At 39.3% G+C, this 72,089-nt stretch overlaps 2 protein-coding genes across 8 annotated transcripts; both read left to right on the top strand.

Moving 5' to 3' along the window:
- Window positions 1-14,705: 14,705 nt before the first annotated feature.
- On the top strand, window positions 14,706-28,535 carry EXOC1L (exocyst complex component 1 like). Its single transcript, XM_060779598.2, has 3 exons — window positions 14,706-14,826; window positions 25,811-25,941; window positions 28,269-28,535. The coding sequence occupies exons 1-3, from the start codon at window positions 14,706-14,708 to the stop codon at window positions 28,533-28,535; spliced, it is 519 nt and encodes a 172-aa protein (XP_060635581.1).
- A 5,755-nt stretch (window positions 28,536-34,290) lies between these two features.
- On the top strand, window positions 34,291-71,196 carry EXOC1 (exocyst complex component 1). Of its 7 annotated transcripts, XM_067468759.1 has the most exons (21): window positions 34,291-34,388; window positions 37,762-37,895; window positions 38,791-38,921; window positions 40,530-40,689; window positions 42,443-42,463; window positions 45,886-46,073; window positions 47,405-47,632; window positions 48,946-49,078; window positions 49,221-49,330; window positions 50,982-51,035; window positions 52,498-52,647; window positions 55,694-55,799; window positions 58,033-58,077; window positions 61,304-61,467; window positions 62,622-62,732; window positions 62,824-62,894; window positions 63,434-63,662; window positions 64,360-64,543; window positions 65,565-65,764; window positions 67,820-68,014; window positions 70,587-71,196. In XM_067468759.1, exons 2-21 carry the CDS (start codon window positions 37,772-37,774, stop codon window positions 70,737-70,739), a joined length of 2,757 nt encoding a protein of 918 aa, XP_067324860.1. In that variant the 5' UTR covers window positions 34,291-34,388; window positions 37,762-37,771; the 3' UTR covers window positions 70,740-71,196. The 7 variants fall into 7 exon arrangements, with proteins under 7 accessions (XP_067324860.1, XP_067324861.1, XP_067324863.1 ...); XM_067468760.1 differs by lacking the exon at window positions 42,443-42,463; XM_067468762.1 differs by lacking the exon at window positions 50,982-51,035.
- Window positions 71,197-72,089: the final 893 nt, after the last annotated feature.

Genomic DNA, 72,089 nt, shown 5'->3' with positions numbered 1-72,089 from the left:
AATAAAACACGGTTTTAGGGGGGAAATCTATATATTCTTTACAAGGTTTGGGGCATGCATTTGCCCAAAGAAAAACAAAATTCCCCCCTCTCTTTTTAAACAACAACAACAACAACAGATCTTGCAGATTTGCAAGAACCTTTCTCTCTTTTTCTTCCCCTCCCACCCACACAATCTTTTTCTTCTTCCCCTCCTTTTCCTTTTCAAAACATCCTCCTCCTCCTCCTCCTCTTCCTCCTCCTGTTCTCTCTCTCTCTTAGAAAAATAAGAGTTTCCAAAATGGGCAACTCCAGCCTGGGAGAAGTGGAGTGAGGGAGGCTTTGGGAAACAAAACACACTGTTAAGGGTTGAGAGAGAAATATACATTGCAAGCAATGGCTCTGAGTCTTGACCCATTATAAGCTGAGGGAGGATTTTTCAACTGAAAAAAGGCTAAAAGATTTGGCTTATCTTTGAGTATATACGGTTCTCCCTAATGGGTAGGCAGTAGGCATGCAGCCTCAGATATATAACCTTGTGTTCAGGAAAACTGGGAAGGAACACTACTTGATTTCTGAATAAAGAAGCAAAATACTGATATTTCTTAACATTTCTCTGGGACTAGTAAGCATTGTTAAATTAGCCAAGCATACAGCATATGGTGAAATATCCTTAGATTAGATTGCTGTAAAATAAGTTGACTTACAGTGTCATTTCTAGATCTCTTAAAGACACCACAAATCTCACTGACATAAAAGCACTTTACTACAAATGTAACATCATTAACATCAGGAAGATTTCAGCATGAACGGATTAAAAACCTCATCAGATGCAGCAAGAGACGCATTTAGTATCTTAAACGTATAACCAAGGTATGACTATAATGTCTTTTACCTTAAACTTACCAGATCACATTGATCTGATATATGGCAGTGTATGGTTTAAATCTCTCTCCTTCCATTATTGTGTCAGTTCTTTTATATGTTTGGGAGACCAAAGACAAATCGGATACTTGTATATACACCAGGGCTCTGTAAATCTTGTCAGCAACAGAATTCCATTGCCTGCAATTATTACGGTGCTGAAACCTCTTTATTCTCCCAGGCAAATAGCACAGTCTGTTACCTCTGACTCTCTGTCCATATACTAAAGATTGCTCAAATTTATACTTGGGGAAGCATGGTACCTGCGAGAGCGTGCATCTCTGTGATTCAGTGAATAGGTGGCTCAATATGAACTTGCTTGAAATCATCAGCAGAAGTCTTGTTCCGAAACCCATCACCCTGTGAGGCTAGACTTATGCATACACATTAGAGGGCTATCTCTGTCTGTAGAATTTTCTTCCAAAAGAAGGTTGGATTTGCTCAATCCCTTCTGAACTGGAATATATGTCAGTGTGGACTCAGATAACCCAGCTCAAAGTAGATATTGTGAGATTTTCTGCCTTGATATTCTAAGATGCTGTATTAAATCCACACTGAACTGGAATATATGTCAGTGTGGACTCAGATAACCCAGCTCAAAGCAGATATTGTGCATTATCTGCCTTGATATTCTGGATTACATGGTCCTTAGAGCCCTCCCACACAGCCGTATATTCCAGAATATCAAAGCCAAAAATTCCACAATATCTGCTTTGAACTGGGTTATCTGAGTCCATACTCAGATAATGTGGGATTTTCTGCTTTAATATTCTAGGATATAGGGCTATGTGGAAGGGCCCTAAGATGCTTCTACACTGTGGAGTTAATGACGCTTGACATCACTTTAACTGCCATAGCTCAATGCTAAGGAATCATGAGAGTTGTAGCTTGATGAGGCACTAGCACTATTTGGCAGAGGAAATTATGGATCTTGCAAAACTGCAACTCCCGTCATTCCATAACATTGAGCCATGGTGGTTAAAGTGATGTCGAACTGCATTAATTCCAGAGTATAGATGCACCCTGAGTTTCCAGCAGGCAGTGAAAAATATGCTGCATTGCTTTTGTCTCTTAAAAGTATCGGTATCTGCTTTGGCTTTCTAAAAAAATCTGTCTGGTTTTATCAGTTACCTTACTTCTTTTCTTCAAAGAAATGTTATAAGAATTTTTTAAACCTCTGATTTTATTTTTTATGCCATAAAGTGCAATGAGGAAAGGAGTGTACAGACTAAATGCATCTTTGTACATTAAAGTGACAGCTAGCCCACATTATTTTCTTAATCACCAAAGGTCTAGTAGCTCTCCATTAGAAGACTGCTGTTGAAATTGTGGAAGACCAGAGAAGTATTATATAGTTTTCATCTGTCAATATTTTATTTTATCAGAGCAGGGCATTTCTGAATTATGATGAATATTTAATCACAAGACTCTAAGCCTTGCTGAAAAATATTCACCTTCTGACCCAGCTTTCTGAAAGAAACCTATGGAACGGATCCCAAATATCATTCAGGCATCTTACTTACTTTTGGTAGATGATGACTTGGCACAGCTGGAGTTGTGTTTTGCTGGGCAAGCATTGGAAAGCCCTGTTTGTCTTCAAGCATGCTTGTATCTGTACAAAAGAGCATATTTGATATTTGACGCCGGGTCTATTGGCAGGGGTCAGTCACCTTTCATGCTATATACTCTCTACTAGGAATGGATTACTGAAAATATTGTGTCACATATATTATGAGAATGAGCTACTGTCTGTGACCATTCTGTGTCTCCCACGCCTCCTCATCCTTGTCTGTGACATAAAATAGACCGACTTGACCCGCTGTTTGGATGGGCAGGTGTGGGGTCCAGGGGGCTACCATGTTCTCCAGCAACTGGCTCTCCCATCCCCAGCATGCTCCATGCTTGGGAGACTGGGAAGGGACAGTGATGTCAGCAGCCAATAAGTTTGAACCTAGTGAAAAGTTAACTGTATGTCCAGTAATCATCTTCCCTGAATCTACAATTTGGTGATGGATCTGTGCATTGTATGTTTTTACCCTGTTTCCCCCTCCGCTCCCTCACCCACATTGTGCTTCAGTAGTTATATTTATATTTTTAATGTTTTAAATGTACCGAGTTTGTATGAAAATGTGATTTCTATTTCCTGCGCTGGTCTATGACCGAAATAAATGATTTGATTTGATTTAGGCTGGATCTATATTGCCATATATCCCAGGATCTGATCCCAGGGCACTTCCGCACAGCCCTAAAACCCAGGCAGCCCTAGGTAATTTTCAATGGTAAGCAAACAGTATTCCCCTCCCTCCCCCCTCAACCAATCATTGATATATATTTTCTGTTCGTCATAGGAGTTCTGTATGCCATATTTGGTTCAATTCCATCATTGGTGGAGTTCAGAATGCTCTTTGATTGTAGGTGAACTATACATCCCAGTAACGACAACTCGCATATGTCAAGGTCTATTTTCACCCAGAGCGCCTCAAGAGCGTCCCTGGTCAAAATCAACTATACTGCAATTGCTATGGGTGTATAATTTTTATTGAGTTTCCTTTGATTTGTGACATTGAAAGAGGGAGAACAATACATTTATAGGAAAGCTTGAAAATTGCAAGAGGTATAGGATTATGGGGATGGTATACGAGGTAGGGAGGGAGCGGGGAGGGGGGTGTAGGGGAAGCTGTGGAGGGAAAGAAGGGTTGGGAAAGAGGTTAGCGGGAGGGGATAGTACTTGACACTTCCGTATGGTCCACAGATGAATGACGTACTAAATAGTACCTTTTGTATTTGTTTTGTTCTGTTTGGCTTGTTTGATTTTTCTTTTCCTTCTTACATTCTTGTTATTCACTTGGTTGCATTACCTGTTGGTTGCTGTTGTTATTTGCTTTTAATTTTTGATTTCCTTTAAGTAATCTTTGCAACTGTTCCAGTTTGTTTGACTTTCTTTGTTCACCAGTAAGCGACTATACTGCAATTGCTTACTTTGTGTAATGGGTTGAGCCACCCCTGCTTACTGTCTACACCCACCCACTCAAACTCTGGGCTTTTGGGGGGGGGGTGGCTACTTGCCATCCTGATTGAAATCGGGATGGCATGTAGCCACCCCAAAGCCCCCAATTTTACTTGTAAAATTTACTTTAAAAGGTCTCATGCCACCAAAAAGCCTCTTCTTGCATCTACCTGGTGCAAGAAAATGATGTCTGAGAAGATAGGAAGGGTGAGGAGGAAAATCCATCCTCACATCCTCCCCTCCAGTATCCTCAGATGTCATTTTCTCATGCCAGGAGGACATAAGAAGAGACTTTGTGGTAGCAAGGAACCTTTTAAAGTAAGTTTTAGGGGGAAATTGGGGGCTGGGGGAGGGGGTGGGCAGTCTTTCGCACCTTTGGGCTTCAAAAGCTTAGAAAGGTGCATGATGGCTGTGGAGATTGACCCCTGGTGTCATGGAATGCAACCCTTGAAGTCAGTCCCCACAGGCTCAATTCCTTGTTAGATCCAGGTCTTTTAGGAAGGCCTGGATCTAAAGAGGTATTTAATTAATTTGGAAGATCTAAAGGTATTCCAAATTAAACCGAGACAGGTTTCACATTTTGGGCCTGTCCTGATGGTCCCTCAGACTATCTCCTTTGAACTGGATTGTCTACACTGCCAGATAATCTGGGATAAACAGATTATCTGGAATCAGATTCTGGGATATAGGGCAGTGCACATCCAGCCTTAATATTCTATCTAGTTGGAGTAAAGAGTATAAGGCAGTTGAAGGGTCTTCTCATGTAAAAACAATAACAGTATTAGGTCCCTTCCACACAGCTGAATAAAATCCCACATAATCTGATTTGAACTGGAATATATGGCAGTGTGAACACAGATAACCCAGTTCAAAGCAGATATTGTGGGATTTTCTGCCTTGATATTCTGGGATATAGGGCTGTGTGGAAGGGCCCTTTGAGATCCAACCATAATAACTTTTCTCTCTCTCCCACTTCCTTCTTCCTTTCTATATTATACACTTGTATAATATAGAAAGGAAGAAGGAAGTGGGATTTCATGGATTCCCCTCAAGAAAACTTAGTGAGAATAATGAATCCCTTATTTGAAATTTCCAAATACTCTTCCAAAACACCAGGGGACATGGTGTGACTTTTAAACCAGCAGTGTGGATAACAAATTTTCTTCAAGTGTAAATATCTCAATTAAAGAAGGAACAGAGTGCTACTCCGGCAGCTAAATGTGGTGGCATTCAGCCACTTCTATCTTGCGGTCAGATGTACTGCTTCTGCAATCAGATTTAGCTGCAGCATTAACACCGTCTTGGCCAGTACAACTATAAAGGGGCGGGGGGGGGGGGGAGTTGAGGAGAATTATGTGGCAATGTGTTGAACCACAACTCCTACAAGTCTTGGACCCCATAGAAAATCATGAAAAATATTGGGAGTTGCAGTTCAGAAATTTTTCTTTTAGTTTTAATAACTTTGAGATTCTAGAACTTTTCCAGACTGTGGTTAAGTAACAGCTCTGCTGCCTCTGACACGAAAAATCCTGACATCATAATAACCAGCCTTATTAAACAAAGCAAAAAAACAAACAAACCCAATACATGTAGACCTCCACCTTTCTTGGCATAAGCAATTCTACATCTTTTCATGGGAGAAGAAACTCTCAGATTTTGAATTACACTTGCTTTAAATTGATTTTTTGGGAGAAGTTAACAATGAAATAATCCACATATGAATCTCCATAACTAACACATACAACTACTAGTTGATGGATAATTGTTAATATTGCTAATGGTTGTTAAATATTATAATGTTTACAACTCATGTTTACGGAGTCAAGCAATTAAATCCGTTCCAGGCAGGCATGTAGCCAGGGGGGGGGGGGCTCGGGGGGCTTCAGCCCCCCCCCCCCGAAATTCTCATGGTGGTTCGCAAAAAGGCCTTATTGGTGCATTATTTAAACTGTTATGTTTATTCATATCATGATCTGATCACCATACTCAATATATCCCATATGCATGGGGGTATTGGGGTAATGTTACAAAAGGTTTGCTAGGCTAGACCCTCTTTCACTCAGACTCAGCCCCCCCCGAAACTCAGCCCCCCCCCCCGAAACCCCCCCTGAAAAAAATTCAGCCCCCCCCCCCCCCGAAACGAAATCCTGGCTACGGGCCTGGTTCCAGGATTTGATGTTGCAGGATGGTTATTATAACAGTTACAAAACCATTCTTTTTGATGCAATAAAGAGACAGAAAGTTTTGTCAATATTTCTCAGATGTTTTCCGATGAGACTTGTGTTTACAAAAAAGCTTTTTGTGTTGAATCACTTAAACAAAAAATCTATGAGCTCTAAAAGCCTGTTTATTTTATGGATAGGTAACAAAATGAATTAAAGGTTTCTTGATACATTAGTGCATGAGGAGTGATCACATACTTTATTAAAGTATGAAGAAGCAGAAACATCATTTTCTAAAGCGGCTTTAAAAAGTGTGCAGCGAAAGTGGAGAAATACCATCTATTCTACTTCTCTTGTGCTACAAGGCCATTTTTGTTGTTGTTTATTCATTCAGTGATTTTTTAATTTACATTTATTTTTATTTACAGTATTTATATTCCACCCTTCTCACCCCGCAGGGCACTCAGGAAAGATTACAATGTACATATACATGGCAAACATTCAATGCCATAGACACACAACATATATAGACAGACATGCAGAGGCTATTTAGCATTCCAGTTTTTTCATGAGGGTATTCTGGCCACCAGGGGAGCTGTCACTTCACCGTCCATTTGTAACACTGATGAAGTACTTCCTCATTCTTTGCATGCATGCTTGCTGCATAAGTGGTACCTAAATTTCCTACTTGACAGATGCAACAGTCTTTCAGGCTGCAAAGGTCAGGACCTTTTGGTCAGTAGTGATCTTAATGCAGCTGACTCCTAGCCAGCTGCACCACAGTCCCGGTGCTTCTGACTCTTCGTGACCTCATGGACCACATCATGCCAGAGCTCCATGTTGGCCGTCACCACCCCCAGCTCCTTCAAAGTCAAGCCAGTTACTTCAAGGACATCATCCATCCATCTTGCCCTTGGTTAGCCCCTCTTCCTTTTTCCTTCTGTTTTCCCCACCATCATTATCTTCTCTAAGCTTTCCTGTCTTCTCATTATGTGGCCAAAGTACTTCATCTTTGCCTCTAATATCCTTCCCTCCAGTGAGCAATCGGACTTTATTTCCTGGAGTATGGACTGATTTGATCTTCTTACAGTCCAAGGCACTCTCAGAATTTTCTTCCAGAACCACAGTTCAAAAGAATCTATCTTCCTTTGCTCAGCCTTCCTTATGGTCCAGCTCTCGCATCCAAGGCCATACTGAAAGTAATGCCAATGTTCCAGAAACTATTAATCCAAATGTGATGCTAGTGCACCACCAAGCAGAGTAAGTCTTACTACATGACAGACATAATTTCTGTATCTCTGAGTATAATATGACCATAAATAAAAGGCAGAAACAGAGAACAGTTTTTCAAATTTCCATGCTGTGCCTTTTTCTTTCTTTCTTACCTTCAGAATATCTTGCTGACTTCTTTGTTTTGGACAGATACATAACAGATGTTTAAGCTTTTCAAAAAAATTCTTCTGCAAAACAAATTAAATGTAAACATTATTAAAGGCTGTTATCATTCATTATAGCATTCACCTGGATACTTGGACCAGCTCTGAGCAATCTAAATATGTACATTGCAATCATGGGTATCTGATTCAGCTCTGTGTTTATCTTGAATTGATTGTTTCCTAGGAGCAAGCTACAATCCTGCTTCTGTGTTTTGATGCCCCACACAGTGATGGCCAGGAGCTCTCCAGAGCTTTGTGGCCACTGCCATGGTGACAAACATTAGAAAGGGTGATTGTCTAATATGGCTGAACCAGGTTTAGACTCACTGCATGACAATGACTTTGTTCCACTGCGGATGTGGTTTAGGACCACAGCACGTACCTCTGTGGAATCTGGAGCCTGAATTTAGGCACTCGTGGAGATGGCACTGGGGATACTTTGATGCAATGCATCAAAGAACTTCAATCTGGACCTCAAAATGGATCAGAAGGCAACAAAGGGCAAATAATTAGTGTGGTATGTTCACATCATATCACCTCAGCCAGTACAAAAAATATGGCAGCAATTGCTCCTCCCAATTACTCCAATCTAGCCATGGTACCTCACTTGACCCAGAACACTTCTACCAGGCCCTTTAATGCTTTTTTTCTGGGTTTTCTCCCTCTTCCATCATTTGATCATCCAGCCCTTCACTTTAACCAAAGAGTAACAGAATGGCTATAATCTGTAATGCTAATTGATATTTCTCCAGGAAAGTTGGAAAACATGGCAGCTACTTTTTGTTAATTCAGATAGCATAAAAATCATTTCTCATCTTACTATGTACCTCATCACATGGAGGTCCTTAACGCGAGCGACAGCAGGTGGATTTGCCGGGCAGCGTGGCAAATCCATGGGGCAATGAGGGAAACTGGCACTCTGCATCTTACTCCTTACATCGCCATTTTCCCCAGCACATGGGGGAAAGCATTGCTGCCCAGCTTCCCCCCATTCTAACTAATGAGAACACAGGAAAACTCCTGTGTTCTCTGGGTTCCATCCTAAGACGCTTCCAGAACAGAGCCTCATTGGAAGTAGCCCTAAAGGGTGCCATACTGGCAGCATCCCAGGATGCTGCAAAAAGTACATGTGATGAGGTCATAAGAAGGTTAAACTGTTTCCTGGGAAAAGAAATACAAAGTGAGAAAGTGAACCTCAGTGTTTTTCTGTCCTAGCAATGCTCGTCTCATCATGATGATGGTCGTGAGAGCAACGGCCACCATCATTATTATCTTCAATTTCACAGGAGTTACAGACTAGGTTTTGGACTGTCAGTGATTCCGATTCTATCCAAGAATGTAAGAATCTGTGAGGCATGTTTGGAAAAAGTGCTTCATTATTGTGATCCTGCGCATGACTATTTCTTTCCATTGTTTTATCAGTCTATTTGGAACTGCTTCCAGAGCACCCACCACTACAAGAATTATATATTTTTTCCTTTCCATTGGCCCCATCTACACTAGCATTTAATGCAGTTCAAAGCTAGCTTCAAACTGTAGTGACCAGGCAACAAACTTTAACAACAGTGAGCAAAGGAAAGTCCTTACTGTGTATCAGTGCTCTGTGATTTGTCGAATCCACTGGTTCTCAATCTGTGGGTCCCCAAGGATTTTGGCCTACAACTCCCAGAAATCCCAGCCAGTTGACCAGCTGTCAGGATTTCTGGGAGTTGAAGGCCAAAACATCTGGGGACCATTGGTTTAATCACTAACTGGGCCTCAAACTGGTTCCAGGATTTCCTGTGTAAATCATCTGCATAGTGAAATCATTTTCTTCAATACAGGTTTGGAACGACATTAAATGTAGAGCAGTGGTTCTCAATCTGTGGGTCCCCTGATGTTTTGGCCATCAACTCCCAGAAATCCTAACAGCTGGTCAACTGGCTGGGATTTGTAGGCCAAAACACCTGGGGACCCACAGGATGAGAACCACTGCCCTAGAGGAAAGTCCCACTCATTGGGCTTACTCTTCTGTTGTGGTGGAAACTGAATTTTCCTGTAATCAAGAGGTTATGTGAATAATAACTACTAGTAGAGTCTGCCATAAAAAAACTTTTGCTGAGGGTTCATGTTGAAAGTGCCAGAACTCATGAATTAAAGAAACTAAAAATAAACCTCATACTGGATCATTTGGCACCCGAGTCAACATGGGCCGTATCAAATATTAAAGTTCTTGCATATTGGAAGGGAAATGGATTGGTATATTTTGCTAGGCAACGAGAGCAAAATACAAATGGGAGCATTTGCTTGATATAATCATAGTGCTATTATTCCACTTTAACTGGCATTAATCTGTCCTGTAAAATCCAGGGATTGTCAGGTTAGGGAATTCTCAGCCAGAGTACTCCAGAAGCTCACAAAACTAGAGGGCTGGGGAGTTGTTGAGCTTGTTGTCATGACTATTAAAGTGAAATAATAGCATTTTAATTGTGTGGTGTAAATGGGCCCTGCAACACTACTGAAAAGTTAACCATAGCAAAAGTAGACTTCAGCAGAAAACAGATTTAATTATTGCATGTTTTTAGCATCATCTCACTTTTTACCCAGCATAGGAATTGAGGCAGTTTATAAAAATTACACCTGATACAGTTAAAAGTCATAACACATCACAGAAAAGTTTAAAATACATAATTAAACTAACAAAAAATTAAAAAGAGTTTATATATAACAAGATCCTCACCCATAAGGGAAAAACAATCATGTTCCAGGAGATTTTTATGGAATTTTGTGCCTCTGCTCATGCTCGGATCCAGTATGGCCTGCAGGTTCCATAATCTCTCTTTTCTGAGTCTACATTGCCACATAAAATCCACATTATCTGCTTTGAAATTGATTATATAGCAGTGTAGACTCAGATAATCTAGTTCAAAGCAGATACTGTGAATTATTTGATTTGCTGATCTGGTTCATATGGCAGTGCTGAAGGGGCCTTGGAGAATAAAACAGCATGAAACATCAGACATACTCACATCACGTCTTTTTGAATAATCACTGATGTTGAACAAGAGGTCACTTCGGACTCTTATCTGCCTCTGCAGGTAAAATGTGGCCCATTGTACCACAGGACTCCTTTCAATATATCTAGAGAAGGGACAGAAGTAGGATATGATATAATTCTGACATAGTGTTTAAACAATACTTTTTTTATTCTACCCCACCGCCAAAGAATTCAGTCTGTTGTTGTAATCATCTTCTCTTTAGATAGTTATCCTTAATCATTAACTGATATTTGACTGTTATATAAAAAGTAGGATACAGTTTAATATGCCAATGTGTCTGAAATGTAAATATGCGAATTTATGGATAATTTAACGTTATTCAGGACATGATTTTCTATTATCACTGCAATCTAGATAAATAGAAAGAAGATGGATGGATAGATAGATAGATAGATAGATAGACAGCATTTCTATTCCTATTTCTCTTAGGCTAGATCTACACAGCCAAATAATGCAATTTGAACTGATTGAACGGCATTATATGGATCTGCACTGACCATATAATGCTGTACAAACTGCATTATTAGGCACCATAGATCCAGTACTATTAGTTATTGCTGTGAAATGAAGTCCTCCACACATCACACCAGGTAGCCTTCTCAAATTCAGCCAATATCCTTAACCACCGATATTATTATTTTTTAAAAGTATTATATATGAATCAATATCTGCCCCCAGAAACTATATGAGAAGTGGAGCCAACCACAGAAGTAAAGTTACCTTTTCCCTTTCAGTACCAGTCCACAGAGATGAGCAATTGTTGTGGCTGCTCTACAGAAGCGTTGCTTCCCCAACGATACTCCGGGCACTGACTGTAAGTGAAAAGATGGAAAGGATACAGAATGGAGAAGGAGAGTGTTTCTTTCAGTGATAGCACAGTACAATGATAATACAGCATGAAGGATCTGCCTTAACAACTTCCTATTAAATTCTGGGACATTTAATGTTGGGAAGAACATTACATATTCCACATTTAGACTTCTCGGCCAGAGAGCTCTAGCGAGGCAACAGCCCAGAAACTCCAGGATTCCCTGGAGTGCAGACATGGCAGTTAAACTGGATTTAAAGTGTGAAAGGGACCTGAGTGGATGAAGTGCCTACCTCTGCCTGCTCTGTGATATCCATGGCTCAGTCTCCAGTACCAATCTCTTCAGTAACTGAGTGCTGGTTCTTCTGGTAACAGAGAACAAAAACTAAACCCCAGACAAAGGGGTTGTCCTTCTACCCAACCACCCCTCAGCATAAGGAAGCAAGGGTGGAAACACAAAGGCTATCTTAAGAGCATTCCTCATCTTATGCAAACATAGAAACCACAAACCACACAGAAAACACATCACCCAAGGATCTCTTTTTGAAACAGTTGCTTAACAGCATTGCAACAGGTATAGTTTCTCTTACCACTGTATTTCCATGCAAGAGGAATTTGTGTTATTTGATTTCTGCCTGTCATCACATCAGATCACAGTTAGTACAATGGCTAGTGGAGGTAGGGCTGGATCTCTGTTGAAATCTATAAAGAGGGAGGACCTAAGCTGACACAACAACTCCACCAACTCATAGAAAAAGTGTGGGTGACTGAGAAAATCCCAGCAGATTTCAAGAATGCCACCATTATTGCCCTCTTCAAAAAAAGGGAAAGAACAGACTGGAAACTATCAAGGTATCTCCCTTCTAATCTCCGCTGGGAAAATCCTCACAAGAATCCTTGCACACCGCCTTCTGCCCCTCTCAGAAGACACCCTCCCAGAATCCCAGAACGGCTTCCGCCCCTCCAGAGGAACCGTGGACATGATCTTCACTGCACGACAGCTCCAAGAAAAATGCAGGGAACAAAATCAACCTGTGTACACGGCATTCATTGATCTTGCAAAGGCATTTGACAAAGTGAATCGCAGAGCTCTCTGGGCCATCCTCCAAAAAAAATTGTGTGCCCCAACAAATTTGTGAACATCCTGCAGCTCCTCCATGATGACATGATGGCAACAGTCTTGGACAGCAGTGGCTCCCAAAGTGACCTATTTCAGGTGGAATCAGGTGTCAAACAGGGATGTGTTATTGCCCCAGCCTTATTTTCCATCTATATCACTATAATACTTCATCTTGTTGATGGGAAGCTTCCCACCGGAGTTGAAATCATCTATCGGACAGATGACAAGGTATTTATCCTCAGCAGACTGAAAGCCATAACCAAGATTGCAACAACATCTGTTATAGAACGCCAATATGCTGATGACAATGTCATATATGCACATTCAGAAGACCTACAAGCCACTCTAAACACTTTCGCAGAAGCATACGAGAAGCTCGGCCTGTCATTGAACATTGAGAAAACCAAAGTCCTCTTCCAGCAGTCACCAGCCAATCCCTCTCCAATGCCAGAGATACAGCTTAATGGTGTAACATTAGAAAATGTTGACCATTTCCACTACCTTGGCAGCCACAAGGTAGTGGACACCGAAATACAACACCGCCTGAGCTCTGCGAATGCAGCATTTTTCCGAATGAAGCAGAGAGTGTTTGAGGACCGGGACATCCATAGGGATACCAAGGTACTTGTTTATAAAGCTATTGTCCTCCCAGCCCTGCTATACGCCTGCGGGATATGGACCATCTACAGACGTCACATGCAACTCCTAGAACAATTCCATCAGCGCTGCCTCCGAAAAATCCTGCAAATCTCTTGGGAAAACAAGCGGACAAACATCAGTATGCTGGAAGAAGCAAAGACCACCAGCATTGAAGCAATGGTCCTCCACCATCAACTCCACTGGACTGGCCACGTTGTCCGGATGCCTGACCACCATCTCCCAAAGCAGTTGCTCTACTCCAAACTCAAGAACAGTAAAGGGAATGTTGGTGGGCAGGAAAAGAGATTTAAAGATGGGCTCAAAGCCAACCTTTAAAACCATGATGGCATAGACACAGAGAACTGGGAAGCCCTGGCCCTTCAGGGCTCTAGCTGGAGGTCAACTGTGACCAGCAGTGCTGTAGAATTTGAAAGGCAAGAATGGAGGGTGAAAGAGAGAAATGTGCCAAGAGGTAAGCACATCAAGCCAACCCCTACCGGAAGCACCTTCCACCTGGAAAGCAATACCCTCACTGTGGGAGAAGATGCAGATCAAGAATAGGGCTCCACAGTCACCTATGTACCCACCTCCAGTACACCGATCTTGGACGACAATCCTACTCTGACAACAAGGGATCACTTGCCCAAAGCACACATATATATGTATTACTAAGTAAAAGTAATAAAAAAGTAAAAGTAAACCGCATTGAGTCGCCGATTGAGGCTGAAAAATGCGGTATAAAAATGAAGCAAATAAATAAATAAATAAATAAATAATACATATATATGTGAGCTTTGGGCAAGGGGAAATCAACTGAGTTATTCCTCAGATAAAATGAATTCCAGCACTGGTGTATTGTAATAGTAGAATAATGGAATAAAATACTAGGAAGGAAAGAGTTACAAGGGAAATTTTTCCTTGTAAAATTTCCTTGTAAAATTGGGAATATTTCCCAGTATTGTAGCTTGGATGATAATCTCCCCACCAGCATTTTTCTGGTGGCCTAAGAGTGGAGATCTGGATTTAGTACTGGAGCGCTTTCTGAATTGGTGGGGTGTTTGGAGCCAAAACTGGCTGGCTCTGCTTTCTGAAATGATGCATGTAGACTTGTGGGAGAAATTAAGTGTTCAGAAACAGCAGCAGCGTTGCTGACAAGGGCGGGCGAGGAGATGCAGTTCTTGTTCCTGTCTCTTCTTTCGCCGGTGGTAATATCCTTAATGGAAGATCACCCCAATCAATACCTCCGGGCAGCTGTTAACTGACTGGGATAATGGAATCAAAATGAGTTAGTGCAAATTACTGCTTTGGTATTAAAGATGCCTCTGACTTATGACAGTCAGGGGGGTTCTAAGACCCATAGGAAAGAATCTCTCAACAAATCAGCAAAGTATGTCAGAGCAGGGAAATCTCTTATTTTAGGCTGGACATTGAGTGGCGTTGCTACTGCTGCTGCCTTTCTGGCCAGCAAAGTGGACAGCTGGATGCAGGGAACAGTGGCCTGATTGCTTTGTGGCCGAACCAAAGTCCTGGATAGACCCAAGAAGGAAAACAAAGAAGAGGAGAGTAACATCCACTGTGATCGGAGCCAAGGCAATGTCATCTCTGGTGAAGGAGGATCTCAACAAGAAGCTCTTCAAATCACTTGGGCAAAGCTTGCATGAGTTCATTGAAGTTGAGTGTTCGGGCCAAGACCGCTTCTACCTCTGTGCTTCAGGTAAACATGAGAGGGACTATACACAGCCTCTAAGAGTTCGTTCTGGTGTACTGAAATGCCTTCTATCCAGGAATTCTATTTCTAAGTTTATTTTGGTTCAAAGCATGACTTACCTGCATAAAGGGTTATTATATGTGTCATGTGTTACAGTCTGTATAAGCGAGTAGAACATAAACATTAATATAAATGTTGTCCGTTGTGTTATCCGTTGGTTGATTGTATGCATCTTCCAATAAGCAGTATTTAATTCCAAGTGGAATTAAGATGCACTGAAATCTGTGAGACTGTCTTTAACGTAAATTTAGCCGAGACCAGGATTTTCAAAAATCTCTCAGGCAAGATGTTATTCCACCCTTCAAAGAAGTAATGTAGTTTTCCAGTAATATCTTGTTTATCTAATACCCTATGCATGCACACCTATGCTTTTCCAGAGAAGTAAATTGCTCAGAATTGAAAGAAGTTTACTTCTTGACTGGGTTTTCAACTCTAATATGTTTGCAAATACGAATTACCTCCCACTGTGTGTGTTGTAGGAAGACAGTTTTAATACTGTGATAAAGAAACTGACAATCTACTGAAACTTGTTGAGTTCTGTGTGTACCATTCAACATAAGAAGTAATTCCCACTAAATTTATTTTCAGATTAGCACACTCTGATTTTTATCAGATGCCCCACTCTAAAAAGTGGTCAGACTCATATATTTACTGGTCTCTTACGTCCTCCAGGAATTGGGAACAGTATTACACAAATGGAGTTATAATGCTGAAACAGATATTAGAAAGCTCTAGATGTATAGCTGTCTTTTAAAGGTCAAGATGCAATGCTTTTACTGTGTCAAACACATTCAGACAGAGGGTATTGCAAACACTTTGCTTTGTCTAGACTTCTAAGTTCTGGTAACCATATAAGAGCATTATTTTGTTTTTGCTTCCTGTGTCAGCATGTCCAACAAAATATTTAATGCACTTCTCTGAACCTTAATGTTTTGTGGCTCATAAAATCATTTATTTTGCCACACAACTTACTACTCTGAGTTTTATCACTTAATGGGGCATTTTGATAATTTACTAAATATTCTAATTGGTAGTGTTTTTATAGGAGTGCCCGGTTGTACAGTGGTCTGCTGAACTTACTGACCAAAAGGTTGCAAGTTCAAATTTGGGGAGTGGGGTGAGCTCCTGCTGTTAGCTCCAGATTCTGCCAACCTAGCAGCTCAAAAACATGCAAATGTGAGTAGATCAATAGGTACCGCTTCAGTGGGAAGTTAACAGCGCTCCATGCAGTCATGCCGGCCACATAACCTAAAAGGTGTCTATAGACAACACCAGCTCTTCAGCTTAGAAATGGAGATGAGCACCACCCTCCATAGTCAGACACGACTAGACTTAATGTCAGGGGAATTCTTTACCTTTACCTTAGTGTTTTTATAAATGAGAAATCTGTTATTTTTTTTCTAACATGATGAACGTCTGTATCACAAAGTATTTAATTCTGCAGCCAAAGTACATCTGCATTTATTTATTTACCATATTTATATACCTCCTTTCTCAGCCCAAAGGCGACTCAAGGCAGTTTACAATCGGCATAATTCAATGCCCCCAACAACATAAAATATAGTTAAAACATTAACATATAGTATAAACCATATAAAAACAATAAAACACAAGTCCTCAGTGTATGTATTATGTATTTTTTAAAATACATAACTTTGACTCAATATTTCTATTGCATAATTCAACATTGTTTTCAGTTTAAAATAGCTTATTTGTCATCTGCATATTGTTAAAGGCACGGACACTGTGTTGTCTAATATAATTGGAATGCTGGTTGTGATAAAATAATAAATGTAAGCTGTTAAATTGCATTAATACATACCTGTATTTCCAAATACAAGACCTCCAGAAAATGCAGACCCAGAGGGACATGTTTTCCCCTGATGTAGTGATAAAGTAATGACTAAGGGGGAAAAACGACGCTTGAGTTTTAGAAAGGATAAAACAGGGACATTTTCAAAAGTGCAGAATTGGGCTGAATAACGAAAAATTGGAAACTGAATATTTAAAAGAGAAAAGTATACTAACGATCTGGAATAACATTTCCTTCATTGACTGTTGCTAAAAACCTAACATGAAATTGCAGTCCATTCTAAGAAAACATATTCCCAGAAAACTTAAGAGTCTACACTTGTAAGAAAACCTGGAGTAACCCAGAGTTGACTCCTGGCTATCCTCATGATATTTGAGTATCTTTGGAATCACCGGTTTTCCTAGGTTAAACTGGCACTGTGTCACTTCAGACAAAGTCAGAGAATGCTCTGATTTTGCTGGAAACTCCGGAGAATCCCACACCTTTACAGCCTTTGGCACATCTGGACTGGGTCTGATTCAGGTTGGTCTCCTGTCCTGAAGAAGTATCACTGCCATCACCTTCCCCATATGCTCATCAGCATAGTGAAAAGGAGATGGATGGTGCTTGTGTCACTACTACTTCAAGCCAACTGCAGAGAATGCTATGCACTTATAGTCATTCTGATATCAACAGAAGTACCAATGCGACCAGGAAGAACATGGCGAAGTCAGCCCCCACATTTTTCCTGGATGCATAATCATCTCCATTTATGTCAGATTGGGGGCCCCGCAGTGAACAGAAGCCCATATGAAGGAAGCTCTGTGGCCACTGGAAGCAGTTGCAGCAGCAAAGGAAGTGAGGTGACTGTCCAGTGGAATCATGGCAGTCTTGGCCTGGCTGAACTGTGCGAACACCAATGCAACACCACAGAGGGTTCAGCAAAATGTGTGTGGCTGAATCAAGGGACAGCTTGGATAATTTCTGATCCAGATATGTCACAGATTACCTGATCAGTGTAGACTCACCTTTGGTCTTTCTAAGCCAATTTAAGCACCCCCTTTGCAGTTTTTCAAATGCGTAATATACTCTCAGATATTTTTCTGAACTTCTCTCCTTATTTCAACCCTATATCCAGAAGCTATTTATTTATTATGTATGTATTTACAGTATTTATATTCCACTCAGGATGGATAACAATGCACATATACATGGCAAACATTCAATCCCATAGATACACAACATGTATAGACAGACACGCAGAGGCTATTTAACATTCCAGCTTTTCATGAGGGTATTCTGGCCACCAGGGGAGCTGTCACTTCACCATTCATTTGTGACACTGATGGAGTACTTCCTCACTTTTTACATGCTTGCTGGTGATTTTTATGGCCTTGTAAATTAGTTAAATTACCCTCCCCGCATAAGCGGTACCTACATTTTCTACTTGACAGATGCAACTGTCTTTCAGGCAGCAAGCTATACAAATTGCTTGGAAGCTCACTCTGACCTGGGCTGGCTTCGAACTCATGACCTTTCGGTCAGTAGTAATCATAATGCAGCTGACTCCCAGCCAGCTGTGCCACAGTCCCAGTGTTCCGCCACAGTCCCGGTGCTCTATTCGCTGCAGTGTGAGGCAAAAATGATTTATAACATCATTAGGATTTATATTCCTTGTTATACAGTTTTACCCTGACATTAATAACCCTATTAATTGAAAAGGAGCTCAAATCAGTAAGTTTGTTTAACATCTAGATTATACAGAGAGCAACTCAGTAATCATCTGTTTTTTCAACACATTATGTGAAAAACAGAGTGAAGTTTTCTTCATAGCTGTAGCCAATTTTGAAAACAAAATATGTAAATTAGCTCCAAACAGTCAAAGGGCCATAGTATTCCATTTTTAATCCACTATCCACTATTCGTTGTCATTAATCATTTTGTCTTTCAAATGCAGTTTGCGATATTGCATAGCAATCTCCTGTTGAAAGATGACACGGAATTCAAAAATCCCTCTGGGCATCATCAAGATTCTGTCTATGCCTAAAGTAGTTCTTTGGGTCTTTGCCAATATAATTAGACTTGTGGCGTGAAATGGCAATACTAATCTCACATACTTGAAAATGTATTCCACAGGGATAAAGGCCAACATCTATGCAAGCGTTCTGGAGGTCATTCATTAAAGTTCATAACATCAAGCAAATCTAAACAGATGTTTTAGCAGAAGATCAAATTATTCAAAATTGTATAATAAATCTTTCCAGATATTCACCAAATGCAGAAAAGATGTGGAGTCAGGGGTATCCTGCTGTCTCATCTGACTGATGCAGGTTAATCTGATTGTCACAGAGAACCTTTCTGAATACAACTCATAGGCATGCAGTTCTTTCTTTCCATAAATGGAGAATATTCTAAATTTGTGAAGCGATTGCATGAAAGAAGCTATGCACCATCAAGTGGCACATTTATTGTTGATTTTTTTTGCTGATGCGTAAGTTATTATGATGTGGTTGTTTGTCTGTTTGTCTGTACCACAGCGGTTTCCAAACTTTTTTTGACCAGGAACCACTTGACCACTCTCCAACATTAGTACCAAAAGGGTTATGAATCAGTTTTTGGTCAACTTTAGATTCAGTCTGGTTATTTGGGGTGCTGATTCAGAAAATTGCATTGGATAGACCACATCAGCTCTAGTTTCTGATACAAATCATATGCCGTCCAGTAGTTGCCATCTGCTCATCCACAGAAAACCATATTTTATAATCTAGAGCTAATGTGGTAGTAGTAATCTTTGTGAGTAGTCAGCCTTTCCCCTCCTGACATCTCAGTTGCCTCAGCACTATAAGAGGGTTTTATGAGACCAGTCGCTCTCATTGCTGCATGATTTTGAGGCAATTGTGTAGTAATAGTGAGGTCACATACCATATTTTAGTTCTTGAAGACCACTGGTGGTCCCCAAACCACACATTGGGAACAGGGGCAGCTCAACCCATTATGCAAAGTAAGCATTTGCAGTATAGTTGATTTTGCCCAGGGGCACTCTTGAGGCACTCTTGGGGGAAAATCGACCTTGACATATGCGAGTTGTAGTTACAGGGATGTATATTCACCTACAATCAAAGAGCATGCTGAACTCCACCAATGATGGAATTGAACCAAATATGGCACACAGAACTCCCACGATGAACAGAAAATATATATCAGTGATTGGTTGGGGAGGGGATGCCAAAATACTGTTTGCTTACCATTGAAAAAGGGCCACCTCGGATTGGGAACCACTGCTGTTACTAGGTGAAGTGGTCTTCTGTGATGTCACTGGGTAAGAAAGGTGACATGTGTATGAGAGAAGTGAGGAAGGAAGGACAGAACCAAAAAGAGAGCCTAGTTGGTTTTTAACTATGGATTTTTAATACTGTTTACATTTAATCTGTTGTAATGTTTGTATATTTTAAATTGTGTACTAATGCTTTTATGTTATGCCACTTTGAGTCCCCTTTGGGAGAGATAAAGCAGGGTATGAATAAATAAATAAATAATATTCACATAGATACATTGTGAGACCCTCTCAGACCTGGAAAGGTGGGAAAGAGGGGGGGGGAGGAAGAAAGGAAAGAGAAAAAGAAGGGAAAGAAAGGAATGGAGGAGGGAGGAAAAAGAAAGAAAAAGGAAGAAAGGGAAGAAGGAAGGAAGGAAGGAAGGAAAGACATGAGGGGAAGGAAAGAGAAAGAAGGGATAATAGCAGGGGGGCAATGGCCCCAATAAGATCCAGGCAATGCCAGGTATATATGCTAGTATTTTAAAAAAATGTTTCATTAGCTCCAGCTGGATTTCAAAGTAGCAGGGACAGTAAATACATAAACATGAGTCTGGATTGTAAAAGCATATTTCTTTCCCCAATTATCTTGTATTGTTGTTAAACTTCCAGAGTTTTCCTCATAGGGGAGCAATCTAGATGGTCAAGTCAGGCCAAAACTGCTCCTCCCCTTATTTGCCCTAGTCACTTGCGTGCCTTTGCTGTTGTCAATTGTCCACTTTAGCTGGGACTAACCAACAGGATTTCAGCTATCCTGATATAACAAGAAAATGTAGACATATATTTCTTCCTTGTATGTCCCAAGAATCTTAAGGAAACTGTGTATTTAGTAATACCCATGTGCTTTCTGTGTGTTGCAGTCTTCATCTACCACACAGTACAAGCCCAGTGCTTCAAGCAAAAATTACACTTTAATATAAAGTTTTGCAGCAATGCAAGATAATTGTGAAAAGAAATATATTACTAGCTCATTCTCTGATTATCACTATCAGATAGAAAATCTTAATTATTTCCAGATCAGGAATGTGTTTGTCCTGTTGGGATTCTTCTGTAATGGCATTCTATTCCTAATTCTGCACTGAGTGAAGAAGCCTTTTCAGCATGCTGGACAGTTCCACAGAAATGAAGCTATACGCGAATTCCTTAAATCTATCTAAACTGGGCACTCAACATCTGAGGGGGTTTGGTTTTAGGAATCTCAGGACTCATCTGTGGAATCTCAAGAGTCATTCTATACAATGGTGTAGTAAAACATGTATAACGTGGTAAACAATTAAAACCAGTTTGGGAAAGGAACTGGGAAATTATGGGAGAGACAGGCATACTACAGCAGGGTATGCCTGCTGTTTACTTGAGGCATTGCAGAATCAGGTTTGCTTTTTGGGATATCTTCAAGCTGTGGTTGATTGAATCCATGGCTGCAGAACCCGTGGATATGGCGGACCGACTGTATACAATATTTTTAATATTGTGCTGGTTCAAAATGATATGCAAGATTAAATTAGAATACTATGAGCTTAAAATTGATTAACAAATAAAATAAAATAAAAGCAAATTAATACACACTTTCTGAGAATGTGTTTATATAATCAAGTGTCTAGACATCATCAGTGAATGTAAGAAAGCATTGCTGAAATGAAGATGGTTCATTACATGTTCACTCTATACTGAAATTAATATAGAGTGACAATATTTAATATTGAAGTTATTGCCTACATATTGTTCCTTATGTTTCTGAGGAGGAGAAAGAGTACATGAATTATGAAATGTCTTCGTATTATTGGTCGCGATTCTAAGGATGTTTTTTAAAAATACTTTGGTTGCAGAATATTTCACAGACATATGGGCCGGGCTTAGCAGAGGCTAGATCACTGTGCTGCAGAAAATTCCTGCTAAACAAAAGGTTGACAGTTCAAGCCTGGGTTGGGATGAGCACTCACCATTAGCCCCAGCTCACCTGCCCACCTAGCAGGTTGAAAGCAGAAATGGAAGTAAATAGGTACCGCTTTTAGCAGGAAAGCTCCTCAGCAAGGAAGATGGAGTAACAGCACACTCCTCCCCCAATTGCCGGAGTTGAGATGCCGGAAATAAGATGGGAAAAAATGCCTTTGCCTCTGTTTGTGTTGTCTGTCCTTGTTAATTGTATAATTGCTATTGAATGTTCGTGTGTGTTATATAAGCCGCTCTGAGTCCCCTTCGGGGTGAGAAGGGCGGAGTATAAATACTGTAAATAAATAATTAATAAATATCAGTAGCTTCTTCTCTCCTGCTCCACTTTAGAATGTAAAATATTATTACAGACAAGGGCCAGCACATAAAATATTTAATATGTTACTGTGGCTTATTTGTCTGCACCATAATTCATAGTTTCCACTGAATCACCTGGTTAACAAAGAACAAGCCATTCCAGCTATTTTATTTATGTCTTTATTAGAAACAGAAAGACAAGATAAAATACATCCATAGTGCCTGAGATTTTCTGAATATCACAGTAGAAGAAAGTGCCAAACGACTTTCCCTGTCCCTCCATCATGAGGGCACACAAACTTCTTATATGGATCTCTGCAATATTTCCCCATCAAAATGCGAAATGAATTTGAGAGTTGTTAATTGAGACAGATGTTTTCTGGAGAAGTCACGTTCACTCAGCTTCAGAGGAAGGCAAAAGCAAATCCCTTCTGAACAAATCTTGTCAAGAAAATCTGGTGATAGATTGGCTTTGAATGGCCATGAGTCAAAAGCGACTTGAAGGCATACATCAGTGAAAAGTATGGAAGTAGGTTTGGGCAACAGATTTTCCTTTTCATAATTGACTAATCTTTTACATTTTTATTTTTGACACCCTTCATGTTAATGCATTGTGCCAAGCACGAGACAGAGTGTGCTTGCTAATAGCAGGCAAACAAACAATCCTGGATTGTGCCCATAAATTGACATTGGAGTGTTGTTGTTGTTGTTTTAAAAAAACAGCTCATCAATACTTCATTATTGAATGCGCATGGAATAGATGATAGCAAACAAACTGGAGTACAATTCAGAGAAAACAGAGATGCAACTAGAGGATCAGCCAGAAGGCAGACAAGGGATGCAGCCTGTGTTCGATGGCATTGCAGTCCCATCAAAGTTTCAGATTTGTTCTTCAGGTGCTTAAACGTTGATGTCCAAGAGCTTCTTCACACCAAGCCTGAATTTTGAAATTAATATGTTTGTTTGTTGGAAGCTGATGGATATTTTCTCAAAAAAGTCACTTTTGTCTGGACACAACTTTATACTTCCTTTTCTTTTCAAAATCTAGCTTTTGTCATCTTCATAATATTATGTTTATTTTTATGCCGTTTTAAATTCTGCAGCTATTAGCTGCAAGTCTCTGAAAAGTTTTTAGGGTGGAAAATGGATATTAAACTGAGATAAACTGGAGGCATCTTATCCTGCCTGATCTTGGAAATTAAACAGAGTCAGGCCTGGTAAATAACACCAAAGAATAAATACTTGGAAAGGTGACCACCAAAGAAATTCTGCTATGGTAGCCTAAATTTCAGAGGAAGCTAACCAACTGTTGAATATTTGCTTCCTAAAAAGACCCTGTAGGATTCCTGGGATCATCATAGGCCACTAGGAACTTGAAAACATATACACTTTGGCACACTGGAGGAAAAAATGCCAGTCCCACACATTAGATAGCATGAGGCACACTGACATATATCTATCTATATATAAATGCTCTGTGCATAATAAGTACCTTAAAAACAAAAGAACCAATGAATGAAATCACACCAAATTTGGCAACAAAATGTCTCACAACACAAGGAGTGACCATCACTCAAAACATTATGATTTTGCCATTTGGGATTTATAGTTCACCTACAATCAAAGAGCATTCTGAACTCCATCAACGATGGAATTGAACCAAACTTGGCACACAAAACTGCCATGACCAACAGAAAATATTGGAAGGGTTTGGTGGGCATTGACCTTGAGTTTGGGATTTGTAGTTCACCTACATCCAGAGAGCACTGTGGACTCAAACAATGATGGATCTGGACCAAACTTGGCACAATCACTCAATACACCCAAATACGAATGCAGATGGAGTTTTGGGGGAAATAGACCTTGACATTTGGGAATTGTAATCACTGGGATTCACAGTTCACCTACAATAAAAGAGCATTCTGAACCCCATGAATGACAGAATTGGGGCAAACTTCCCACACAGAACCCCCATGACCAACAGAAAATACTTAAGGCCATTCAATCCAACTCCCTTCATCAGGGCAAGAAAACGTAATCAAAGTCCTCCTGACAAAGAGCCATCCATCCATAGATATAGATATAGATATAGATATAGAGATAGATAGATAGATAGATAGATAGATAGATAGATAGATAGATAGATAGGATTCACACAGAGAGAGATATAGTATCATAGATTTGAAAGGGACTCCTAAAGAAGGACAATTATATCTTACATGTTCCAGGGTGGGCAAACCAGACACTCTCCACATCAACACTGACAAAGAAACAGCAAGAAATACTGTTTACCCACAAGCATTAAGAAATTACATATATTAGAAACCAACACTTTCTCATTACTTTATTTTCCAGATCAACAGACTCAACAAGATTTGTTCAGAAGGGATTTGTGGCAGAGGACAGCTAGTATTATCTATGTGTTTTAGGTGCTGCTGCCTCTCCAAAACATATTTATTTCTCTATAGCATGAAGGTAGGCAATCTTAGAAGACCAAGGCCCCTTCTACACTCCCATATAATCCAGATTATCAAAGCAGATGATCCACATTATGTGCTTTGAACTGGATACATTGCTATATAATCCAGTTCAAGCAGATAATCTGGATTTTGAATGGCAGTATAGAAGGAACCTAGCAGGCATTTCGGTGTTCTGACATTATCAGGGACACATTTGACGGGAACTTCACTGTTCAGAGTTCCCTGTCATGTGTTGTGTGTGACCTTACAAGGCACCCATGCATTTTGTAGGATTTTCTTAGGCAAGCAATAGCAGAGGCGGTTTTGCCATTTCCTTCCTTTGAAACATGCATTAAGCAGAGCATATTAAACTTTTTCCACTCGTGACTCCTTTCCACCTGAGATTTACATCCATTATTTATGTGACCCCAGGCATAAAGGTATAAAATCAATCATATTCTGACAATAAAACAGCATTTTCAAGATTTGTTACATAGGACAATTTGCCTTTTTATAAAAGTATAACTAACTGAAGCAATTTTGGCGGAGTCCATTGTAAACACTGCACATTGTTGCTAACAAATTTATGTAAATGTCTAAGTGGCATTTAGAAACCTTTTACTGTTGCCAATTTTTGTGACCTCAACACTGAGCTAAGAGGACCCATTTTTGGTTGGGAACCACAGTTTAAATATATTATTATTATTATTATTATTATTATTATTATTATTATTATTTAAGAAGCAGTGGACTAAAGCACTTCATATTTGTTGGCAGTCTTCCATTCAAGTACAAACCAAAGTTGATCCTGCTTAGCTTCCAAGATCCTGGTACCTTTGTGTTATTTGGGTCCACTTGCTTGCTCCATCTCTAATATCTTTCCACCAACAAGCTCATTCATTCTCAGGACGATATGCTTTTTAGTACTGAAACTATAGTGCTGCTCAAGCAGACTACATGTAATGGTAGCTGTTTTTCTTCTTGTTGATGTGTTTTACTCTGCCTTTTATTGTCTTAATTATAATTTTGTTATTTTGTTGGAGTTTTAGTATAAGAATAGAATGTTTGTATATGTAATTACTAAATAGATGATCTATGTAAACTTTTTTTGTCTTACAGTGACAAAAGGTGAAGAAGTGCAAATATCTATGGTAAAACACTTTAGAATAGGCCTTGATGAAAAATATGAAATATCTGAAAAATGGTTTCTTGACGATTTGGAGATGATTGATGGGAAAGAAGCAGATGCCGTAAGTCCTGCATTTTATTATAAGGCATGCTTTTTCAGTAATTTGTGTTTTTATAGCTGGTGTCCAAGACTATTGAAAGAAGTTACCTTAAAACAGCATCAATTGATTTCAATTCAAGTTTTTCACAGCATCTCTATAACCATGTTCAGTCAGTCATACAAACTCAGATTTGAGGTACAGAGTGAATGAATGAATGAATGATTTATTGTACCAGCCATAGGCATCAAATTTATTGTACCAGGCATAGGCATCAAATAATATACATAGCATCAAATAATATACAACCTTTAAAAGTACAATAAACACATTCCAATATAAACATTAAAACTTTTTCAGTATACTAGCTCTTTAAAATTACAGTAGCAGTGACACAATAACAATAACGAAGTCTGATTTGTGTAATCCCAAACTATCTCCATTTCTAGCCCCCGCTATGGACTCTACTAATTTAGCTTGGGGCAACCTTTAATGTTATATTTTTTGGAATAATCCACCACCAAGTCACAGATAACTGTTGACTGCTGCCATGCTGCCCTTTCTTCCAAAAGGGCTCCCATAAGATTGTTTCTAGAGTCAGCAATGTAACAGATAGTGTATTAAATCTTCTCTTTCCCCCACCCACAAATACAAAGTCGTTGGGCATGAGGGATCCCTCTATATTTTCTCTCTAGCCAGCCTGATGGCATTGTTTGGAAGCGCAGGGCTGTAAATGCTTTTCTAAGGGCTACAGACATTAAGTCTTGAAGATATTGTTGACAGTATTGGTCACTCTTTAGTAGAAGGTACCAAGTAATTAAACCCTACTGTTTACTAGCCACAGGTTGTTAGATGAATCCATTTCAAAGATTTTATCTCTAATCGCTTGTCCAACTGCATTAGGCTTGTTGTTGACCTATCAAAACACTGATGGAGCAGGGCCAACCAGTATTGAGCCAAACCTCCCCACTAATATTGCTCCATCAAGCATTATTTTGTTATACTCTCACCCTCCATTTCCAGAAGTCTCTTTCCATATGAGATGTTAAGCTTATGCATTCTGACCTTAAGTGAGGGAAGATCCAATTCAAGCCTTAACAAGGCAGATGGTGTCCCAAGGGGAAGGGCTAAAAGAGCTCTTACAAACGTATTCTGGATGCATTCAACCTGCTTTGTGTTACCCTGTCCCTGTTGGAGTTCAGCCTGTAATTGTGTTTCAAGATCAAGGTGCTTTGGATGTGGGGAATTATGTAAATGAGGTTCAAAATGGCAATGGTTTGGTTAGTGATATTGATGCAGAGAATGACAGAGAGACACCTATTCAAAGTGTAGTTTCCCATGAAAATGTTCCCACAGGGTATAGGGATGATGGTTTACTCCCTGAATTGCTCCCAGAGAGTTCCCAGGATTTGGGGCATGAAAACAACTCGGCACCTGCAGAAACTAATTAGCATATAGATAGGCAGGCGGAAATTAGTCAAAACAGACAAGCTGAGCAATGCCATTGGCGTTCTGCCAGGCTTCAAGAGAAAAAGATAAGGGCTACTCAAGGAAAGCGAAACCAGTTTCTGAGTGTTTTGAAAGGCTTAAAAGTTCCATGCATGGAAAATACAGTCAGAAGCATCATTTAGAATCATGTCAAGTTCTCGTCCTCGTCTTAGAGAAGCCTTGTTTTAAAGATTCATGCTTAAGGATGTCTTGTTTTCTGGTTTGGTTTTTTGTCTCTTGTGATTATCTGCTCATGCCTTGGATCAACGTTTCCTGGTTCTTTGGATTTTGTTAGAGAGTTGTGCATTTTGGTTTTGGGCATTGCTGAACTCTACATTGGACTAATTTGTTCCTGCTTACCTTTTTACCGAATTGGATTTACCTATACTTTTGAAGCGTTTTTTTTACTTTACTGTTTTTACTTATCTTCAATAAAAGGATTGTTTTCCTATTCAATGTGTGGTGTTTTAAAGTCAGAGGGTTATTCCTGTCCTGGGGTGCAGCAATCCCCATATTTCTGCTCTGTATAGCAATTGTGGTAGAATTTTAGCAGCAAAAAATCTTAATTGTGGGATATACCAAAGAACCCCCACCTTTGTTTTCCCAAAGGCTAGAACTGATTTTGCCGACCTCCAGGTAAATAGTTTGGAGGTCAGCATTATATGACAAGTGTATGTCCAGGTATTTAAAGCTGTGACACAGTTCTATATTGAGTGGTCATCCAGTTGCCAGAGTATAAGTACTGGACAAACATCACCTACATTTACAGTGTTAGAATCAATTCTGGATTTGTGTGAAATTGGTGTGCAAGCGTGTATGTTATTCTCTTATATGCTTCTCTATTTTGCACTCTTTCTTTTTAGGATAATCCATGGTTTGATATGCATTTCAAGAAAGTCTACAGTTGGGAAGCTTACAGCTGTGCCTCTAAATATGCTTTTGCACGAACTTTAAACAAGTTGAATGACATGTACCTCCACAAGGACCTGAAGATTGTGAACTTTGATTTTACCTATATCAACGATGACGCACTCTGGTCATCCAGCAATGGGGACTGTGTCGTACTGATGAGGATCTGCTTCTATGCATCCAACCTTTTGTGTCTGTCTCTGTGCCCTTTGCCTGGGTGACTGTTATCAGTTTCTTCATACTTGGATAAAAATAACATTTTACACAAACTAAATAGACATTCCATTCTGTGTCAGAGCTCCTATTTTCATAACAGTGACATTTTTAAAAAACAAAACCAAACAAAACATTTTTTTCAGAAGTAGACACTGGGCAACATATATGTATTTAACTATTTCAAAACTCAAATAGATTCCTAACTGCACATTTCACCATAATAAAGCATGTATTCAGGCTGCAATGCCATGTTCACTTGCCTGAGAATAAGTCCCATTAAACTTAGTGGAGTTTACCACTTAAGTGGGCATAGATAAGTTTATGCTATAAGACTATAGATAAATAGACCTTGCATTAAGGCTAACCCACATATTTTTGCTTTATACCACTGTAACTTTTCTGACTGTTCCCAAAGAATCACTGGGAGTATAGTTTAACACTAAGTGGTCTTTGAGAGGTAGATTTTCTCATACCCACATTTGCTATTGTGCATATTGTGGAGTCAAAAGCAGAAAACCAAGGTTAGGTGTGTGCTTTCATACAATGTTTGCTGGAATGCAATGAATGCATTTCTCATTCTGGGACCCCAACATTTGACTCACTAAGCCAAACACAGCCCCTGATCCACATATAAAAACTCACCTGCTTTTGCTTCAGTAAAAAATCCATGGCTTTATTTTCTGTAATGGTGAATAATTGTGTTTTGTCTTGCAACTGATAGGCCCAAAGTAGGACTGTTGAGCTATGTTCAATTTTTCACGTTCCACACTGTATATACGTGGACAATACCAAAAAATACTGAGGACCAATGGTGGCTGGCAACATGTCAGCAGGACAGTGATTCTGCTTTGGGCTTTAGTCCAAATGTTTAAAAAGAAGTGGCAACATGTCAGCAGGACACTGAATCATCTTTGGGTTTCAGTTTAAACATTTAAAAAACTATCCAAGGTGCTGAATCCTATTTACAAAATGGATTCAGTGCCTTGGTCAATTCTTTCAAAGTTCAAATTAAAACCCAGAACAGATTTACTGTTCCATTTGGATGGAAGTCACAAGCTGTCACTGAGGACGACTGCAGAGGTTGTGTTGGGAATGCTCCTTTTCATTTGTATTGGAGCCAGTTGTACTGTGAGTTCACTGGCACTGAACTCTAAACATGCTGTGCAATTGTGTATATTCTTGTGACTGTATGTGACTTGATGGAACATATAGAAATACTTCTTGCTAACCTTTAAAAGAAATGTACAGCCAACAGATATTTTTGACAATCCTTTTTATATTTTGTGCTGATATAAAAAAATTAACTTCAAATGTGTTATGCTGAATTACTCCTGTTCTTGCTTAACTGTTATGTGTATGTAATAAGCATCACACAATATAACTGTCTGCACTTTAAATGTTACTGCTGTGAAAAAGGATATATGCATTTCTGCAAATTTTGTGTGGCATTATTAAAATGACATTACACCTTGTTTATACATTGAGCAATTGTAGCTCAGGCACCTTTATATTGCGTTATTACAATAATAGTCTGACACCATAGCAATTTAAAAAATATTATTTTCTTTCAATTGATTGGAAATCAACCAACATGAATAGCCCTTGTCCCAAAACATAAAGTCCAGTTTCCAAAAGTGCTTGGGAATTTGTTATGGGTTTGCTGTCAGATTGCAGGTGCAGAGATGCTATTTGTAGGATCTAGAATTTCCTTGTAATATATGTTTTTGGCTATCCAAAATTATTTACATGGGTGGCTAGGATGTTGATCCATTTGATTTCAGATGGTTCAATGAACACAAACATTGGTAAATGTAAATAACACCAACCTCTTCAAAAATGTCTTAATGACTGAAATAGTTTAACCTTGGAGTTACTGAGCTTGCCCAACTTGCCAGATTGCATTTGGCTTCCTGAGTATTTGAGATAATAAATGCTTTACACAGGGATGTTATACAAACAAACATGTGGCAATATCTGTTTTATTTTATTTTTTAAAAACCCACAATAGATCTCAGTAATAGAGCCAGGGTGGTGTAGTGGCTTGAGTGTTAGACTACAACTCTCAAAAACCAGGGTTTAAATCACTACTTGGCAAATTACACTCCCTTAACCCCAGGATGGCAATGAATGACAAACCCCTTCTGAATGACTTTTGTGATTGGACAACATCTAAAATGACCAAAGGTCTGGAGACCATGCCTTGTGAGGAGCATCTTAAAGAGCTGGGTATGTTTAGCCTGAAGGTTGAGAGGAGACATGATAGCTATGTATAAATATGTGAAAGGATGTCATAAGGAAGCAGGCTTGTTTTGAAACCCTTGAAATTAGGACTAGGAGAAATGGGTTCAAATTACAGGAAAGGAGATTCCACCTGAACATTAGGAAGAACTATTATGCCAGCTCTACTGGTTGCCGATCTATTTCCAAGCACAATTCAAAGTGCCGGTTTTAACCTTTAAAGGTCTAAACAGTTCTGGTCCAGACTACATGTCCGAACGTATCTCCTACTACAAATTATCACAAAGTTTAAGATCATCTGGAGAGGCCATGCTCTTTATCCCACCGCCATCGCAAACGCGATTGGTGGAAACGAGACAGGGCCTTCTCAACAGTGGCTCCCCATCAGTGGAATTCCCTCCCCAAGACATCAGACTGACCACCTCCCTCCTGCCCTTTAGAAGGAAACCCAAGCCTTGGCTGTGGGACCTTGCACTTGACCATTGAACAGCGGCTTGTATGAAGAAGACATAGGCAATTTCAAAGTGACAATGAATGGACACGGATTTTAATTGGTGTGTTTTAACAACTGTTTATTTAATGTTTTGTTTTAATGAATGTGTTGATTGTTCTTATCATTATAATGGCACTGAATGGTGTTTGCTGTGAGGCCGCCCTGAGTTCCCCCTCGGGGGTGGAAGGGCAGGGTACAAGTATATGAAATAAATAAATAATCTTCATAACTGTAAGAGCTGTGGAACTCTCTGCCTTGGAGTGTGGTGGAAGCTCCTTCCTTGGTAGCTTTTAAACAGAGGCCGGATGACCATCTGTCGGTGGTGCTTCGATCATGTTTTTCCTCCATGGCTGAGGGTTGGATTGGATGGCCCATGTGGTCTCTTCCAACTCTATTATGTGATTCTATGGTCCTTTCTACACAGCCATATAACCTAGGATATCAAGGCAGATAATCCACAATATCTGCTTTGAAGTGGGTTAGAATCATAGAATTGGAAGAGACCTCGTGGGGCCATTCAGTCCATGAGGTTTCTGCCAAGAAGCAGGAATATTGAATTCAAAGCACCCCTGACAGATGGCCGTCCAGCCTCTGTTTAAAAGCTTCCAAAGAAGGTGCCTCCACCACACTCTGGGGCAAAGAAATCCACTGCTGAACAGCTCTCACAGTCAGAAAGTTCTTTCTCATGTTCAGGTGGAATCTCCTTTCTTGTAGTTTGAAGCCACTGCTCCGCATCCTAGTCTCCAGGGAAGCAGAGAACAAGCTTGTTCCCTCCTCCCTGTGACTTCCTCTCACATATTTATACATGGCTATCATGTCTCCTCTCAGCCTTCTCTTCTGAAGGCTAAACATGTCCAGCTCTTTAAGCCACTCCTCATAGGGCTTGTTCTCCAGACCCTTGATCATTTTAGTCGCCCTCCTCTGGATACATTCCAGCTTGTCAATTTCTCTCTTCAATTGTGGTGCCCAGAATTGGATACAATATTCCAGGTGTGGTCTAACCAAGGCGGAATAGAGGGGTAGCATTACTTCCCTAGATCTAGACACTAAACTCCTATTGATGCAGGCCAAAATCCCATTGGCCTTTTTTTGCCACCACATCACATTGTTGGCTCATGTTTAACTTGTTGTCCATAAGGACTCCAATATCTTTTTCACACGTACTGCTCTTGAGCCAGGAGTCCTGTTTCCTTCATTTCTTTCATTCTTTTCTGTACTTTGGGAGCATGTAACGGGAACCCTCCTCCCTGTATGAAAATTAGCTGGACACGAAAGCAGTTGAGAGCCAACCCTGACTCCAAGCCTGGATTTTGGCACTATTTAATCTTTTTGTTACTCCCACAACAAACAAAAAGTAAACCCTCAGTCCCTAGAAACTGCTCTCCTCTTCCAAGAGAGCATCACTCTTCCTTACCTGGAAGTGGGAAGCCTTGTTAAAATGCCTTGGAATGGAAAGAGTGCATGGCTGACTGGCGTGGTGTAGCCTGGAAGAGAAAGTGTGTGTGCCTGCAGCCAAACACCTCCAAGAACTTGCTTCCTAGATTTGGAAAGAGAGTGGATGTGCAGGCCAAAATCCCATTTGCTTTTTTTTTGCTACCATATCACATTGTTGGCTCATGTTTAACTTGTTGTCCACGAGGACCCCAAGATCTTTTTTACACGTACTGTTCTCTAGCCAGGCCTCGTCCCCCTCTGTATCTTTGCATTTCGTTTTTTCTGAGTGGAGTATCTTGCATTGGTCCCTGTTGAACTTCATTTTGTTAGTTTTGGCCCATCTCTCTAATCTGTCAAGATCAGAGCACTGTCAGGCCATTATATGGCACTGTCAGGCCATTATATGCTAATCAAGGTGATCAGTTGTAACATTCACACCTAGCTCCAGCAGACAAGAGTCCTTTGTCCCACCCTGGTCATTTCACAGATATATAAACCATTTTTCCTAGTTCCAACAGACCTCACTACCTCTGAGGCTGCTTGCCATAGATGCAGGCGAAACGTCAGGAGAGAATGCCTCTAGACCAGTGGTTCTCAACCTGTGAGTCCCCAGATGTCGTAGCCTTCATTTCCCAGAAATCCTAACAGCTGGTAAACTGGCTGGGATTTCTGGGAGTTGTAGGTCAAAACACCTGGGGACCCACAGGTTGAGAACCACTGCTCTTCCTTGCCGCCCTACATAAGAGCCATGCGTGACTTAGGGCCTTTTACTCTCGCACTTAAGACCTGGCGTTTTACTAGAGCATTCGATCTGTTAATTCTTAATTTTTGTATGTATGTATTTTATCTTTTATAATTTAGCTGTAAATCGTCTAGAGCATTCTCGGATGGAGGGCGATTCATAAGTTATTAAATGATGATGATGATGCTCTAGACCATGGCCATATAGCCCGAAAAAACCTACAACAACCCAGTGATTCCAGCCATGAAAGCCTTCGACAATACTTCAACAATACACTGTCAAGATAGTTTTGGGCTAAGTGAGTCTACACTGCCATATATTCCAGTTTAAAGCAGATAATGTGGGACTTTATACAGCTGTATGGAAGGGGCTGAGGATGTCAAACTGCCTCCTTTGCAAAAGAGAAACTGCAAAAAAAAAAAAAAAAAGAGGCCTCACAACCTCTAAGGATGCTTGCCATAGATGCAGGCGAAACTTCAGGAGAGAATGCCTCACAGTGGTTCTCAACCTGGGGTTCCCAGATGTTTTTGGCCTTCAACTTCCAGAAATCCTAACAGCTGGTAAACTGGCTGGGATTTCTGGGAGTTGTAGGCCAAAAACATCTGGAGACCCCAGGTTGAGAACCACATGGCCATATAGCCCGAAAAAATCCTACAACAACTCAGAAACTGCATCCTTTGCTCCTTCCCGCAAGGCTCTGCCACGACCGGAAGTGAGGAGAGACACCCAGCACCGGAAGTTCCAATGTGCGTCCCTCTCTAGCGCCAGAAACTCGTCTCTCCCTTTTCCCCGTCTCCACAGTCTGCATGGACTTCCGCTTCCTTGCCCTGCCCACGCGACTGAAGCAGGCGCTGCGATTGGAAGACGGGGGATGGGGAGGCGGGTCTTTCGGGGCTGGGCGTGACAGGCGTCTCTGGAGGCAGCGGAGGGGCCTCAGTCCTGGCTCTGAGGGTAAGGAGAGCAGGGCGGGGAGGGAAGGGCCCTGTGCCAGGCCAGCCAGAGGGCTTTCTGTTGTAAAGCCCTTCCCCTTGTTTTCCTTTATCTTCTTCATCCTCTCTCTCCAAATGTGTGTTATGTTCGTTGGAGTCTTTTTCTCCCCAAGGTTTGCTTAGAAGAGGCCTTCCCTTCCTCTGAGGCTGAGAGGGTGTGACAGGCCTAAGGCCTCCCACTGGGTTTGCCATGGCCTTCACAGTGAAGAAATAAGGCATTTGACACCACTTGAACTTTAACTACTATGAAATTATGGGAGTTGTAGTTTTACAATGTCTTTAGCCTTCTTTGCCTGAGAGGGCTGGTGCCTCAACAAACTAAAAAAGATTGCATAACCATCTGCATTGATTCGACAGTATGGTTCTATCCATAATCCAACATTTATTTATTTCTAGCACTTTTACCCCGTCCTTCTCAACCCCCAAAGGGGGATTCAGGACGGCTTACACTTGGCAACAATTTGATGCCGTTACATATAACAATACAATAAAACAACAATTAAAACAATAAGTAAAGCATTAATTACAACCATAAAAACAGTAATGTCAGGCATATCACCATTCCAGTCGAATTCCACATCCAAAGTGCTATTATGCCTGCTGTCCAAAAGCCTGGTCCCAGAACCATGATTTTAATTTCTTCCTAAAAAAAACAGGAGGGATGAGGCCGATTTTATCTCGTTGGGAAGCGAGTTTCACAGACGGGGAGCGACAGCCGAGAAGGCCCTGTCTCTTGTCCCCACCAGATGCATTTGCAACGCTGGCTGGAGAAAAAGCAGGGCCTCCCCAGATGATCTTAAACTGCGAGGTGGAATGCGTTCGGACAAGTAAGCTGGGCCAGAACCATATAGAGCAGGGGTCCTCAAAGTAAGGCCCGGGGGCTGGATACGGCCCTTCAAGGTCATTTACCCGGCCCTCGCTCAGGGTCAACCTAAGTCTGAAATGACTTGAAAGCAGAAAACAACAACAATCATATCTCATCAGCCAAAAGCAATACCACACTTCCCATTGAAATAGTAATAAGTTTATATTCGTTGAAATTGTTTTTCATTTCAATTATTGTATTCTTTTAAAGTTTTTTTCCCTACTACAAATAAGATATGTGCAGTGGGCTTAGGAATTCATTCATGTTTTTTTCAAATTATAATCCGGCCCTCCAACAGTTTGAGGGACTGTGACGTGGCCCTCTGTTTAAAAAGTTTGAGGACCCCTGATATAGAGCTTTATAGGTCAAGACCAGCACTTTGAATTGTGTTCGGAAATGGACCAGCAGCCAGTGGAGCTGACACAGCAAGGGGGTGGTATGCTCCCTGTATGTCGTTCCAGTTAGTAATCTGGCTGCCACTCATTGGACTAGTTGGAGATTCTGAACAGTCTTCAAAGGCAGCCCTATGTAGAGTGCGTTGAATTAATCTATTCGGGATGTAATAAGAGCATGGACCACCGTAGCCAGATCAAGATACAGGTGCAGCTGGCGCACAAGTTTTAACTGTGCAAAAGCTCCCCTGGCCACCACCGAGATCTGGGGTTCCAGACTAAGCGATGAATCCAGGATCACTCCCAAGCTGCAAACCTGCATCTTCAGAGGGAGTGTAACCCCATCCAATACAGGCTGTAACCCTATGCCCTGTTTGGCCTTTCGACTGACCAGAAGGACCTCTGTCTTGTCTGGATTCAATTTCAATTTCTTAGCCCTCATCCAGTCCGACAGCTGCCAAGCACTGGTTCAAGGTCTGGATAGCCTCCTTAGTAATGGGTGGGAAGGAGTGACAGATTTGGACGTCATCTGCATACAGATAATATTGCACTCCGAAACTCCAGATGATCTCCCCCAGCTGCTTAATGTAGATGTTAAACAACATCGGGGACAATACTGAACCCTGAAGGACTCCACAAGACAATGGTTGTGGAGTCGAACAGGTGTCACCCAGTAACGCCTTCTGGGACTGTCCCTCCAGGAAGGACCAGAGCCACTGCAAAGCAGTACCTCCAAGTCCCATTCTTGTAAGGCATCTCAGAAGGATACCGTGGTCAACGGTATCGAAGGCCGCTGAGAGGTCCAGCAGAACCAACGGACACACTCCCCCTCTCAAGCTCCCGGCGTAGTTCATCTACTAAGGCGACCAGGGCTATTTAGGTTCCATGTCCTGGCCTAAAGCCAGACTGCCAGATATAGATAATCGGTGTCTACCAAGAACCCCTGGAGTTGTGAAGCCACCACACATTCCATGACTTTGCCCAAATAGGGGAGATTGGAAACTCACATTCAAACCACTACCCTAGGCATGGGAAAACGTTGGCCCTCCAGGTGTTTTGGACTTTAACTCCCACAATTCCTAACAGCCTACATTTATATGACACCCTATATTTGTGTGTGTATTAACATTTATTTAAAAACTGTCCATATAAAATATAGGGCCCATTTTTAGGGAAGCTCAAGGAAAAAATACAGGTTATGTAGCCACAAAATTCATTCATCTGAGTTACGGAGAGTTTGGTATGTTGAGTGGCTTAAAATAAAGGTGGAGAACTTCTGTATCTCCAATTTTTTTATTCTGGAAACTGAAGTCCCAAAATTTCTGGCAGTTCAAAGGGTTCCTCATGTCTGGTTAAATGTATTAATAGAAAACAGTTTAAATTGTTTTTACATCAGTGCTTTTGGCCTTTATAAATGACTAAAGATGATGTTTGCTTTAAAACATGATCAAGTCTGTCAAGTTTTACGACTAGGTTTCCCACATTGCCATACGTTCTGATTTTGTCACTAGTAGATGATACGGTTGAGATATCTGTAGCCTAAAATCAAAAGTTCAGATATTAAATTCTCTTGAAGTATTTAAATTTTACTCAGCCTCTGTTCAGTGTTTGCTTTATTGGGTGTGGGTGATAATGCTTAAAATAAACTTGAAATTCTGTAGTTACAGTCGAATTCTTTATTACTCTGCTGAGTGATCTGGGATACGATTATTATAATGTGGTTTATGTTGCCCAATATATTAAATAACATAATTGGCACTCTTCATATTGTGAAACATCAGTTAAAATTTCAGATGTGTGAGTGAATTCATGATTTATTCCACCTACAACATGGCATAAAACACTCAAGTTCACAATCAGCAACTGTAAAAAACCAAATCATACCTTGTACTTCATGCTGAGATTTTCTTTGAGACCTACAGCCTGCACTTCAGTATTTATTGCACTAAATCAAAGGCTAATACAAGGTTCTTTCTAGAGAACTAGATGTTCTGTGAAGCGATATACATAGCAGAATGTTTTCTTGCTCAGAAATATATTTGCATGTCGTGATCTTAGACATGACTTCTATCTTTCAGTTCAGAGAAAATGACTGCAATCAAGCATGCCTTACAGAGGGATATTTTCACTCCAAATGATGAACGTTTATTAAGCATTGTCAATGTTTGCAAAGCAGGGAAAAAGAAGAGAAACTGCTTTCTATGTGCAACAGGTATGTGTTATTGAAGCGTTATCTTTAGCTCTTATAGGTTAAGATAAAGGTTTTCCCCTGACATTAAGTCCAGTCGTGTCCAACTCTGGGGGTTGATGCTCATCTCCATTTCTAAGCCAAAGAGCCAGCATTATCCATAGACACCTCCTAGGCCATGTGGCCAGCATAACTGCATGGAGCACCGTTACATTCCTGCCGGAGTGGTACCTATTGATCTACTCACATTTGCATGTTTTTGAACTGCTAAGTTGGCAGAAGCTGGGGCTAACAGCAGAAGCTCACGCTGCTCCACAGATTCGAACCTGAGACCTTTTGGTCAGCAAGTTCAGCAGCTCAGCAGTTTAATCCACTGCACCACCAGGGGCTCCTTCTATCTGTATATAATAGGACTAACAGGATTTTTGCTACTGTGTGCTTTCATGTCAATTCTGACTTATGGTGACCCTAAGGTCACCATAATGTCATGGCGTTTTCTTCAGAAGTGACTTGCCTTTGCTTTCCTCTAAGGCTGAGAAAGAGTGGCTTATCCAAGACCACCCAGTGAGTTTCCATGGCCAAGTGAGAGTTTTAATACTGAAACTACTACACCAACTGATGCACTGCTATTGCCTTCTTTAGTTTTGTCCCATTAAGTAAAAATGATAATATGTTGATGGTATATCTAGATCTTGTCTTGTTTGACATGATGATGATTGCTGCGTCTTGCACAATTATGAATGAAGGCATGCTCTGAATTCTAGTGATTTGGCATTTTCTTATTAAGTAAACTGGGGAGGATTCAGTAACCGAGGTTTTGTTGGTGATGGTTTCTCGGATATCTTGCTGGTGATTTCCCAGTTTCAGGAAAACAAGCATGACCATTATAGGGAGATTAATGATGTACGTTACTTGACAGTGACAACGGAACGGCCAGTGCAGGTGAATGTGGTAAAGGTGAAAAAATCTGATAAGGGAGACTTCTACAAGAGGCAGACTGCATGGCTACTTCGTGATCTTGCTGTTGTGGACGCCAAGGATGCCATCAAAGTATGTCACAGTTATAATTATCTGTTCTGCAAATATTTATTGTACAAAGATGCTGTGGTAGGGGGAGTTTCATTACATGCTTGCCAGCTTCACTATCTTTGACTGGTGGTATTAAATACTAGGATTACTGTTATTCCTACTAATTTGGAAGCAAGTCCTATTAAACTCAGTGAGTGTATCAGGCTGCATGTCAAACTTCTACAGAACAGAAACAGTTTTGGAGGGTAGGTGAGATTAGTGCTCCCTCCCCCTAACCCTCTCTGCCTCTCCCTGCCTCCCCTTTCCCACTTTCTCCTTTTCCCTTCCTCCCTGCCTCTCCTCACCTCTCCACCTTTCTCCCTCCCCCTTCCTCCCTGCCTCTCCTTCCCTTTCCCTCTTCCTCCTTCTCCCTCCCGACTTTCCTTTCTCCCTTTCCCCCTCTCCCTCCCCTCTTTCCCGCTCCCTCCCTCCCTCCATCTCTCCTCCTTCTGCCTTCTCTCTCCCTGCCTCCCTCTTCCTGCCTTTCTCCTTCCCTCCCTGCCTGCCTCCCTCTCTCCCCCTCCTTGCTCCCTCCCTGCCTCCCTCTTCCTTCCTCTCTTTCTTCTTCCTCCCCTTTCCCTTTCCTCTAGCATCCCTTCAGTCCCTCTCCCCTTCCTCTGCCCTCTCTCTCCCTCTCTTCCCCTCCCCCATTTTTCTCCTTACCTGTTTTTCCTCTTCATCCCTCCACATCCATCCCTCTCACTCACTCCCTCCCTTCTCCTCCCTCCCCACCCCTCCCCTCTTCCCCCAACCTCTCTCCTTCTCCCTTCGCCTCTCTCCCTCTCCCTTCCTATCCTCCCCCTCCCTTCCTTCTTTTCTCTCCCTCCCTTGCACCCTCCTCCTCCCGCTTCCCTTTTTCTCCATCTCCTCCCTCTCTATATTTAATACTGAAATTAAACATCACTGCAAACTTTTTTCCCCTAGGTTCTTCTATTTTTCTGTGTCCTCTAAAAGTAATTTTTGTTTGGTCAGGGAGTCGTAATTCATAATACTTTTATTTACTTTATATGAACCTCCTATACTTTTCTTCAACATGATATCATTGATAAAAAGGATTGTGTCCAGAGCAAGCAGTATGATCAGAGACTGGAAATAAAACTCTAGAAGGAATGATTAGGGTATATTTTGGTTGGAGAAGACAAAGTAAGAGGTGACTTGATAACCAGATTTAAAAATCTGAAGAAATTGTGTTTGTTTTCTGTCATTTCAGAGACTAAAGCATGAACCAGTCTTTTCAAATTACAAGAAAAGAAATTCCACTTAGTCATTAGGAAGATTTTTTTTTTACTTGAAAAAGTGGTATTGACTGGGTTAGATTTTGGTATACTCTCCTTCTTTAGAAGTCTTTAAACAGACTTTTAATGGCCATCTCTCAGGAGTGCTTAATTGTATATTCCTGCATAGTAGGAAGTTGGACTGGATGGATTTTGCAGTTGTTTCCAACTGTATGATGCTATGAGTTATGTTTTTTTCTTTGCAGCATCTGTCATATTATGGGTATTAGTAAGTACTTTAGGGTTGCCTAGATTCCACCTGTTTGTTTTAAAAGTATAATGTGAGTGCTGCTTAATTTTTGTGCTTGTTTTTCAGGAAAGTCCTGAGTTTGATCTCCATTTTGACAAAATATACAAATGGGTTGCTAGCAGTATAGCAGAAAAGAATATCTTCATTTCCTGTATTTGGAAACTCAACCAGCGTTATATCAGAAAAAAGATTGACTTCATAAATGTTAGCGCTCAGCTCCTTGAAGGTAAATTTTGAGATGAATCTCTTATTAATCTGTAATGTAGTGTAAATAGTAATTCAGTTTATGTTAAACAGTAGAACATCCGTATTGTCGCTAGTTTTACCCAAATCCATGCTTCTACTAACAGTAGGCAAAGTTTTCCATTGAGCTTCATCTACTGTTGACCCTGATCCTAAATGTGTCCCATGGAATAATTTCAGCAGGACTTAAATTTATGTGATAGCAATGACATTTTCATCAGTTTTAAGGATTTAAACTGTTTAATACAATTAATATTTAATTCTATTTTAATGTTTGTATATTTTTTGGTTTTAATTGCATTGCATTGGTTTTATTGTAAGCTGCTTTGAGTCTCTTTGGTAGAGAGAAAAAACAGGGTATAAATAAACATAATAGTAACAACCCCGGTGGCACAGTGGGTTAAACCCCTGTGCCGGCAGGATTGAAGACTGACAGGTCGCAGGTTCAAATCTGGGGAGAGGCGGATGAGCTCCCTCTATCAGCTCCAGCTCCTCACGTTGAGACATGAGAGAAGCCTCCCACAAGGATGATAAAACATCAAATCATCCGGGTGTCCCCTGGGCAACGTCCTTGCAGACCAATTCTCTCACACCAGAAGCGACTTGCAGTTTCTCAGGTCACTCCTGACACGACAACCCCCCCCCCCAAAAAACTAGAGCCATTGTCCCCTGTTGTTAATTTATTGTAAAAAGTCATAACTCAGTGTTCTTTTTATTAAATAAAAGTTTGAAATGAGCCCCATCGCTTATTTCTCTTCCCTTCATACAAGTCTACTGTAACTACTTGTCCATTTTGGACAGTAGCCTTGCTTACTGGACAGAGCAATAGGATGCAATCCTAAAAGTAGCCAAATAATTCAGCATGAGTCAGACTTCTTGTCACAGTCACTTATTGTTTTCATTTGCTGACATGAAGCATTTCTGCCAAGGATGAAGCTCATTTCATTTGCAATATGATCAGTAACATACAGTAACGACACTACTTGTATTCAAATTGAAAAAGTTTGACAAAAACTCATTCAAAAACCTGGGTGGGTTGATACATTAGTCAATGCTGGAATAGGAACACAGCATGAAGTCAGTGACAAAAAGCAAACATGAGAAGCCCCATGGCCCCTCCATTTCTCTAAAACAGAAAGAAAAGCAGCCTCTCCTCACCATTTTTTCAGTCCAAATGGCATTCAGAAGCAGCATAAGGTAGCCCGAAGAATGTAATGTGCGGCCATCTTTAATAAGGGCTCACTACATAAGCCTCTCTGCAGAAAGACTGTGGTGGCTATTTTTAATATGATAAGTACCTATTAAAAATGGCCACAGCAATCTCTCATTTGACATGTTTTGCTGTAATCTTTCTGTTTCACTTCCCCAATTTAAATTCAGCATTAGGAGTACCTTTTAAATTAAAACATAGCATACTTAGGAGGCCTGACTTCATCCTCAAAGTAACAACTGAATAAACCTTAGAAGATTAAGGATTCTTCAGATTTGCTGCTGATATTAATTGCTGAGCTTGCACGTTGGTGTGGGTTTGGGCTTTATAACGATGTGGTCTTTCTGTCATTGCATATATATGAAGAAATCTGCTTTGTAATTTACTTCTCATAATTTTTGTTAAAAAAACTTCGAAACTATGACAACTTGTTGTCATTTTTAAAAACAATTCTCTGTTCATTCACTGCTTGGCTAATATTCTTTGCTTCCTTTCCTCTGCTTTTCTCATACTTTTAATTCTTCAGAACTACCTAAAGTCGCTGAAGGTGCGTAACACCTTTCCTTTCCATTTTACTTCTTCTGTGTGACTTGCTTTTTGCTTTGTTGAAAACTGTCTGTAAACCATTTGGTTAAAATGAAATGCTTTCCTCTGGCCAGCCAGGAAAGTTCTGAAAATAGAGTAAAGCTTTAAAGTTGGCAGTGGCAGTTAAACTATCTTCCTCTCAAATGTGGGTAGCTATGGTGGAGACAAAATCATGCACCTAATGCCACCCTGTGCCTGGAATTTCAAAATCTTTTGAGGTACAGTCCTTGTTGACATCTTATGTTAACAAAGATTCTTTAAAAAATCTGACATTTCCAGCAAAAACTAAACACATTTTCTGATCTCTTACTGAAAAATTCACGTTGCAATGTGACCGAGCCTCTGATCAGATTATTTTCAACATGTTTCTTTGGTGTTGAGGATACATGTGCTAATTTGTTATGCATTAAATATGTCGTATTGAAGACCTGAACATAGTTTACAAGCAATCCTGTGCTTATAGGTCCCACTAAGCTTTGTGGGGCTTAATTTGGATTGCACTGAAAAGTTACTTTATAAACATATTATCTACTTTTGAAAAAGTATGTTATACTTACGGTAATACCCTTGAAAGCAATCAAAACCGTTTTTCAACTGCTTAAATATGACAAACTTAAGGACTCTAGATCTCCTCATATTTTATGTTTGATTAATACCTGGATAAATAGCACGACATGAGAGATATCTTCAATAATTACTTTTCCTTGATGTGAAACATACAACATCTATATCCATAATAAAAGTGAAAATATGTATGTGTGTGGCTGGGGTGTCCACTAATACAGGCAGGCTCCCACTTCCACAGATAGCTATAGTTCCCACTACTCAGGAGACATGAATAGCCCTCCCTCCAGTGACACTGCAGATTATAGAGAGTGCCGTAACATCTACAATGTCCTCCACAAACACAACACCACCCACCACTGAAGTGAAGGCTTTCATACAGGGATAATTTCATCCTAGATTTTCTGTTTTTCCTCCACCACAGACATCCCAGTGTTACTGCCTCTCCATTAGCCCTTTCCTATACTTTTCTATGGTACACAGCAAACAGAGGAATTGATCAGCAACTGAACATACTAGAGAGATTTGGGGAGAATTCACCATGAGTTATAGGAGTTTTAGGTCCTGGGATTTATAGTTCACCTGGAATCTAAGAGGACTTTGAACTCCATCAACAATGGACCAGGAACTAACTTAGCACAGAACCCCCATGACCAACAAAACATACTGAGGTCTTTGAAGGGATTTATAGGACTTGTAGTTCACCTACATCCAGAGAGCACTATGAACCCAAACAACAATGGATCTGGACCAAACTTGGTATACATACTGGAAGTGTTTGGGGGGAACTGACGTTCCTTTTTGGGAGTTGTAGTTCACCCTCAACCAGAGAAACTGTTTACCTCCACCAATGATGGACTTGAGCCAAACTTGGCATACAGAACCCCCATGACTAACTCAACCTACTGGAGGGGTTTGAGGGAACTGACACACCATAGTGGGAGTTATAGTTTACCCTACAGTCAGAGAGCACACTGAACCCCACCAATGATGCATCTAGAGAAAACTTGCCTAACATAACAAACTTTAAGTAGTGATGGCGTTTTTCAGGGTTAACCTGGCATTATGTCAGTTGTAGTTAATCCACAACCTTATACATTTGGTATAAAAAATAATAACAACCTGAACAATGAAGGGTATCCAAGCTAGTAAATAATAAAATCCATGTGGGTTACCTTTTTTAAAATGCCAGTGTTTTAGTAAAGTGATATTTGAAATAGGATACATACAACTTGAGAAAATCATGTCTATCTTGGGGAAGAAGAAGTAAATTTGTGAACTTCTTCAAACAAGAGACTGTTCTGAGAGTTTGTAGTGAAGTGACAATGAAAGTGTGGGGATGATTTGCCATTAGTAGCAGTGGAGATGTAGTCTTCTTGTTTTTCATTTTTGTTGTTGTTGTTGCTTGTATTGATATCATCAGTATCTACAGTGTGGCTGTTTGAGTAGCATGGCATCTCTTTTTTCCTCCACCATAATGTCGCAGAATTATTTCAGGTCATTGTGGGGAAAACATTCTCCAGAACAACAATGTACAAGGTATATGAGATATACAAGGAGGGGGAGGGTCTAGCAACAAACAGAACAGAATATATGTGAAAGAACTTTCAATGCTATTACTTCACATGTGCAGTCTTCAGTAGACCAGGCCAAAAGTAAGTTTATTGGCTCAGGTCTAGGCATCTAATTTTTCTGTATATGCTAGAAAGCATAAATTAACTATTCAGTGAGGTGTGGACTATATTTCTTTCCAGATATATTTTGATTGCTGCTCTCACTAGCAGTGGTGAATAAACTTGATAAGTATCCACCAGTATCTGGAATAAGAGCATATATTCCTCATTCTTGTTATAGGGTTGTGGTATTATATGCTGAAGCAGGGCTGGAGAACTGCAAGGATCCATTTCCTGCCCCAGGACACTTCAGTAGCAACGGTGCATAGACTGGCAAAAAATGTTAAGCAGTGGAAAAATGAAAACAAAATGGGAAATGGCAAGAAATTCATATCTGGTTTTGAAAAATCTGTGCATAGCATATGGAAGTGATAGTCATGCTGTTGTTGTGTGCCTTCAAGTTGACTCCAACTTATGATAACCTTCTAGGGGTTTTCTTGCCAAGATTTATTCAAAGGAGGTTTGCCATTGCCTTTCTTTAATACTCAGAGAGTGATTTGCTCAAGGTCACCCAGGTGTTTTCTGTGATTGAGTGGGGATTTGAACTGTGGTAGTCCTAGGCCCCTTCTACACTGCTATATCATCCAGATTATCAAAGCAGATAATCCACATTATCTGCTTTGAACTGGATTATTTGAGTCTACCCTGCCATATAATCAATCCAGTTTAAAGCAGATAATCTGGATTTTATATGGCAGTGCAGAAGGGGCCCTAGTCCAATACCAAGCAATTACAGCAGATCACCCTCTTGAGAGCAGTGGGTGCCATTCAATGGCTGCCTTTTGTGTTTGATTTCAGTGGTTCGGGTTCTCATCCTGCAAACTAAACTCAGTATATCACAAAAGCCCTTCCAGAATAAAAAGTCATATCAAGCAAAAGATCAGCCTGTAACTAAAAGGAGATTGAGAGATTGGATTTACTGTGAAATTCATTCTGAGATAGCAGGAGGAGCAATCTACCACAACTGAGTTTATCAGGTGTAAAGATTCATCTGTAACTAAAAGAGGTTTTGTCAGGCTGATTTTGCCCAGACAGTAATCTTCCCTTTCTTTTGAGATTGTGCCAAGTCTGTTGAAAAGATGTTGATGGCCTATGCCCTGTATCCGTTTTTCATTATTGTGTTCTTTGTGTGTGTCCCCCTCTCAAGAATCTGTTCCAAGTGGTGAGAACCAGAATGTGGCAGGAGGAGATGAAGAAGTGGTGGACGAGTATCAAGAGTTGAATGCCAGAGAAGAGCAGGACATTGAGATAATGATGGAAGGCTGTGAATATGCCATCTCTAATGCAGAAGCCTTTGCGGATAAGTTATCCAGAGAGCTGCAAGTCCTAGATGGGGTAAGGAATTTTCATGAAAAATAGTAGGCGCCATAGCTCACGGGGGTCTCGGTCTATGGTTTTGGACTTAGGATAAGAGTTCTTCAGCTTCCTCTTAATTTAAACCTATGTGTTCATTTCTAAAATTGGAACTAGGTTCAGTAGAGTCTACACTTACTAAATTCACATTTAGACCTTGAAGTGTTTCATACTGGACAAAGAATTATGTCTTGAGAATCTGAAGTTACCGATGCCTGGTTGTAGATTTCCCACCAGACAATGTTTGATTCATCTGTAAACATAATGATTGACTTGGTAGGCCTTTGCTTTATTAAGTTTCATATTTTAAAAGTGTGTGTAAAATACTTCAACATTATAATACATTTCGGGGAAAGGCTTGTCTTGTAGGAGGAAGCAATTTTCTCAAGCCTCCTCTGTATGATGTTTGCTGTTTTGTAATGCATTGTTTTATAAACTGAAGTATATGTCTTATTTGATGTGCAGTTTCCTTATCTCTATATACCTAAAGCAGTGGGAGGGGCTGCAGGTCACATGACTGACTCAGTGACAGCTTATAATGTTCAGGTTTAAACAGGATGACAATTAGGGCATGTCAGTTGAGGAATGACTGTTAGAGAAGTGTGTTGTGCCTTGAATGAGCTTGAGTATAGAAGTCTGTCAGAGTGCAGAAGTTTATATTAGGAAGTTAGAAACTGTTGAGGCTTGTGTTTTATTTGAAAGTATTTATTTGAAAGTTATTAAAGAGAGCCGTATGAAGCAACATAGTTCATGAAGAAACTTAAAAGTTATAAGTTGAATATACAAACTCTCTGAAATATTATTGAAGTTTTTAACTCTTGCCAAGAAATGTGCCTGTATCTTTAAATACATGACAAGACAAAACAAAACTTGTTATCTTTAAAAGAAGTCTGCTTGCATCATTGTTTGTTGAAAGCATCAAACAGAAACAAAATATTTACATGCCCAATGATAATCTATTATCAAATAAGCTCTACTACTCTGATTAGGTTGTGATCCTAACAGTTCATGATCTATATACCCTGATGGTCACTGATCCTAACACATAATGATCCCCAATTCTCCATGCTTTTCATGCTTTGTATTTGCTGTTATGATACCAAAAGTGACAAAGCACTTTTGAGTGTTACTATGATTGTGCTATAGAATAATGGTTATGCTTGTTAAAATCTCTTTAATCAGTTCTGTTTTAGGGTTCTGCCCAATTTCTGTTCTTACAACTTCCAAAACTCCCTAAAATGTTGATTAAACATAGGTGATGTATAGTTTTGTTTGTGTCTCACTTCTGGCTAATTGTGTGGATTATTTTCCAGGCAAACATCCAGTCGATCATGGCCTCTGAGAAACAGGTGAACATTCTTATGCAGCTGCTCGACGAAGCACTAAAAGAAGTGGACCAAATTGAAGTGAAACTGAGCAGTTACGAGGAAATGCTGCAGAGTGTAAAAGAACAAATGGACCAGATTTCTGAAAGCAACCATCTAATTCATCTCAGCAACACTAACAATGTGAAGCTGTTGTCAGAAATAGAGTTCCTTGTTGTAAGCATGTGAAATATTTATGGAATTACTATCTTGAATCTATAGTCTGCATACCAGCATTTTAGAATGGCATTTATATAAAACATCATTAAAAGTCAATAAAGGCACCTTAAGTTGTATAGGCCAGGATAAATGACCTGCTTTACAGATGCTCAAAACACTATGTAACAAAATTTGAAAAAAAAATCTGTTCCTGGTTTGAAAGTGTTATTTCCTGTGTGATTGTGCGGTACTTACTTTGAAAGTACTTGTTCTACTCCAGAAACTTTGTTTTTGTGGCAGAGGGTAGTGCTATTATTTCCTTCAGTCTAGGCACTTAGTAATTTTATTTATTTATTTACTTTGCTTCTATACCGCTGTTCTCAGCCCAAAGGCGACTCACAGTGGTTCACAAGACACAGAACACAGCAGAATTCAACACCAATATAAAACAGTTAACAACCTAATCTAATATACAATTCATACACAATTACTGCGATAACCATTCACTGGCGTCTCGTCACTATTTTCTGTAATGAAAATATGCCATTTTTAACCTTTCAGTGTGCAAACCTCAAAAACAAGTTTTTTGCAGTTTAATAAACTTTTTTCATGTTTTTATGATAAAACCAATTAGGAAATGGCATTTATAATCCAAGAACAAAAATTGTGTTACATAGTGGAATAAGTTTGTGGCATATCCAGTTAGAGTTTGGCTTGTACCTTGTCTTAAAGCAGTAAAGCATTCAAAGTAACTAACAGGAGTGCAAATGTATTTATGTATATATAAAACAGAAAACAACCTCAAATCAGAGCATAAACATGTAGACTGAAATTTAAGAACTGCATATGAATATCATGTTAACAAAATAGGAGTGTAAATAAGAGTTGTGCCAATATAGATTAACCTAAAGCTATTAGCTGCAAATAAATAAGCCCCAGAAAGAGGATTTCACATTTCCAGAATGGGCAGGGTGGCATAAAAAGTAAGGAAAATCTGAATTATGAGAAGGGAGTGTGATAATCTGATGGCCTCAAACAGGCCTGTAGCCAGGATTTTGTTTCGGGAGTCTGAGTGAAAGAGGGTCTACCCTAGCAAACCTTTTGATATATTGAGCATGGTGATCAGATCATGATATGAATAAACATAACAGTTTAAATAATGTACCAGTAAGGCCTTCTCACGGTTCACCATGAGAATTTTGGGGGCATGTCCCCCCCCCCCCCCCCCCCGGCTACATGCCTGGTCTCAAAGGACGGATGTAAGACTCCGGAAAGGATGGATTCAGCCTAATATTTGCCACTAGTGGTGTAAATATTTGTTTTTTTTGCAGAACCATATGGATTTGGCAAAGGGTCACATCAAGGCCCTCCAAGAAGGAGACCTTTCATCCTCTCGTGGCATTGAAGCCTGCACCAATGCAGCAGATGCTCTCTTACAATGTATGAATGTTGCTCTTCAGCCAGGTAAGTATTTTCACAAGTTATTGTTAATAATAACCTTGTTTTCTGTCTTTGCTTTAAGTATTCAAGTTCCTTTCTTTTTTCAAAAATTCTTGTTCTAACAGCAATCTCCTTTTTTCTTTTTCTTTTTCTTTTTGACTGGCAGGGCATGAGATGCTTCAAGCTGTCACTCAGCAGCAGCAGCGCTTTACTGACCTGCGTGAGCAGTTTGCACGGAGACTAGCCAGTCATCTCAACAATGTATTCGTTCAGCAGGTATTTTTTTCCTACTCTTTTTTTTTTCATCTGTAAAATATGCAATCATTTCTTCAATTCAGTTTTCAGAGATTCCAAAAATTGTGGGTTACATTTAGATTTAGGAGTTTGGAAATGAGCAGGAAGATGCAGAGTTCCTTGCCCCTCTTTCCTCAAGGGACTTAATGAGTTTATGAAAACATTGCACAGATGATTGAAGGAGACTTCTGAATGAGGTTGGTGGGGGATCCTTGATTTAGCATTGTACAGGAGGACTCTAGAATGTGCTGAGGAGAGTGTGAGGAAATCCTATATATATATCACATAGACTTTGTTTAAGTTATCTGACTATTATGTTGTTGCTCAGGAAATGAGACATATGCTAGAAATGGGTATGAAATCAGGTAGCCCTGAACAGACTTCCATGTGATGATTTATTTATTTGATTTCTATCTCACCTTTCTCCCAGACGTGTGGTCCAGGATGGCAGTGGAATATGGGTAAAAGCCTTACATCTTGATGTTGGAGTTTCAGTGCACAGATATCCAAGTGCTTTTCTTGTGAGATGCTTTAGTAGTAAAACCAGAAACTGTTAAAGACAGAGTGATGGACAATTATTTGAACCTAGTCTTTTGCAACAAGTTGGAGTTTCTGTTCATCCTGCTATCCCTCAGTTTGAATAAAAGGGATTTGGACTTGAAGGTTAAAAAATCTATCCAGATGTGATCTTGAAGGCGGGTCATACTAGCACCTCCATCCAGTATTTGTCTACTGTTCATATTGGATTTATTTATTTATTTACCATATTTATATCCCGCCCTTCTCACCTCAAAGGGGACTCAGAATGGCATTTGCACGTAGGCAACAATTCAATGCCATAAAAAACAACATACAATTAAAATAAACATATACATTAAAACCACAGAAATTAAAAACATCTAAACCTTGAACCAGTTGTTAAAACCACACAGTCTAAGATTGTAATCTGAAGCCATTCCAGTTGTAATTGCACATATTCCATATCCTTTATTGCACTACAATTATCCAAACGCTTGGTCCCATAGCCACGTTTTTGCTTTCTTTCTGAAGGCCAAGAGGGAGGGGGCTGACCTAATCTCACTGGAAAGGGAGTTCCACAGCTGAGGGGCTACCACTCAGAAGGCCCTGTCTCTAGTCCTCTGCAACTGCAACTGCACCTGCAAAGGAGGTGGAACCAAGAGTAGGGCCTCCCTGAAAGTAGTGATAAGTAAGTCATGAGAATTGGCATAGCAGCTGGATGCGCTGCTGTGGTAATAAAAGCTCCCCTCCAACATTCTTCCATTTTGATAAAACCTGCTTTAGGAATACAGTACAACACCCTTAACTGTGGTTTCACTTCCCCACATTCCAAAAAATATTCCCTCCGTGTTTGTGGGACTTTTTAGGTCCTCCAACATGAATCAAATAACTAAATATACTTGAGTTGGAAGGGTCTCAGTTACAGGCTCAAATTTAAGGATACAATTAACTTTTCTATATTGTGTGTGCATACACTTATTTGTAGATAAGGTAACATTGGTCTTTGACAAATGAACCCTTATTTTGTTTTAAAACCTTATGATCACAATTCAGAGTGAGTTGTGTGATCATACCTCAACATTTTTTTTTATTCCTGTATTTTATCTCCAAATAGTTTATAGAGCTGGAGAAGGGTCTCAGTAACAGGTCCTACTATCTTTCAGTTTCTGTGAGTACAGAGTTCGAAACAAACTGCTTTGATTTTATGCGGCCTCTTTTTTAAAAGCTTGCTGAGCCTAACTTTTCTGCAGTGTTGCCTCTGCAAAATCAAAAGCGTAAGCTAAATGACTTGAGGCAGCAGATTACTTCTGACTGTTACCTCAACTCCAAAGCTTCCTCTGTAAGTGATTGGTATGCTTTTGTGAGAGATGCATAATCAAGAGAAAAATACATTCAATCAAAATGCATAATGGGGGGGGGGAATTGGGATCTGTCTTATGTACGTTATTTATGTATGACTGGTGGGTGAATGCTATCTCAAAGTAGGTCATATTCAGTGGAGTAGCATGTTAGTACTAAAAATTGAATTGGAGCTGTACCATCTGTTTTTCTTATAATAAAAATCACATGCAACCTGTGGCAAATGTTGTAATGTGAAGTGTACCTGCTTTAGGAAGCTGGCCAGCAAGGCCCTCTTCCAGGAGTGCTTTATTTAGCCCCATCTTCTCCCTTTCCCTCAAACAAGGAAGCTTTTGTGCCTCTTGATCACACTAAGCTTTATTAGACGATTTTGGCCTTTCCCTTCCCACAGTAGAATTTGTTCTTAAATGTTTGCATTTTTGCAAATGGAAGTATCTACTGATACTTCCTACATGCGTAGGTGATGCCCTTTGGCCATATTGGGACCCACACTCAGAGTGAGTTTGATGTTATGAAATGTTTGATGGCTTTGAGTTTGAAATGCTTGATGGCTTTGAACTCTTGTCTTCCATAACTCAAGACATTGAATGGTTTGCATATTCTATTGTAAATTATTCCTAACATAAATTGAGATGTTGATTCTCTTGGATATATTCAGTTAGTAGTTGTATGAATGGGCTACAAAGTGGCTGAAATGTATTTGAATTATGTCTATTAACTGGCATTGTTTGGTATCTAACACCTTGTCTGGAGTTGCATTTTAAATGTGTACATCAACTTTATGTTGAAATGTCTCACTTTTGATTTAAATTAAAAGAATTTTGGAAAATTTTGCTCAACCAGATGTCATAGGTACCACTCCCCAAAATACTTAGTTTTCATATTTTTATGAAATATGTGATCAACATTTCAAGTTAAAATAGGTCACCATGTGTTTTTTTTTTTTTAAAGTAAGGCTATCGAGAGAAAGCTTGAAATTTCAAGCCAAAAAAGCAACTCCAGATGAGATGAATGCATTATGATTGCAAGAAATTACTCCTAACTCTTAATCTGTAGTTATGGGTTGATTTTGTCCTTATAAATCTTTGTTTCCAAACTGCCTTGAGCTTGTATTCTTTCTTTCAGAGCACAGAAAGGATCAATTGGAAGTCATACTTCATAACTTGCAGAAATTCCCTTTTACTAACAAAGTTTTTCAAAGTTTTCCTGGTTTGTGATTTTACTGGAGTGCTCTTTCAGACAACTCTCTTCTTCTGCTTTCTTCCACCAAGGGTCACGACCAAAGTTCCACTCTTGCTCAACATTCCATTGAGCTGACATTGCCCAACCATCACCCCTTCCACAGGGACTTGCTCCGATATGCCAAACTCATGGAGTGGTTAAAGAACACAGATTATGGAAAATATGAAGGACTAACAAAGGTGAGTGGCTCAGAAAGGGGAAAATTGACTTAAAATAGGAAGTATAATGTAAAGTTATTCTTCTGATAAATAAGAAAACGGGATTATTGTTGTTTCTGCCACAATGTTGTCCTCATATTGCACTCCCCCCCCCCCACCTTACTGAAGGCCTTTACTTATTTTATTGTGATGTTATTTTTTGCTGTTCTGTATTTATTTTGCTGTAATGTTTTATCGGGCTTGGTCTCACGTAAGCCACTCCAAGTCCCCTCTGGGGAGATGGTGGTGGGGTATAAATAAAGATTATTATTATTATTATTATTATTATTATTATTATTATTGTTGTTGTTGTTGACTCAAAAACACAGTATGTCACAGCAAACGAGATCGATATGCTGGATTTCGTATCACAAAATCACACTTCCCAAGCGTCTAGTGTGATGCATTTTCGAATGATGCGCACAGATCCAAGTAAGGTGGCCTTTTGCAGTTGACAGATCGTGATTTTGTCAATGTTTATTGTTTCCAAATGCCGACTGAAATCTTTTGGCGCAGTACCCAGTGTGCCAATGACCACTGGGACCACCTGTACTGGTTTATGCCAGAGCCTTTGCAGTTTGATTTTGAGGTCTTGATAGCGGCTGAGTTTTTCCTGTTGTTTTTCCTCAATGCGACTGTCACCTGGTATGATGATGATGATGATTATTATTATTATTATTCACTGGTCTACTGACCTTTGAACTTTGTCAAGGTAGCATTTCCCTAGCTGCCCCATCACTCTGCCCTCTTTACTCAATGTTTCTTCTGCTTGATTTCTCAAAGTCATGTTGTGGAAAACATGCTGCATGTTGTCAGTAGTGTTTCCTATCAAACCAGTATTTCATTTTAAGATCCTTCACATATAGGGATATATAAAGGGTTATGAAAATTTGTCTTCCTTTAGTTTTTCTGCAAATCCCATTGTCTCTTTGCCCCAGTTTGTTTCAGTTCAGAAACTCTTTTTATCACAGAAAGATATATATAGCTTTTTAAATGTACCTATTTTTACTAATTAACACATATTTACACCATACTGTGATTATCATATCATTACAAGAATCGACACACCAGAAAAAAACCAATATGTAACACATTTTTGTTCCTGGGTTATAAATGTCATTTCCTAATTGGTTATATCATAAAATATGGGAAAAGTTTATTAAACTGCAAAAACTTTGTTTTGGTGCGACATACTGCAGCACCTTTTGCTATAGTTTTTCAATGAATATCTCAGACAATCCAACATTGTTTGTGGCAGCCACAAAAACAAAGTTTCTGGTGTATAACAACTACTTTCAAAGAAAGTACCACACAATTAAATAGGAAATAACACTTTCAAACCAGGAACAGAAAGTTTGTCAAATTTTGTTACATACTATAATGCTTAGTAAGATTGAGAGCAATAGGAAAAAAAGCCTACATTCTAAATTGACAGATTCAATCAAGTAAGCCATGTGCCTATGTTTGCCTAACGTGATCAAGGAAGCCATGTGCTTATGTTTGCCTAACCTGAGGATAGGGTGACTGTCATTCAGAGTCGGCATCCATTGGAGTAGATATGAAGGCAGCTGACAACAGCAAACAGATGTTTATGCATTTTGCCATTGACTAAACAGGACTTACATACATATTGTACATACTCGGGTATAACTTGACCATATGAATAAGTCAAAGGCAGGTTTTGAGATAAATATTATAGATTTTTATGTGACCTATGGATAAGCTGAAGGTTATTCTTCAGAAAAGGAAAACAGAATTGCCACCTTAGAACCAGCCACGCCTGGGAACTTCCACCACCATCATTTCCCATCTTAGGCATTCAGAAAAGGTCAGAAGTGGTGCCTTGGCAAAGAGCATAGAGGGAGTCAGTGCTTCTTTCCCAAAAACTCTTGCCTTTTGCAAAGAAGAAGATGATTCTCTTTTTTAATAAGAATTAAGGTATAGGAATTATATTGACCTGTGGTTAAGTTGATCTGGATTTTTTTTTACTGAACTATATCAACTTATTCATCAGCATATATAGGGTATTTCATATGCATACCTGTATGTGGTTTTGTTCACACTTTTTCTCCCCTGCATCACAAGCCTTTGATGTGTATATATTTGCATAGCAAGATATGCTTCATCCCTTAGGATTTGTTTAAAATAGAAAAATGCTAACCAGCGTTTTTTGTCCCTATTCACCTATAGTTAGGTCTTGAAGCTAAGACTAAGAAGTTTCACATACTTATTACTATTTTTTGCATTGATACTCATTAATCACACTAAAAGGTAAAGATTTCACCTGACATTAAGTCTAGTTGTGTCCGAATCTGGGGGGTGGTGTTCATTTCCATTTCTAAGCTGAAGGGCCGGCGTTGTCCATAGACACCTCCAAGGTCATGTGGCCAGCATGACTGCATGCAGTACCGTTATCTTCCCGCTGAAGTGGTACCTATCGATCTACTCACATTTGCATGTTTTCAAACTGCTAGATTGGCAGAAGCTGGTCCTAACCGCGGGAGCCCATCCCTCTCCCCAGAGTTGAACCACCAACCTTTTGATCAGCAAGTTCAGCAGCTCAGCGGTTTAACCCGCTGGGCCATCAGGAACCTCGTAATCACACTACTTGTACATTATTTCTCTACCCCAGCAAGTTTGATCCAAACAAAATTAGGAGGTACCGAGTTCTGCGAGGGTTTTTCCCATATCACGGTAAATTTATCATTTCAAAACCATGGACTTCCCAAACAAATGAGGAGCACTGTTATTGTGAACTTGTCACAATAATTTCTTATTGTGTAGTAAATATCATTTGAATTTTGCACTGTAATGATTTGTTAATTTAAGGTTACCTTGTTTTTCTTTTTCATTGGAAAGCAGTATGGTCTCCAGTCAAATAAGGTCCTCTTATTTTCTTCTTTTTTTTTGCACTCAGCTAGGTTCTAGTACAGGGAACGATCTGTTGATTTGTCAGAACAATCCTAAATACATGTTTATAAAAACGTCCTTTTTTCTCTTCCTATTCTGCATCTGTTTTTCTTTAAAGAACTACATGGATTACTTATCTCGGTTGTATGACAGGGAAATCAAGGATTTCTTTGAGGTTGCCAAGATTAAAATGACAGGTGCAAGCAAAGAAGGAAAGAAGTTTGGTAAGTTTTTCATAAGAGCTTGCTCTTTCAGTTTAGCATCAGAGATGGAAGAATATATCAGATTGAGATCAAAAGTCTGCTTGAGTAGTTCATACAATGGTTTTAATCTATTTTACCTATGGTTGACCTTGCTGTTTGGGAATTTTGGGACCTATAGTCCAAGATGAATGTTTCTAAATTATGGACAGAACGAAATCATCTTTGCAAAGAAAGTGAGGAAACAGTGATGCAATGTTGAGCTACCAGCATAGTCTTCCATATAGCCACAAACTATGCCACTACAACATCTACCAGCCAGCAAAACATTAGTTATCATATTTTAAAGTGCCAAGTTTCATTTGCAGACAAAACAAAAAAATGAGAAAATGGCAGAGAAGGTGAACAATGAAAGGGAGATTATCTATATCAGCTTCAAAAGTCCGCTAATGTACAAAATACAGGCAAGTGATTCAATCCTTCTCAGATTACCAGGTTTTACTTCTTTGCTTTTAAGCAGTGCTACACAGTCACATCTTACATTTTAACCAAGATAGCCTCAGGATGCAAACCGGTGCATATTAATTTAAAAGTCAGACCCATGAAATAAAGAACAATTTACTTTTCGGCATAGTACTGTATTACACAGCACATCTAGTTTCCCCATGGAAACTGTAAATAAAATCCTCGATGTACACATATGCAGTCTATGTTTTTATTTCTTAGTGATATAGTGGAGTGGATGTTCTAAGCCTTGTTTAGTATTGGGTGACATGTTCTGTTCTGTGCTTTTGTATTTTTCATCCAACAGTTTGTCCCTGAATTTTGCCAAATTTGTATCTGTGTAGGGATATACTCAAAACCAGTGCTACTCAACTTTTGGTCCTCCAGATATTTTGCATTTCAACTTCTTGAAACCCTTGCCAGTATGGCTGGTGATAAAGATTTCTGAGAGTTATGGCCTAAATCATGGTCTAAAATTTTGAAGGGCAAAGTTTAAAAAACAACTATGCCAAACAAAAGGAAGCTATTGGTTAACTACTGTGAAGTTATAGCAAATAACAGTCTGCCTGCACAAATGCTGCCACCTTAGATATCAGCATGATAGCAGGGCAGGGATTATTTCTTTCAGTATTCCATACTTAAACAGGAATTAAAATACACTTTGGATTGTATTTCTTATAATCTTGTTACTTTATGGAAATACGTCTGTGGCATTGAGAGACATCTAAGTTGTTAGTAATGATCTGAAACTCCAATCTTACCAGATTTACAGGAGATTGGGATTTAGATAGATTATTATGTTCAAATGCAGGTCCATCCTATTTTGAAAATTGGCCCATCTGAGTGTTAAAATTGTTGCTTCATTTTGCACTTGATCTTCACTATAATTTATTTATAATTTATTTACCATATTTATCCCCCACCCTTCTCAACACCAAAGGGACTCAAGGCGGCTTTACACATAGGCAACTATTCAATGCCTTAAAAGCAATATACAATTAAAATAAACATTTAAATTAAAATTAATAAAGATTAAAACAGTTTAAAACATTACACCTGTTCTATTGTCGAAGGCTTTCATGGCCGGAATCACTGGGTTGTTGTAGTTTTTGGGGGCTATATGGCCATGTTCTAGAGGCATTCTCTCCTGACGTTCCGCCTGCATCTATGGCAAGCATCCTCAGAGGTAGTAGTTGACGGGAGTTGCAGTCTATCAACATCTGGAGAGCTACCCATTCCTTACCTGTGTTGTATGAGAGTCCAGTAATGTTATTCTAAAATTAGTTTATGAGCACTTACTACTAAACCCAAAATCTGTTTCTGAAAACATTGGGGGGCAGTAAGAGATCATAGAGCATATTTCTCCAGTACACCTGCAGTCACCTTTTGGGCAGCTGAATACCTTGAATAAGATATCTCTTCTGTGTTACATCTGGATCTCCTTCTGGCACAGCTGGTAACATAGAGTTCCTTGTATAGTCAAAGTTCATTGTTGTTGGTTTGTTCTTCCTCGTTTAAATAAAAATTGGGAAATCATTCATGACCACTGCGTTATACCTTTTCTGTATAGTAAATATTTGAGACTGGTACCTCCCCAGCTATGTTTGTTTGCAACTTGTAGTTTACTTGCTTCTCATAGTTCTCTGCATGTTTCTTTCCAGCTAGTGCTTAACTTGCATCTCGTGCATGGTTTGTGCAAAATGCATTTTTAACTTGTCTTTGTCTTTGATGCTTGCAACTTAATCCATCCCAGCTACACTGCCACGAAAAGAAAGTGCTGTCAAACAGGAAACAGAGAGTGAGTATGACTAGTGCTTTAAAGTGGTTGTTGCCAATGCATTCATGTCTTTGTAAAAAGTACTTGTAATGGCAAAACCTATGAACTCCAGAATTGTCGGATGTAGTGTCCTGGCACAAAATTGTGCACGCTACAGGAAAGCTACATTTTTATCTGGGAGGTCAGCAAAATACAATAATTAGTTCCTGCAGGAGGTTCCTATGGGATCTTCAACTATATGCTGAACACAACAGAATTTCAACTTAGGCCACAACTGCACAGGATATTTTTGGAGGCAAGCTATGTTTCTAAAATTCATACTGCAGCTGTACTTCACTCCATATAGATTCCCTGCTGAGCTGCACTACAAATGGGAATGATCACAAATCCATTATGGAGACTGCCAAAAATGATACTCAAAGAGTCTTACTAGTGTGGGGTTCTTCCATACCACACAAGGCCTGCTATTGGAGGAATGTTCACTCCCTTATTGCAGCCTTTGTAGTTTTAAGTGTATGTTTGCTAGAAACTATTTTCCTTTTAAGACCTGAGTGAAGAAACTTAGTTAGATTAGCCCTTTCTTTAGATCAGGAGTTCCCAAACCTGTTTTTTTTTTTTTTTTTTTAGATCAGGAGTTCACAAACCTGGTCATAGAACTCTTCAGAAGACTCCCCCACCCCGTGGTACTCTATCTCTGTCCTTAAACACTGTGAACCCACAGAATTCTTCCTTCTTACACCTACTCCTATTGCCCGTGTCCCTTTGTATAATATAAGTTTTGAAATAAAGAGATTCAAATTTATTTTTAAAGCAAGGTCTTCATAGTCTGGTATGGATTTTTAAATTTTTTAAAAAGATAATTATAACATAATATAATAAACTATTTATATCCCACGCCTATCTCCACAAAGATTTTTTTCATGGAACCCCTATGATGCTTTCATGGAACTCTAGGGTTCAACAGAACACAATTTGGGAACCACTGTTCTAGATGACCACTTCACTTTATCCGTGATGTCATGTTAGGTGGTTTCTCACATTTTGTCATGGTCTTTTTCTCATTTTAAAGCAGGGGTCCTCAAACTAAGGGCTGGCTACGGCCCTCCAAGGTCATTTACCCGGCCCTCGCTCAGGGTCAACCTAAGTCTGAAATTACTTGAAAGCAAACAACAACAACAATCTTATCTCATCAGCCAAAAGCAGGTCCACACTTCCCATTGAAATACTAATAAGTTTATATTTGTTAAAATTGTTCATTTTAATTATTATATTGTTTTAAGTGTTTTTTGCACTACAAATAAGATATGTGCAATGTGCATAGGAATTCATTCATGCTTTTTTGAAATTATAATCCAGCCCTCCAACAGTTTGAGGGACTGTGACCTGGCCCTCTGTTTAAAAAGTTTGAGGACCTCTGTTTTAAAGGATTGAATATCTCTCCTTTGTCTTAATGACTGGCACTAAGAGCTTTAAGCTAACATGCACTTGTATTTTTGAGGTTCCATCTTTTTGTCTTTACCCCAACCCATCATTGGAATACTGCTTCCAAGAACTTTTCCGAAGTTGAATTTAACCCTTGGGTGGAAAGAGAATCCCCACCCTTCCCCTATGGCATTCCCTAATTTCAATTCATATAATACAGCCATTTATATGCAGTGACTTTCTGATGATTGCCCACAGTTTCCAGTATAGTAGACTAGCCTGTTTCAAAAATACACCCACAAGTTGTCTAAATATTGGCTTGCCTGATGGTATAAGGACTCTTAAAGGACTTGAAGACAGACAGGCAAACACACACTTTTTATCACAAACATTGAACTCCTGGCATACTTGGGTTTTCACCATCCTGGGCTTTGTGAAGCCATAGAAGCCATAGTACTACCATCTGCACAGGCATCAAATCACCTGTAACCTCCATCCTACATTGTTTGTGCATAGAACATTCTCATGCTGCTGCGTGGTTGCAGGCTTTTGGCAACATTGTGTGGCTGGAGGCTACAGTAACTTCATGAAACTGGAAGTGTTGTAGTCTTAAGTCTTTAAGATGCCATTGTGCTGGTTGTTGCTTGGACTGGTATTTTCATTTCAGAATATTACGTTGAATCCAGCCATGCTGTAGCATAAACAGAAGGCATTTGTGATCACATAAAGGATCATTTCTTAAATTCTTGCTTCCTGCATCAAACACTGGTCAGGTTCACAGACCATGACAAAACATAGCTTCACATTTCAAGGATGGCTCTTGGTGTCTCATAATCTATTCTGTTCCAGTGTTTCTGCAAGAAGGAATTTGGAAGCTTTAACTTCTATTTCAGACATAACGATTTAATAGTATTTAAGATTAATCATAGTTTTGCGTTAGGACAATACACTTAGCTGTGATTAATATAAACAGAGTTGCACAGGAGAAGGAGCGTGAGAGTCCTAGCCATGCCAAGGCTTAGTCGCCAAGCTATGATTTAGTTTCCATCCATACAAATGCACAGTGTGCTGAATTCCCAGGTTACATGGATGACTTGTGTGTGTTAACAAAGAATGGAGTAGAAAGCCCTATTTACTCAGAGTTCTTAGAATGTAAGCCAAAATCTTTTGCTTTTAAATTATTACAGGAAAATACAAAACTCTGTGCAGTTACAAAGCATATATTTTTATCTCTCTTTAACTAAAGTGGAAATTTGTAACAGATTCATGAATACATACAGTGTTTAGTAGAGAGTAACATTCCCAAAATCTTTTGTAATAGATAAACTCTTCCTTGGCAGATAAAGTCTACCTACTAAGAGTTGGCTGCAGTTGACTTACTAATAGAGGACTTTAGAACATGGGCCTGTGGGCTTCTTTATCTTTCTAATAGGTGTGTGGTACTATTTTCTTTTTAAAGGAAATAGTAATGTCTTGCTGTGTGTTCTGCTTTGCTTTTAGAAGATGCCACTTAATGAATTGCCTTTCTGTATTCCCCCTTATCTGTGCTGTTTTCTGGAATGTTATGGGCCCTACATTACTTCTTGTATTTGCTCATTCCAAGTGTCTGTCACTGAGTATTGTTTTTGAATTGTTTCTTCTATGTGGTTTCACCTCCATGAAGAAACATGTGAGTGTGAACTCATTCTGCCTATTATGTAGGGGAAGTACTGAAAGTCTTCAGAGAGGGGCAGAAATGTTTAAATGCACAATAAGCACTATATTGCAGAGTATATGGTTGTCCATTTAGTATAGCTTCTTTACCCAGCTTTCACTGTTGTCATAGGCCTTCATGGAAGCTCCGGGAAGCTGACAGGTTCAACTTCTAGCTTGAACAAGCTTACAGTTCAAAGTTCAGGAAATCGCAGGTCTCAGTCATCTTCTTTGCTAGACATGGGGAACATGTCTGCTTCAGACCTTGATGTGGCTGACAGAAGTAAGTTTGATAAGGTAAGATGAGTGTGTGTTCGCTGAAACTGCGTGCTTTAATTTCAGTAACAACGTAGTAATATAATGCAATTGTCATGATATCCATCTCTCTATTTTGTATGTGACATGAGAGACCCTCTGTGCACTCTCTGTTTCCCAAAAGACAAAGTTCTTATTTGGAATCCTAGGTCGCTTGGAAGAAGCATAGGGAGCACCTCTTCCCCTTATCATTTTTGTTTCTTCCCGGAACTGAGACTGTTTTTATTGGAGGTACTTCAGTGCAAACACAACAGTACTACATTAAAGTGGGGTTTTACATAGTCAAAACAAGGCAAGAATGAGGCTGTAGTAGGCTAGAGGTGCTGGTTTTATGAAGAAGAAGAAAATGGCTTGTTTATACAGTTTATCAGATACATAATGTCAAAAATTTACACTACTGTTTCCCAAATTTAAGATCATTGGCTGGTATTTAGTATTTCGGTTGTAGATTCGTAACTTAGAGTTACAGATCCATAACTGTTCTGTGTTCAGTATGAGCAGTTATGTATAAATGCCTGTTCTCATCCTACATTAACAACAAGCAACCAGGTTAAGCTTCTTTTCAGCTTCTGATCATGGAGAAAAAAGTGTGACATTTCCACCAGAATCTTTACTTAATTATATGTACATAGTTAAAAAGGTGATGTAGAATGTCAGTCTTTATAGTTACTATACATAATTAAGAATGTTTTTGTTAAAGGTACAGTCACTTTTTCAAAGTAACAGAATTTGAACAATGTTTTAATGCTATAACCAATTAAAAATGTGATTTATAATCCAGAAACAAAAATCGTGTTACATTTTGTAATAAGAAGACCCCCAACAGTTTGTACATTAGTGTGCAAGGAAGGTATATGAAATCCCTTGTCTTTTAGGTAACTAAACTAAACCTTCCCAAAGTTATTAAGTAGGTGCTGAAACTTTTTGTTGGGAGTAGAAACATCAGTGGCTAGCCATAAGATAATTGTTCAGTTTCAGTATCTCAACTGTTTGGGATATGTTGTGGAAAGAATATTGCATACTTCTCTCCTTTCCTCACTCCAGTTTCATTTTTGGCCGATAAATAAAAAGATCCTCAGTTAAATCCAATGACAGTGGTATTTCTATGTGCTAAACATATATTTTAACCTTTGTAGATTTTTGAACAAGTCTTAAGTCAACTAGAGCCACTGTGTTTGGCAGAACAAGACTTCATAAGTAAATTCTTCAAACTCCAACAACACCTTAGCATTCCTGGAACCCCAGTGGTATGTCCCTTAATATCTAAGATTGATTCAAAAATTGAATTCTTGTAACTCTGGAATGACTTTCATATAAGGCATCACTTTTTTTTTCCAGAGTGATGCTGAAGAAGTGGACGGAGGAACTCTATCAAGAGTTCACAGTGGCCCACAGTCAATATCTTCTGAGTATGTTTTGTAGTTTAATGTTATTAGCTTCTTATCATTCAGGCCTGCATGTATCTTGAATTAATTGACAGTCTTAAAGTGGATGCCTTTTATGTGATAACAGACGGGGCAGGAAATACTTCATACAGCAACACTGTATGTATGTTATTCTGCCAATATAAATTGACATTTTTCTGATTTGGTATAAGGCAATTTCCTGTGGTCTAAAAAAACAAGTTGTAAAGTTTTGAAGTACTTTGTCCACATAATGAGGAGAAAGGAAAGCTTAGAGAAGACAGTTATTCTGGGGAAAATGGAAGAAAAAAGGAAGAGGGGCTGACCAAGGGCAAGATGGATGGATGGTATCCTTGAAGTGACTGGACTGACCTTGAAGGAGTTGGGGGTGGTGACGCCCGACAGGGAGCTCTGGCCACTGGTCCATGAGGTCACGAAGAGTTGGAAGCGACTGAACAAATAAACAACAACAAAAGTTTTGAAATGTAACCGTAAACATCTATTGTAATATTGATTACTTCTGATTCATATTCCATATTTTACAGGAATCATATGATTCGGCAGATGATGATAAAAATATTTCGGTGTGTTGAGCCAGAATTAAATAATCTTATTGCTCTGGGAGACAAGATTGATAGCTTTAATTCTCTTTACATGCTCGTGAAAATGAGCCACCATGTATGGACAGCACAAAATGTGGATCCAACTTCCTTCCTCAGCACAACACTGGGAAATGTTTTGGTGACTGTCAAAAGGAATTTTGACAAGTGCATAGTAAGTTTTCAATTGTTTGAGTAATTCAGATGTGGAACAATCTGGATGTCATCCAGTCCCTCACTATCCTGTGTGTTGTAAACATCCAAAAACGTGCAGCTTGTAGCCCTCAAGGACCAATTTCAGATGCCACAGTTTGTTTGTTTTTTTAATAAACAACAACAAACCTCTGGAGGTCCCTTCAGGGAAACCTGGATCATTTAATGTTGAAAAAAGATCTCTCCTGGCCCTAAAAATGACCAAGGGATGACCAATAATGGAGCAGATTGCCTCCTGGGGCGTATTTTAGGACATTTAGGATGCAAAAAAACATATAGGAGGAGATCCCCAACAGTTAATTACTTCTGATCTGAATGGTGTGTGTGTATGCCTGATAATACTGGCTTAGATCTAATCAAGAGGAGCTTGATAAGTCATTGATTCAGTGAATCTACTTGGTTGGATTAGATATGTCAAAACCATCAAGGCATTTTCATGAAAGTAGTGGTGTCTTTGGTTGAAAAAAATAGACAACTATTTTTTAAGTAGACATACCTTTAGTTCTGTATTTAAAACTAACATGTTGCCCCCTTATTTGTTGCTGATAGGCTGCATCTTGCCATTACCTTTTTTAATTTGCTTTAATCAGTTGAGAAAATCCTGTTGTAAATTTAAAATAACAAGTTAAGATCTGTCCTCTTTGCGTTTTCATTTTTAGAGCAACCAGATAAAACAGATGGAAGATGTAAAAATATCCAAGAAAAGTAAAGTTGGAATTCTTCCCTTTGTTGCGGAATTTGAAGAGTTTGCTGCACTAGCTGAGTCTATTTTCAAAAATGCTGAACGCAGAGGAGATCTAGATAAAGCCTACCTGAAACTTATTAGAGGAGTTTTCACTAACGGTAGGAGCCATCTTATGATAAAGTCAGAGGTCTTTTGTGCCACATAAATCAGCAACTTTGTTTATTAAATCTTACCCTCATATTTCTAAGTGTCAGCCCATTAATTGTTAGGAATTCTGAATTAACATATCTAAGGTCCTTTCCACACAGCTGTATAAAATCCACATTGAACTGAATTATATGGCAGTGTGAATTCAGATAAACCAGTTCAAAGCAAATATTGTGGATTATCTGCCTTGATATTCTGGGTTATATGGCCATGTGGAAGGGCCCCAAGATTACAGGTTTCATAACTCTTAAAGCTCTTTCGCAATGTCACAAAATTTTAAAAATGTTATGTTTCTAGTTTGAAAGTGTTATTCCTGTTTAATTGTGTAGCACTTACTTTGAAAGTAGTTGTTATATTCTGGAAACTTCATTTTTCTGGTTGCCACAAACTATGCCAAATTGGTTGTGACTTGATGAGATATTAATTGAAAAACTATAGCAAAATATGCTGCAGTTTTTGCAGTTTAATAAACTTTTTCCATGTTTTTATGATAGAACCAATTAGGAAATGACCTTTATAACCCAAGAACAAAAATCGTGTTACATAATGTTTTAGTCTTGTATCTGCTAGCTGTGTATTTGAATTGTAGCTTTATTAATAAATGGATGTGCATCACTTTGAATTAGCTCAGTGAGTCAGCAAATTATCTCTATTAATTTACATACTGACAGTTACTTTCACATTTAGATCTGGAGTTGTGTAAATATTGTTATTTTGTTATGACAGTTACATAAGAAAAGAAGTTACAGTTTAGGTGAATTGGCCAAACTCAAGCAATTATATCTTAAACATTGATTTTGAGTGTGTACACTTATCAGTGGAGATTTATTTGTAGATTGAGTTATTTCAAAACAAATTACATGCTTATTACCTCCTAACGTGAAAACTAAATAATGTGTTTTTAAGAACTGTTTCTTTGAACGTTGGTGTAAATTCTTAGTCGACAAGCCTGCTGTGCATTTACTTTTTTAGTGGAAAAGGTAGCAAATGAAAGCCAAAAAACACCACGGGATGTGGTCATGATGGAGAATTTTCACCACATCTTTGCAACTCTCTCTCGGTTGAAAATCTCATGCCTGGATGCTGAGAAAAAAGAAGCTAAGCAGAAATACACGGATCATCTGCAGTCATATGTAATCTATTCCTTGGGGCAGCCACTTGAAAAACTAAATGTAAGAAGTTTCTTATGTTACTTTTATCTCTGAGATAGAACAAATAATAGATTTTTGTGGATAATTCTCCTTAAGGCAGGAAGACAAGCTATTTTTTCTTCTACCATTATGTAATGCATTTTAGAGCTTTCAGTGTATGTATATATGGTGAGCAATCCTAATGTGTGTGAGAGTGTTTTGAAAACAGTGTGAGTTAGAAAAAGAGAAGGATTCGTTTGTAAATGTGGATTTATTGTTTTTACTAGCGTTGCTGTGGCCCTGTCTGTATATGTGTTATGTGTGTGTATATATATGTGTATATGTGTATATATGTGGTTTTGCGCATGCGTTGTTATATAATTTATATTTTTTGTCTTTTTAAGTCTTCTGCTGTGTTTTTCAGTGTTTTTATGAGTGATGATCACTTGTTGGCCTGAGAGGTGAATTATGTCCAAATTTAGTGTCAATTCGTCCAGTGGTTTTTGAGTTCTGTTAATCCCACAAACGAACATTACATTTTTATTTATATAGATTATTCTTTCAAGACTGGTATATACAACTCTGTGCTGCAAATAGGAGCTGTTTAGCTTCACACCCTATGTAACAAAATTTGGAAAAAAAAAGTTTCTGGTTTGAAAATGTTTATCCTGTTTAATTTTGTGATACTTACTTTGAAAGTAGTTGTTATACTCCAGAAACTTCATTTTTGTGACTGCCACCATATTGAATTGGTTGAGATTCGATGGGATATTCATTGAAAGACTATAGCAAAATGTGTTGCAAAATGTCGCACAAAACAAAGTTCTTGCAGTTAAATCATTTTATATGTTTTAAATAATAGAACCGATTAAACAATTTTAAATAATAGAACCAATTAGAAAATGAGATTTATAACCCAGGAACAAAAATTGTGTTATGTAGTGTAATCAACTGGGTTTCCACTTGAATTCTTACTCACCACACTGAGAAAATACCATCTTACTACTAGATATTTGTATAAATGTTTCGTGTTCACCTTAGTCAAGTGGAGGCAGAAGGAGGGCATGCAGAGACAATCAGCTAGCAAAAGCTACGTGTCTTTGCAAGGAATGGAAAATATGTGGCTCTTGAGGTGTTGAACTGCAACTCCTGTTGCCGCTTAATGTTGCATGGGCTGCCTAAAGTTGATGGAAATTATAAGTCAGCAATATCTGAAGGGCATACCTCCCCTCATTTAGTTCTCTTGTTGAGCCTTCAAGATAATGTTGATTATTATGTCAGGTGAATTACCTTTCTCATATCATTTTGTATATGACTCAAACCACAGCAATAAGGTGAAGGAAGCTTAGGTTTATTGAGTTCTTTGCAGCTAACGTGACAGTTTCTCCCAAAAGAGTGACCTCTTTTTTTTTTTACAATACTTATAAATTTGTCTATTAAGCATATTAAGTAATTGTGTGACAGACCCACACAGCCCTGCTCAGAGTTACAATAGAGATGATGATATGATAGTTATGTATATAATAAACCTTCGCAAAATAGATGTCACACAGGTTGTTTCCACAAAAAGTCTTGCACTGTCTTTCAATAGTGTCATAGTGAATTTCAGTGAAGAAAAGTATCCTGTTGCAAAAGTTGGAGTCATTTTCCAGGGATTGGGTTGTCTCTTCACTGTCTTGGTGGGTTCTGGAGGGGTTGTTCGTGTGATCTTCATACCCGCGGCACTCAAACTATTTGATGCCAGGCCAGTTACACAACTCCTATATGGTGCCCAATTAGGCCCCTTTTCTGACTTTACCTCATTGGAGAGTGTACCATTCAAATTCTTAAGATTGGTCCTCGAGGTACCAAGGTACGTCTCCAATGCCACCCTACATCTGGAGAATAGCTTCCTGAGAATTGAGGTAAGAGTGTGGGTGGTTATACTGAACTATTGGTTTAAATAATCCCCAAGTAAAATAACATGGTCTGTATCAATTTTGAAATCAAAAACACTTTCCCAATACGTTTTAACTCTAGGTTTGCTGCTCTGTGTATGCGGCTGAATATCTTCTTTTTCATGAATTCATATAATAAACTACAATTATATCATTTCAGCACTTTTTTGAAGGTGTGGAAGCTCGTGTGGCACAAGGTGTGAGAGAAGAGGAAGTGAGCTACCAGTTGGCTTTCAATAAGCAAGAGCTGAGAAAAGTTATAAAGGAGTATCCTGGCAAGGAAGTGAAAAAGGGGTTGGATAACCTTTACAGAAAGGTGGACAAACACCTCTGTGAAGAAGAAAATCTACTTCAGGTAATGTAATAGATTCAGGCTAGGATTTAAGGAGGTACCATATATGATTAAACTTTCTAATGTAGTGTAATTATTTTTATGCTGTCCTTGGTCTCTCTCTTTAGAGCAGTGGTTCTCAACCTTCCTAATGCCACAACCCCTTAATACAGTTCTTCATGTTGTGGTGAACCCCCAACCATCAAATTATTTTCGTTGCTACTTCACAACTGTAATTTTGCTACTGTTATGTATCGTAATGTAAATATCTGATATGCAGGATGTATTTTCATTCACTGGACCAAAATTGGCACAAATACCCAATATGCCTAAATTTGAATACTGGTAGGGTTAGGGGGGAATTGATTTTGTCATTTGCGAGTTGTAGTTGCTGGGATTTATAGTTAACCTACAATCAAAGAGCATTCTGAACAACGCCATTGACTAAATTGAACCAAACTTGGCACACAGAACTCCCATGAGCAACAGAAAATACTGGCAGGGCTTGGTGGGCATTGACCTTGAGTTTTGCATGCTGAATCCTACAAACGATAGAATTGGACAAACTTTCCACACAGAACCCCCATGATCAACAGAAAATACTGTGTTTTCTGATGGTCTTTGGAAACTCCTCTGACACCCCTGCACGACCCTCCCAAGGGTCCCAACCCCCAGGTTGAGAAATGCTGCTTTAGAGTGATACATGGAATGGGTGGAGATGTCTGGCATGGCAGTAGGAATAACTGTGGGGACAGTAGAATCTCAATTTCTAAAAGCTGTTAGGTAAACACAGGAAAATGTCGATTCTTCATCTACAGACTCTTGCAGTGGTAGTGTTGTTCTTTTTTGTGCTAGTGGCAATGAAATGAGTGAGATGGAAAGTGATGTTGACAGCCAATTCAGAGCAAGTCTGACTAAACAGGGACTAGAACTATTTGAGGGCCTGGTCTATGGCACCAACCTTAAGGAATCAGGAGTGCACTGCCATCAAAGTCATGATTGATAGATATATGAAATAGGGCCTTTCTCAGTGGCTGTCTTTGCTTGATAATTTGGAACTCCCTTCCTAAAGAAGTTAGAATTGTCTCCTTCTTGCTGGACTTTTGCCTGCTGTAAAAGACTTATTTATTCTGACAGGTTTTTGAGAACTGCAGGTTTTTACAAAAGGGTTTTTTTTAAGGAAGTTATATTGTGTTATTGGTATTGCTTTTATAAACTTCTTTCGACATTTGTAATTGTACATATTAAATTGAATTGGCTACTGTATTTCTTCAATTTTAGAGATTCTAAACATCTCTAAAAGGGGGGTGCCATCTTAGAATCATGGGAGTTTTTAATATGTATAAAGAAAGCTTTTTTTCTATTGGTGGTACTGAAATTAATGTGCATCTCACAATCGATACCATCTTAGAATCAAAGAAATGCAGTATATCATAATTTGTAGGCTGCCTTGAGACCTGATTTTGGAAGTAAACTCAAACTATAAAACAACAACAATAATAAAATGTATCAATCTAGGCACTTTGAATGTCTCATAGAAGTGGGACAAGACAACATTAAAAAATTTATGCATGCTATTAATTTTACGGGCCACAGGGAAAACACATTAGTCAAGTTAAGTAAAGGTAAAGGTTTCCCCTTGACATTAAGTCTAGTCATGTCCAAGTCTGGGGGGTGATGCTCATCTCCATTTCCAAGCCAAAGAGCCAGCGCAGTCCATAGACACCTCCTAGGTCATGTGGCCAGCATGACTGCATGGAGTGTCATTACCCTCCCGTAGAAGCGGTACCTATTGATTTACTAACATTTGCATGTTTTTGAACTGCTAGGTTGGCAGAAGCTGGAGCTAACAGCAGGAGCTCCCCTGCTCCCCCAGATTCGAACTGCCAACCTTTCAGTCAACAAGTTCAGCAGCTCAGCGGTTTTACCCACTGCGCCACTGGAGGGCCTAGTCAGGCTGGCTGCATATAATTGCTGCATATAGTTACTGCTTTGTGTAAACTCCTATGACTAATCATTGCAAACATTGCATAAAACTTTCCTTTCTTAGAAAAATAGAATAGTAAGGAAAAACATGGTAGACTACTATCCCTCATATGCTAGAATTTAATGGACATAGCTGTGTGTGTGTGTACATGTGCACATACACATATGTGCACATGGAAATATTCAGTTGTAAAGTCTAAATAGAGGTTCACAACTCATTGAGAACTAGGTCTGTGGTTCAGGTAATGTCTTATGGAATTAAGTGTTATATAAAGTTGCACATACACATTAAGTGGGCCTCTGGTATTTACTGTGGTTTGGTTCCAGGACCCCCATAGATACCACAATCCATGGATGCCTGTTATATACGATTATGTAGTAAAATAGTATCCCTTATATAAAATGGCAAAATCAAATTTTGAATTTTTGATTGTTTTTTTTTTTGGGAGGAGAGGGAATATTTTCAATCTGTAGATGTAGAATCCATAGATACAGAGGGCTAACTATATTTACAACACTGCTATCCATTAGTAGGACAGGCCTGGAGGTTTGAAGTGGAACCTCCGCCAGTATTTTCATTATTAAAACTCCACTTTCTTCTGTTTGTCAGGTGGTGTGGCACTCAATGCAAGATGAGTTCATTCGGCAATACAAGCACTTTGAAGGCTTAATAGCACGTTGCTACCCTGGATCTGGAATTACTATGGAGTTCACTATCCAAGACATTTTGGACTACTTCTCCAGCATTGCACAGTCTCACTAATATCTGCCAAGCAAGATAAGCTGGCAAGCTTTCTGAGAAGAATGTTTGACACTGGAGATATTGTTGCTTTGAGAGTTGGCATTATAAAGGGGTATCTGTAACTGCGCTCATCCTAGCAACCAGTGGCCTAAGCCAAAATGCTACTTAATTACTGGATTTTTAAAAAGTGTTAAATTGTACATTTTCATATGTAGTACAGTCTTGGTAGTTTTACTTTCCACAGGATATTATTAGTTCTGTGTGTTCCTGGAGTACCACACACACTATGCTTCCCTATTCAACTGTAGTTCCTAGAAAATATGCAATTTTAAAGTTGTTGTAAACAGCTAAAGGAGAACTATTGTATCAAAGCATGTTAATATATTGATGGTTAGGATAGCCAAGATTATGCTCTTCAGAATCACTTTACATGACCATTGTTGTAATTCTTCTGAAGTAAAAAAAGTTACATACATAACCTGTGGAAGATTGTTAGTTGTGCTTGAGCAGTTCACAAAAGAAAATCGACAACTGTTTATCCAGTGAGTCATCCAAAGATTGTGTTCATACTTTTCTCTTACTAGTAATAGAAGGATGCTATTGGAAGCTTCCTTTAAAAACACTGAAATAACTTATGGAGATAAAAAGCAATAAAATGCTACAATTCATGGAGCGCAGTTACCTTCCTGCTGAAGCATTACCTATTGATCTACTCATACATATTTCCATGTTTTCTAACTGCTAGGTTGGCAGGAGCTGGAGTTAACAGCGGGAGCTCACCCTGCTCCCAGATTCGAACCTGCAACCTTTTGGTTAAGCAAGTTCAGCAGCTCAACAGTTCAACCCACTTCACCACTGGGGGCTCCATAATGGAAGTTATAAGTAATATTTTATATAAAAGGCTCAAGATTTTTCTGTCCATGATCTAAGCATAGCCAGTGAAGCCAGTAAAATAACACCTTGGACCCTCTCTACACTAAGACCCCTTCTACACTGCCATATAAAATCCAGATAATCCACTTTGAACTGGATTATATAGTATTGTAGACTCATATAATCCAGTTCAAAGCAGATAATGTGGATTACCTACTTTGATAATCTGGAAGTGTAGAAGGGGTCTTAGACAAAATTTTGTTGAATTGGTTGAGAGACTATGAGATACTCATTGAAAAACTATAGCAAAATATGCTGTAGGATGTCCCGCAAAAACAAAGCTTTTGCAGTTTAATCAACTTTCCCCATGTTTTTATGATAGAACCAATTATAAAATGACATTTCTAACCCAGGAACAAAAATCGTGTTACTTAATGTAATCACAGGCACTGTGTCTCAGGATCAGAGCACCTCAGTTCAGGAAGAATTAAAACATTT

This window comes from Anolis sagrei, chromosome 5, assembly GCF_037176765.1.
Source record: "Anolis sagrei isolate rAnoSag1 chromosome 5, rAnoSag1.mat, whole genome shotgun sequence".
Lineage (NCBI taxonomy): Eukaryota > Metazoa > Chordata > Lepidosauria > Squamata > Dactyloidae > Anolis > Anolis sagrei.
The sequence above is the reverse complement of the archived record's forward strand: the minus strand, read 5'-3'. Positions and strand labels throughout refer to the sequence as shown.

Excerpts from the sequence above, each read along its gene's own strand:
- EXOC1L (XM_060779598.2), top strand. The coding sequence starts at position 14,706 with ATGTCATCTCTGGTGAAGGAGGATCTCAACAAGAAGCTCTTCAAATCA. Across the intron at positions 14,827-25,810 it reads CTTCTACCTCTGTGCTTCAG|TGACAAAAGGTGAAGAAGTG; the intron begins GTAAACATGAGA and ends TTTGTCTTACAG. Across the intron at positions 25,942-28,268 it reads ATGGGAAAGAAGCAGATGCC|GATAATCCATGGTTTGATAT; the intron begins GTAAGTCCTGCA and ends CTTTCTTTTTAG.
- EXOC1 (XM_067468759.1), top strand. The coding sequence starts at position 37,772 with ATGACTGCAATCAAGCATGCCTTACAGAGGGATATTTTCACTCCAAAT. Across the intron at positions 63,663-64,359 it reads GGAATTTTGACAAGTGCATA|AGCAACCAGATAAAACAGAT; the intron begins GTAAGTTTTCAA and ends TTTCATTTTTAG. Across the intron at positions 64,544-65,564 it reads TAGAGGAGTTTTCACTAACG|TGGAAAAGGTAGCAAATGAA; the intron begins GTAGGAGCCATC and ends TTACTTTTTTAG.